This window comes from Ricinus communis, chromosome 10 (genome assembly GCF_019578655.1).
Source record: "Ricinus communis isolate WT05 ecotype wild-type chromosome 10, ASM1957865v1, whole genome shotgun sequence".
In the NCBI taxonomy this organism is placed as follows: Eukaryota; Viridiplantae; Streptophyta; class Magnoliopsida; order Malpighiales; family Euphorbiaceae; genus Ricinus; species Ricinus communis.
The window spans coordinates 20,448,311-20,504,935 of record NC_063265.1 but is presented as its reverse complement, the minus strand read 5'-3'; the positions used below and the strand labels follow the sequence as shown (position 1 = coordinate 20,504,935).

The window sequence follows — 56,625 nt, the reverse complement described above, 5'->3', positions numbered from 1 at the left end:
TATTGAATCTGCTATTGAATATAATGTCATTTGAATAGTAAGAAAAGAAAAATAAATTTTCATAACCATTGACAAAAATATAAAGAAAAACAATTTCATTCATCTTGAAGAAAAGATCAAATTTCGAATGAGGAGTTATGCATAATCAACCATGCAAGTATGCTCTTTATCATTTTTAAAGTATTTAATAATAATTGAATTGAATTAGATTATAAAAATAATGATTATTGGACATAGTTAATGAAGAGTTATCTAATTTATTTATCTAAATATCTTTAATAATGGGTTATTTCATCAAAATGCAAGAATACATCTCAAAATTCATAGAAAAATTAATAAGAAAAGAGAAAATCCAAGATGAAAATCTAGTTTTCATATGTATATATACTATTACTAAGTAATATTAAATAATTTTAATAATATATTTAAATAGATACTAACAAAATATAATAAAATATTAAAATATTAGATAATTATATATCATAAACCATCAGCTACTAAGCTTCACTATAATTAGTGTTCTACATATTATTGAAAATTTCAATACCTGATAATCCCTATTTCAATATTAATTTTTCTAAATAAAATATCCAAAAAAATCCTTAAAGAATAGAAAGAGTGAAGGAGAGGACTAACATAGATGCACCGATGAACATTTTAATTAAATTATTAAGATAAAAAATAATATATTAAAAGAACACACCAAATCAAAAGAAATGTCCTCAAAAAATAGAAAGAGTACCATGTCAAAAAAAAACTATGTTATAATTAATATGTGATAATAAACTTGTAAAAGAAATACCAAAATGCATAAAAAGGCTTTAGAAAATGGAGAGATTGTGCAATATAAGCTTTTAGAAAGATAATGTTAAAGAAGTAATTCTTATCTTTGATTGAAGAAAAGAAATATTTTTATATACAAAGAACTAATTAGCCAAAGGCTAAATACTATTAGAGAAAAGCTAATAAACTAGCTATACATCTAACTGATTAAGTTGACTAAAATAGAGAACTAATAAGCTATAGCACAAAGTAGAATATAAATACAATATGTTAACATCCACCCATCAAGTTAGAGGTTGATGAGGGGAATCCAACAACCCTAACTTGTACATAAGCAAACCATGTTGAGATGAAGATAAAGGTTTTGTAAGAACATTAGCAAGTTGATAAACTGAGGAAACATGTGTAGATTGAAGAAAACCATATTTCAGATGATCTCGAACAAGGTGACAGTCAATATCCAGATGTTTCATATGTTCATAAGACACTGGATTTGAGGCAATATGAAGAGCTGCCTTATTGTCATAGTAGAGGGGCATAGGTGCGTGGATAGGAAGCTTAAAGTCTTATAACATATAAGAAAGCCATTTAAGCTCACAGACAGTCAAAGCCATAAACTTGTACTCTACCTCTACGGAAGATCAAAAAATAATATGTTGTTTCTTTATTTTTCAGGAGATAAGAAATGAACCAAGAAACATACAATATCTTGTTAATGATATTATAGTACCCATACAAGCGGCCCAATCAGCATCACATTAAGCAGTAAGTTTCAATGTAGAGTAGCAAAGTAGAACAAACCTTTGTTAGAACAACCTTTCAAGTATTTAAAATATGGATAGTAGCATCCTAGTGTTCTTGACAAGGTGCACTTATAGACTGGCTAAGCTGCTGAACAACATAACTGATGTCTGGGTGAGTAAGGTTGACATACAAAAGTCAAACTATGAGTCTTCAAAAATGTCAGGAGATGTAAGAGGACTACCAACAGAAGTAGACAGCTTAAGACTTCTTTCTATAGGAGTGGAAGCTAGTTTTGAATCAGTGAGACCTGTATCTTTGACAATATCCAGAATATATTTTCGTTAACTAAGAAACATATCAAAATTAGACCTTGCTATTTTAAGTCCAAGAAAAAACTTGGCATAGCCTAGATCTTTGGTAGTAAATTTTTGATATAAGAACTGCTTCACTTCACTAAGAACATCCTCATCATCACCAGTTAATAGAACATCATCTACATAAACTAAAATAGCTATAAAGTGGGCAGCTATATGTCTCAAAAATAAACAATGATCATGACTAGACTGGATAAAAACCAATACTCAACAAAGCATTAGTAAACTCTTTCTTCAATTTTTTAGAGGCTTGCTTCAAGCCATAGAGGGATCTTTTTAAGAAGCAAACCTAGTTAGGTTGAGCCTTAGTATAACCTAGAGGAGGGATCATGTAGACTTCCTCATCAAGGTAACTATGCAAAAAAGCATTGTTTATGTCTAATGATGCAATGGCCAGGATTTAGAAGTAGCAATGGCTAAGAAAAATCTGACAGTGACAAGTTTTGCAATAGGTGAAAAACTATCAGTATAGTAAAATAGTAGAGATTATGATTTTATTTTATTCAGGAGATTATGATTTTATATTTGTCAATAATAGAAAACAACCCCTTAAGAGGGGTATATTTGTCAATAATAGAAAACAACCCCTTAAGAAGGGTATATCTTTCAACATGAGAAAACAACCCCAAAAAAGTGATATATTTTCTAATACAAGAAAACAAACCCGTAAGAGGGGTATATTTGTAAATATTAGAAAACAACCCCGTAAGAGGGATACAGGGTTGTCAATATTAGAAAACAACCCCGTAAAAGGGTTATATCATTTCTTGAAACTAAATAATAATAAGGCTATAAATATAAAGTAAAATAGTAGAGATTATGATTTTATTTTATTCAGGTGATTTTATAATTTTATTTATATAATATAAGAATATCATTTCTAAATTAGTAGATGAATTGCATTTTTGAGGGCATATTATTTTAAGAAATCGTCTAAAATTATAGAACCTAATTAAGGAGTAAATTTAGTATTTATAATGCCTCATGATAGTAATAATTTAAGTATTTAAATTTATATTGTATTGATTTATTAAATTACTTAGTTACTAGGATTAAATTGATATCTATATTTATAAAGGGGGGTTAAAAGTAAAGTTTGTTTTAAAATAGGTTTAAATAAAAAAATATATCATCTCTGGTATTTATATAAATATTTATTTTGATAGGGGTATTTTAGTAATTTATCTATTAAAAGCAAGAGTAAGTAAGTAATTATATAACCTTCATAATTCTAATTTGAGCCAAAATAAGTAACTAAGTGCTTAATTGAAAGAATGATATAAAGCTTGAGGGTTTAATAAGAACTTTAGGGGGGGTAATAGATATTAGGCAAAACGATCCTAAATATCTCGACCTTTGATCATTTTCGTCAATCTACCCTCACTTTTAAAATTTATCAATTTGGTCCATCATCTTTACATATTATATCATATCTACTTACAATTGTTTTAGCGTGTGCCACTCATAACATGGCATGCACACGTGGCTTATTTGTTTGACTATATGGCTTACAACTTAAAGAAGCTCAAAACTTACTGTTTTATGCTTTAAATAAAGGGAAGGGAAAACCATCCTAACTACCACGACCTTTCACTATTTTTTCAAATATATCCTCACCTTTTAATTTTTTCTTTTTGGTTATCATCTTTGTATTCTCTATCAAATCTACCCAAGTTGTTTCAGGCATGTGCCTATAATGACATGGCATGCAAATGTGTCTTTTTCTTGCCAACATAGAACACATTGTTGTCAACCCCAATTCACCGTTTCAATAAGTGTTGTGTTTCACAGATTATCTTAGACAAGTGCAATAAGTCATACATCAGTTTGTTCAAAAAAAATAAAAGTTGGTCGGATCCTCAAGGACAACAATACCAAAGACTAGTAAGAACGCAACTTTGGTGATTCAAGATGGGCAGCATGTTCTGCAAAGTCTTTATAGAAGTTTAAGAAGTTCCCCTAAAATTGCATGGTGCATATGTGTACTATAAATAATATTGAAGCATTTGTTTTTTATTTAGGTTCATTGGGTAGACATATATAATGCAAACAATATTGACTCGAAGAACTTTTTGTAGTATTTTTATCTGACATTAATGTTATTTTTGTCTGAATTTATTTAACGTCATCATAGGCACACGCCTGAAATAACTTAGATAGATTGATATAGAATGCAAAGATGATGGACCAAAAAGATAACATTATAAGGTGATGGTATATTTGAAAAAATAGTGAAAGGTCATGGTAGTTGGGATGGTTTTGCCTTTTTTTTTTTTTGATGTGATGAGAGTGGGTTCTATGTTGGCATGAAAAAGACACATTTGCGTGCCATGTCATCATAGGCACATGCGTGAAACAACTTGGATAGATTTAATATAGAACTCAAAGATGATGGACCAAAAAGGTGGTAAAATTATAAAGTGAGGGTATATTTGAAAAATGGTGAAAGGTCGTGGTAGTTGGGATGATTTTTCTTAGATATTAACTAAAGAATAGAGAGACTAAATGTTATTATGGAAAGGAACAGAAAGAAAAAGAAAGAAGAAAGAGAAAAGGACGAAGAAGAAGAAGAAGAAGAAGAAGGAGGAGGAGGAGAGGGAATTAAGGCTGCCAATAATGGCAAGTAAGGGAGGAGTTGGCATGGGAAGTGAGGAAGTTGACCGGAGATGCAGTTAACATTAGCGAGCTCGAGGGTGGCGGTGGCAGCAGTTGTTGTTGGCTGTGGGCTGCAAATGGGGAAACTAAAGTTTATACCATCGAAGGTTTGGGTCATCAGATCTTCCTCCTCCAATGAAAACAATAGGTGGAACTGGTAGCAATTGACTTCTCTCAACCTGGGCTTCAAATTGGCAGTGGTAATGCCGAAAATGGTGGCTGGAGCTAGGAATTTCGGTAGAGAGAGAAAGTAGGGGCTGTTTTGGTTTTTCTCCTTTTCTGGCCAATGACGTTGAGCTTCAGATAATCAGAGGACATATTCAAAACCTATGCATCACAAGCTTTTTAATAACACTAATTTCGTAGCGATCAGACTCCGGCAAAGAATGGACGATTAAAACTATTGGTGAAATTTCAGGATGATCGGGAGCTAGATCGGAGAAGTAAAAGTTGAATTCATTCTCTATTTATTATTTTAATTCCGTAGACGTACTAGGATTATGGATAGGACTCTAGTAGCTAGAGACGAGTAGACTAATTTAGCACGCGTCTAGGTAAAATACTAGTTATTCATCGTTTCTTTGTAGATCTAAAATATTGGTTGTTCATCATTTTTTTGTTGATCTAAATTCTTAGTAAACTAATTTTATGATTTGTTAATTAGAAATTATGGTATGAAAAGAAATATTGGTTAGTGTTTATATTAAGAATGATTATTATTGTTTATTTTGTTTATATATATATATATATATATATATATTTATAATTATGAGGTAAAGGAAGTAATATAAATTTACACCATATTAATTATTAGGTTGAAATAATTACCTTGGAAATGATTTAATAGAACATAAAATTATAGCTAGAAATTGCAATAATTAATTGATTATATTTAATTGAGATTCCAACTAAGTGATTATTCTATAATTTTTGAGTGCGTTATTAGTAAATAATTGATATGATAATAGAAAAAATTATATTATATTATAATAAATAAATTAAAAGATTACATATAAATTATTAGAGAAAATAAGCAGAATCAAAATTAACTATATGATAAATAATATGGTTGAAATAAAATGATTAGTTTGGGTATGATACTTGATTTGTGAGATAGATCACCTGTTAAATTTTTAATACTTAAAATTAATTATAATAGCCAATGGATAAATATTAATATTGAAAAATAAATTAATTTTTAGAGATCCTGGATGGAAATTATTGTGGGATGTGTTGTGTGAATATTTTCTTACAGGTTTTGGACTCGTTTTTACAAGGAAAATTAGTCCGTTTTAGTAGAATTAGTTAATTGAAATAGATAGATAATTAATAAGATTGTGCTAAAATAAGATTAGAAATAGAATTAGATTTTAGGTATAGAATAATAGACGTTAGTTGAGAATTATTAGAAATAAGATTTAAGATTAATTCTAAAATATGTGTATGCGTGAATTTTAGGATTGTGTGTTCGGATAGCAGTCTAGAGGAAATTAAGTGAAGGTATAGTCGGTTGAGTCCTGCATACCAAGTGAGTGGATAAACCTATAACATTGTATTTTTCAGTAATATATTATTTATATTTATTTTCTTATGATTTTTTCCAAAACTATCATTGAAGCATGTATTCTAAATGTAATTTAGAAACTTGATATTTTCTATAATTTATAAGGCATTTGTAATTAAATCTTTTTTAAAGAAAGGACATAAATAAAAAAGATTACTTAGAGCACATGCATTACTTGATTACTAGATATAAATTAATTAGAATCATGAGTTTCACATGATACAATCATTATATGAAATGGCAGGATTATATTGTTAATTAATTAATTAGATTACATATTTTGGGAAGTGTTTTGTTGACTTTGGATGTGCTTTGTTGAGTTGTGAAGTATTTTATCTATTACAAGTAATTTATCTCAACTATTTGAGGTTTGGATAGTACATCTTATAAGAGAGATTCTGCCAATTTTTAAAAAAATTGTTATATTTAATTTTATTTATGTATATATATTTGTATAAATTTTTTGAGTGGAAGGACTCTCTTTATGAGATGGTAAGGCTAGTATAGAAGCAGCTGGCTCCTAGGAGATATACTGATACTGCACAAGTGAAGGGGCAAAGGACGACTCCCATATGTTCTAAAGGAGGCTTGTCCTAGATGGCAGGCGTAGTGGTCCGAGAGTTCCTTCTGAGCAATTGCAGCGTGTCAATCCAGAAACCATTAGAGTAGGGTAGGAGGCCCTGGATTGGGGGCGATCTCCACAGCTGCTACTGGTGTGATTAAGAAGCACTGTTTTTGATAGCTTGAAGATACTATCTTGTAGCTGGCACATCAGTTCATGAGAGAGACGAGCAGATTAAGCTGTTGGAAGACCGTCGTGTGCTAGTTGGTGCATGGATTGACCTAGAGCACTCAACATTTTGTCCTCGGCCTCTCTATTCGACCCCTCTGATGACTCGTAGCAAGATCTACCTTTGAGCGAGTCATAAGTTTATTATTAGTACTTCTCCTTTTTATTTTTTAGTACTTTCTCACTGTACATCAACTTAATGATATGAGATTTGGTTAGTTGTAGTTTTTAGAGTGTTTGCATTTATCAATATTTTTATACATTATAAAATTCTTAATTTAAATTACATGTCTCTTATGTTCCATTGTTTTATAATTTAAAATTTTATTTTTATTGTATATAATTGTTATATATATCACTTAAACAACATGCAATATAGTAATAATAAGACTAAATTTATTAAAAATATCTGATAACTATTATTATAAAAAAATTCTAATATAAATTTAGATACCACATGTTAGTAGTCTTTGATGTGGTAGCTAAGCAGAGACCACTTGGCGACCACAATTAATTGGTAGCTAAAATTAGAGACCATCTAGCTAGCGACCACTTTTAAGTGGTCTCTAAAATATCTACCCCTTTAGCGACCACATCATGTGGTCTCTAAATTAGCTACCATACAATTGTGGTTGTTAAGTGATCTTTAGGTGGTCTCCCACATCAGTAAAATAACGACCAACTAGAGATCAGATAGAGACCATACTCGGGGTAGCTAATTAGAGACCACATAGTATGGTTGCTAATTTTAGAGACCACATGCATTTATGGTAGCTATTTTTATTAGCGACCAGGTTCTTAACGACCACAAGATATGGTCTCTAAGTGGTCATTATATTAGTTTAGTGACCACTTATGTGGTCTCTAAACTGTTGTTTTTTTTTTTGTAGTAAATATAATTGTAAGTTAAGTTATATGTAATATATAAAAAAATAAAATTTTTAAATATAAAATAAATAAAATAGTTATGCGATAGCATGAGCAAAATATACATACATACATATATATATATATATAGTAATGGTGATCCATAAATATACGAGTCCTTCTTATTTTCATAATTAATATATATATATATATATTTTATATAATGAAAGAAAGGAGGTTAGAAAGTCGAGATGGAAGAATAGTAAAAGAGAGAAAGCTAAAAAATTCATTGAAATAAAATTTTTCAAATATCTCATTTTAAGATAAAAAAGAGAAAACTTAAGGAAAAAATTTATTTATTTAATTAGAATAATTCATCTCAATCAAGAGAAATGTCTTAAGAAATAGGAAAAAAGTCGTGTAAAAAAGAGAAAATATGACTAAAATATTGCTTTCATATCTATATATAGATAAATAGATTAGAATAATACATGTGAAATACGCTATTGATTACATATTTTGATTATAATTTCTTACTATAGATATATACAAATTATATAATTAAATAATACAAAATCTTAAAATTTTAATTATAAATAAATAATATAAACACATAATTATAAATAAATATAAATAATTTACTAGTAATTATTTTAATTTTTATCTATTTATTAATTTTAATAACGATAATATCATTCGCTAAAAAAAGTTTATTTTCTTTTTTAATATGATTTAACTAGCTCTATGCCCGCCCAATTCAATTTACATAAAAAGATATTTATGTGAATTCAAATTAATCTACAACATTATTATAAATAAATTATTTAAAGATATATATAAATCTATATATAAAAATATGAAATTAAACTTTCTTTATTTAATAAAAAGTAGAAAAATTTCTAATATGAATAAGTAAATGATAAGATTTTTTACAAATTAGAAAGGATTATAAATTTTTGTAATACTATTTTGTAAATATATATAATAATATATATATTAATTTTATCACATATTTGTACTTCAATTATGTTTTGAGATAAAAGTAGAATATATGAATAAAAAAATGGTCATTAATATAAATTGATTATAGCAGTAAAATAGCCTAGTGTTTATCCTTTAGGCTAAAATTATTTTACATGAATAAAATACTTATATAAATTAGATATTAACATGCATGTGTATAGTTTATTAGTCATAAGTTATTTAGATACATATATAAATTTATGAATAAAAACATAAAATTAAAATCTTTTTTTGAAATCGAACATATATAGAATTAGATTAAAAATTTTAGAATAATTCTTATAAAGATAGTAACAAAAAAAAAAATCAAAGTAATTAAATGATTTTCGATCGAAATTATAGAAACTTTTTTACAAAAATTAGATTAAAATTTTTAATAAAACTTTATGATGATAGGGTAAGGAAAAGAATTCATAGTAATTCAATGCTTGAAAGTAAAATTATAAATTTTTTAATATCAATTAATAAATATTTTTTTAATAATTAATATACCTCTTTTAATACTCATACAATCATTACTTTTTAATATTTTTTGGAATAATTATAAAAATTGTATTTGAACTTGTTAAGATTTGACAATTTAAGTGTTTAAATTTTTAAAAGTTACAATTTAGTATATGAATCTAGTAAATATTTACGATTTAGTGTATATAGCTGGTCAACAACAGATTACAAGTTATCTATATCAGCTTATTATAAAATAGTGTGTCAACTTATTAAAACTTAATAATCAAGTGTTTAAACTTTTAAAATTATAATTTAGTGTGTACAATTAAAATTTATTAATTTATAGACAAATAAAACTCTATTATATTTTCATAGCGAAAGATAATATTTACACACGAAAGAGGATAAAATTTTCATATAAACAATAAAAATTATAAAGATGGATAAAAATATATGATTAAATACTATACATGTCATAAGGAGATGCATTAGTAATTAACATTATAGTTAAAATTATCATCTTCAATAATGATCGATTTTGTTTTAGATGTTTATACTGATTGGTTGAAGAAAATAAAATGTCGCTCAAAATTGGATAGAGATTTCTTTAAAAGAATTGATGAAAATAGAGTGAGAACAGTGTAATGATGGTGGTAGTAACAATTGTGTATTAATATATTAAAAATAGATACTTTTTAAATATTTTTTAAAGACTTTTTTGCATTTTATTCTTTTTAATCTGACTAAGCGGATAATATGTATTTTAAGATTACAAATTTTTAATTGCTATTGACCTACTATATACACTCAGTTGTAAGTATTTACTAAATTCACACACCAAATTATAACTTTTAAAACTTTAAATACTTAATTGTCAAATTTTAACAAGTTCACATATCATTTTTGTAATTATCTAGCTTCTTTTATATAGGTTACCAGGCCCATACACTTAAATATTAATTTCTGATTTCACACGTTAAGTTGTAACTTTTAAAAGTTTAAACACTTAGTTGTTAAATTTTAACAAATTTACACATCATTTTTATAATTATTCATATTCTTTTCTCATATAAATTCTTATATTTATCGCCATTTAAGAAAATAACTTAAAATTCTTAAAATTTCTTATAAAGAGAGCAAGTTACAACCTTACTTTCATACTAAATTAGTCCCGCCCATAAAGCGGTCTCTTAAACTGCTGCTATATTGTAGAGATGACTGCAACAACCACGTCTTGGGATGGTTTTAAAAACCGCCTCTAACAATTTTAGGGTTGATTTCAATGCCCCTAAGCTTCAATTTAGCCTCCGGAAAAGGTTTTTCCTCTTGTAGTTGGTTTTAATTATAGATGATTAATAATAATAAATAAATTAATTAATTAATGCAAATGTAACTCTTAATAAATATTATCAAATGTCAATATTTAATTTAATTTATTTATAAATAATATGGTTGACTAAATCTATCTAACAATTTCTCATTTGTTAATGATAGCAATAAAGAAAATGAAATAGAAATTTGTATTGGTACAAGGAAGATTATAAGCAATAAAGTCAATGGCCAAATTTGACCTCCTTCCAATTATTTTATAAAGGTTGCGGAGTAAATGATGAACATAAAGAAAGCAAGAAAAGTGAAATCAAGCTTTCCTTCAAATTACATAATATAAATCATCTGATGCTTGCTTATTTATGATTATTATCGAGTGTCGGAAAAAAAAAAAGATTTTATTAAGTTTCTGAGTGCAAAAAAAAAAAATCTTAATTTTTTTTACTCAAAAACTATTAAGGACAATCGAAAGACAAATTACATTGAGAGACTGCTAGTGAAATTAGACTGCTGGTGCATGATGCTACATCATTGTTCACATGAAAAGGAAAAGAAAAGAGATAACAATGGAAACTCTTGATTCTAAGTCAAGGAGGGAGCGAATCGTGTGTTGGCTTGGTGTGAAGAAGAAAAAGGAGAAAGAAAAGAAAATCTCACCAGCTTAGTGCTAGGACTTGACTCAATGCTATATTTCTAAAGGGTGTCTAATATGGTGGCTAAATATAAAGGACTTAGCCACGACTATCTATAGTTACTAACAAGAGCAGCCACAAATATTGATCGCCAAGTGGTCTCTAATTAATCCAACTACCCACCGTGTAGCAACCACAAAGGAGCGGCGGTTAAATTAGCAATTGTGAATAAATGGTCGCTAGATGGTAATTCAATGGTCTTTTAAAGTCTCTTTTGTTTAGCATTTAACAATCATAATGAAATCAAATAGTAATCACATTTCATGGTTACTATTTTGATATGTGGTCTCTATTTTAGCAATCTCATAGAGTTTTAATTACTAATTTATTTAGTGATTAGCATTTTAGTGATCATTTCATGCAATTGTCAAGCGGTTCAGATTATCGTCCGGTAACCATTTCCTTTGATTGCTAAATGCCTTTTTTTTTCTTTCTTCTCTTTATTAGTAAAGGTCTATCTTGCAAAGAATATGAAAAGATTGTTTAAGTTATAGAACTGCATTAATGATGATAAAAGATACAATATACAATTAATATTAGAAATTTTTTTGTCTAAGCTTAGTGTATGTCTCTATCTATTAATCAAATCGACAGATGATTGACATATATAAAATAATTTTAAATAATGAAGTATGTGTCAATCATCTAATCATAAAGTGTAAAATACTCATACATATGTGCCACTTTCCTATTAGTTGTGGTGTATGCACCAAACCTAGGTAAGAATCTAAATTTTATAGATTTATCTTGCCAAAATCATCAAGAGAGCTTTTTTCCTGTAACGACTCTGAACCATATAACGTGAGATATTGTCCGCTTTGGCCCCTACTGGCCTCACGGTTTTGTTCCTTTGGCGGATTCGAGATCTCCCAAAGAGTCAATTTGGTCACTAATTTTTTTAATCATACTTAATTTAGTTCTTTTCAAATTAATGAATTTTTTTAGCTCATACCTTTGTACATTTGGCTTAAATTAATCCTATTCCTAAAAAATAGCATTCTTTCTTGAAAATAAAAAACAATTGAAATTTTTTTAATAATATTTAAAATTATTTTATAATTTTAGTAAAATTAATATAATTAAATAATAAATAACTATTACTAGCATTATTTCTGCAAAACCACTCTTACCTTTACCGCCCTCATTCACTATCATTATTAAAAAGAAAAAAAAAACAGTAAAAAGTAGCAAATTAATTTTTTATAGTGTTTCATTTAAATAATAATATATATTTTTTGATTTAACTAATTTAATTTAATATAAAAAATATATATGTATCCACTTTCTTTTTAGAGTGTGCAATTCACTCTCTCATTTTTATAAAAAATAAAATAGAATTATGAATTCGAACAATAAAATCAGTAGCCAAATTGAACCTCTTTCCTGAAAAACTCAAACTGAAAAGTCTATGCAATATTAAGCTTCATAGAAGCTATTTTTGTTATTCCTTCATAGCCAAGCCTCATTACATCACTTTCGACATCAAAGTAACCTGTCCTATTGACATTGCAGTTATGGATCAAAGACATTTCTCCACCAGCATACATAGTTCCTTTCATTCTCAACAAACACACTGCCACAATGATAATCTATTAAAAATAAATTAGATAATCTTTAATCTAACATAACCCTAATTTCAAAAGTAAATTGACGAATACTTTTATTCTTAATTTTCAAAAGCTTAAATTAAATAATACTTAATCTAACATAGATCCTAGTATAGTTAACCCACATTTCCAATAAATAAGATGAGTTAGATATAATCCAAAATGTTAACTGGATAAAGAATGGGGACAGTAGAAGTCTAAAGATAAAGAGAGGAATAGATTTTTACTTTGAGTGCTTTGTGAATAGGAATCAAGGTAGTCAGATAAGAGGCAAAAGATGTATTTGTCTTTCTATAATATGTTGTACATTAGGGTTTATTAAGATTTTTTATATCTTAAACGCAACGGTACTGTTTAACACAATAGGATGAGTCAGCATTAGTTGCTGACTCATCACCTATTTGTTGGGTTTCGCCGAAAAATTGACACACCAGCAACATTAGGTGGTATTTTGGATGAAGGGTGAAATTGAAGAAAATATGAAAGTATGATAGTCAAATTGAAAATCCTGAAAGTCCATGCTAAATTTGATACCAAGTGAAGAGTGCATGTTTTTTTAGCTATTAAAGCCTATTCACAATGTTCAGTTGTGTTAATAGTGATGGAGTTCATGCAATCTCTCAGTAAAGAAAGATGATTGCGGTATTACTATGCTGAATGATGACTTGTAAAAGAATGAGAAATGAGGTTTTAAGTCATGTTTGGTTCGTAGAATGGTACATATAAGAAAGAAAATGTATCTTTTAAGAAATTTGAAATTATTATTTTTAAATAAAAATTAGTACTAAACTAAGAATTAAATGAGATTTTTTTTATATAAATGTGTAAATAATTTTAGTAATTACAAGCAAATAATAAAATATTGGAAGAGTTATCGACAACCATTATTGAAGAATCAGATAATGTTTATCAAAAATCTTGATCCTCTCTATTAATCTCAGTTTTAATATTAAAAATTATATATATTGCACATTAAACCGTAAAATTAATTGTCACGATATTATTATTTTAATTGTAAAACACAAACACAATTTTGTTTGTCAAAACCTAACTTTTTTTTAAGATTAAATTGCAGTTATCATCATTAACATGCTTCTAGAATTTGGCCAATTCTATAAATGAAATTAGGCCAATTTTAACGACCAAAATAAAAATATTTCTAATATTCTACTGCTACTGAAATTAATAATAAAATTAGAGGATCCAAATGTAGGAATATGAAATTAAAGAGGCTTAATACCGATAATAGAAAAAAGAAAAATAGAAAACCAAAAAAGTTCAGGGTTTAAGATGGATTTCTGCCTTGCCTTTTCCTTCTAATAAGTCGCAACTATTTCTATTTCCATTTCAATTCTATGCATACATACGTCAACCTGCAAAAACCCTAGTGATAGTAATTACAAAATCCAAATGGCTAGGGATAGTTGCCTGACTCGTGTCACCGCCGGCGTCGCTATTGGAGGTGCTGTGGGTGGCGCTGTAGGTAACTCTTAACCCTTTGTAAATTTTTGTTGAATTCTCATAATCTTGTAGCTCTGGTTTTACTTAATGTATTTGCCTCTGCTTGTTGGAATCTGTGTTCTTTCTTTTTCTTGGAATTGCATCTGGGTATAGCTTAATATATGTGCTTCTTGTTGGTACTGTTTCCTGTTTCTTGGAATTGTATCTGGCTTTACTTCTACTCAGTATATATGTGATTCTCGTTGTTATTGGCTTTTGCATTCTTGTTTTGTGTTGTGTATCTGAGTATACTTGCTTTAGTCTAAGGTAGAGAGTTTTTGGTTTTTTGTTAAGAATTGCCATGTTCCTTGATTTGTGGACTAGGGAGCTTATTGATGACTACGGGCATATAATTTGAGTTTTGAGACATTGTTTGGAACAAATCATGTGCAACAACTTTTGCCAAATTATGTCAAGTCTGGTGGTATCATATCATTTCTTTCAAAATGCTGCATTTCTTTTTCAGTTGAAAGAATTTAATTCTGGAACTACAGACTTTTTAGACATGAGAATTAACTAAATAGAATTCAATTTAATTGAATTCTTGAGTTTTAGATTTCCCAAACACGGTGTGGCTGTTAATTATCTCATCATTTTTAGAATTTTCTATGAGATATCATATTAGGAGAAAGTGTGATTAAGGAAAACTTGAGTGTAGAAGACACCTATACTGGCGTAATGTTGGAAATTAATCCTTAAGTTTGATAATATTAGGCTCATTTAACTCTCTTTTACCCTTGGATGTTAAAGTTTTGATGAGAAGTGCTGAAAAGAATAAGTTGGTAAGGAAAAGTTTCAATATATATGCATTTTTTTCATATATTAACTTCTTGTCAATTATTGAACTTTAGCTTTGTGATTATGTATCTGATCTTCTTTCCTTCTAGGTGCTGTGTATGGGACATATGAAGCAATCAGGTATAAGGTACGGTATCTAGCCCACCACCGAATATATAAGTGAGATTGTGTTGAGACTTAAAGTTTACTAGCTCTTTTAAGTTCCTTGATCATTAGCCAACTTAAAAGTCTATGCTTTTTCTTTTTCTTTTAATTACTTGTGCATTTTCTGTTTTGAATAAATTGCTAAAAGCTATAATGGGATGTATCCTCAATAAGAAAACAATATAGAATCATTTATAAAATAGAGACTGCCCAATCTACAGTCTCAAAACTATAAACCAAAAATAGAGAGACCACAAAATTGAAGCTTCAAAATAGAGTGACCACCATTATCTATCTTGAATTACTGGAGATACTGATTCTGTGTCTAAATGATTTAATTATTATGTGGTAGTCTTAAGCTTTTACTTCTACCTCGTAAAATATTTAACTAGAATTTATGCAATTGGCTCCTGCCATATGGATGATACAGAGTATATATGAATCAACATGGTGTTCCCTGTAAATGCTGTTACAGGGTACTCAAGTGATAGCATGTGACATGCATTAATACTTGAGAGCATAGTACTGTCCAATCCCCTCTCTATATTTTCTTTTTCTTTGCCAAAAGTTTTTGTTGTCTATTTTTTCTAAGATTTAAAAAGCATGCAGTCTATTTGCACTGTGACACCCACCTTCATGCTTGACCAAACATTCCTTATAACATTCATTTAGATATGATCTATGAATATGGGGGAGAAAACATTCTCCTCTTTTTTTTTTTTCTCATTACTTGTGGAGTTGTTTGTGGGGAATAGCTTCATGTTTGGCCCTGGAAGCTAACTATAAAAAGTTCTTATCTTTGCAATTAGTGTTACACATGCGATACTTTGATGAGTCCGCTTTTTAGGTCAGCCATGCTGTTGTTTCTCCAGTTTAGTACAAAAGAAAAAGATTAGTGAGGTTTTGTGCCAACAAAATAAGCTATCCTTGAAGATGGTTTGCTATTAGCAGCATGCATCTATAGGCTGGACTTGAAGGATTAGACCACTGATCTGTTATTTGTCTGCTCAATCTGTTATATTTGTATTTTGTATCGGCTGGAACTTGAATCATATGCTTATACTCTCTGTAATCAGTGTTAAAATGTGCTGGATGCTTTATTTTGTTGTATTACAGGAGGCTTCTCTTCCTTTAATTATTTCTTTAACCTAGTTGTAACAAGCATACAAAAATATATTAAATAGAAGAAGAGAAAGTAAAATGATATGCTTCAGTTTGTCACTCTTGTGCAAAGGCGAAGTCGTTAAATATAACAAGGCCGCTGAGCTTCTCCCTCCTTTCATTTCATGTGATATGTCATTTCATTTTTAAGTCAATCATCTGAAAACCAACGAATCATTAATGTCATCTTGGCTCTTGCTCCGGCTGATTTATTTCTCTTTTTTTTCTTTCCCGTTCTTGCTTCCCCTCCATTATGTGAAATATAGGTATTTCCAAATTAATGTAATTATTTTGTCTGGGAAAATGCAGGTGCCAGGACTTTTGAAGATCAGGTATATTGGACAAACAACATTAGGCAGTGCTGCCATATTTGGTCTTTTCTTGGGTGCTGGGAGCTTGATACATTGTGGGAAATCATATTAAGCAACATTTGGCATCAGCCAAATTAATTCTCTCTTTACAGGGTTCTTCTGTGCTTCACTTGGCCCTGAACAGCTTGGATAGACCTTGTCATCCATGCCTAGTCGTTTCTTGGAAAGCTAAATTTCATATTTTCTTAGTTTTATGATCATCGAAACAGCTGAATGACAATTAGCCTTCTTGCTTGTTCATTCTACTGCTATTCTCGTTCTGACTGCTATCCAGGACCTTGATTTGATCATAAGCTCAATTTTCTACTTGGAACAATCTTTCTATGTTGTATTTTACTATTTACTTTTAAAGGGTCAACCGAGCAAATTCAATATCACATGCATCAAATTGGATTATAATAATTAAAGCTGAAGATCAGTATTATTCATGCCTAAATGGAAATTTTATCCATTCTTTGGTCTTAGGCAATGGTAGCATTAGTAATCTAATCTCTTTGGTAAATCTACCATGGTAATCTATCAGTTCTTTGAAATTGTCTCCAAAGGTAATAGCTCCTTTTACTGCTTAATTAAGAGGTGCAGCAAACCAATTCTTGTTTCTACTCGGTGTTCTCAAGTGAGTCACATTCCAACATTATGGAAGGTCACTCACAAATTCAATTACCAAGAGAGCAAGACAATAAAATGAAGATATTCTTGAAAGTGCAAATTGTCTTCCCATAACTATTTGGTATTTATGGATGAAGTATATGTAACTTCTAGTATTCTATTTACAGTACCCTGCATAGGAAATGGACATATAGATAACAGAAGGAAAACATGTTTTCTCATTTCTTTAGAACAAATGTGCTTATCATTTGTGAAATGGAGCCAAAGAGCATCATCCATTCTCATAAACCACAACCTTGCTTATCATTCAAGCAAAAGCACAAGGTCCTGCAAACTATGATGAAACAAAGACATACTATGCAGATATAATCTCCTTAGCCTAGCATGCAGGTTCATAATTATGCATCTTCGATATATTCAAATATTTGCTTCATTCATCCACATCAATAGAATCAAATGGTTCCTTGTAGAATTCAAATCTCAGAAGTTTCTTTAAGGTAAATACAAGAGTAATCGAGTTCGCAAGAAACGTACATGCATTGCTGAGCCTCCCTGGTTTTAAGGGAAATCTACACTTGGTCTTCACAAATAACCTGTCCAACTCCTGCTGGAAAAGAATATTTCCAGGGTTGGTAATCTCAAGCGCCCAACCAGCAAGATCATCTTATTCCAGCAGTAACCCCTTCCGAATCACATGAATAAGCTCTGATGCCATTGAGGTGCATTCAAATTCTACAAGGGGCAGTTTTCTAGCGAGGATATGTAATCCATAGCCAGCTTTGAATCCATTCACTTAGATTTTCCCTGTTCCTTTCAGTAAAGCTCATCCATCAAAGTGTATCAGACAATCATCCCTTCCTTTCTAGAACAAGTGAGTTCTCAAGGTTCTAACTATTCTATCATGAACCTTGTAGTTTTCAGCAAGATACTCTTCAGCTGCGTGTTTATTACTAAAAACCTCTTCTTCAATGCAATAAGTGCTTCCTTCTTGCCTTATCACTCCATATTCACAAGCCAATTCTAAAACCTCAGACTCAGAGCAGAAGCCTCTTCCGAATTGTATTCCAAGTTCAGCTTTTTTCATTGCTGGTGCCAATTTATTTTTCACCACTTGGACTGACACCCTAAGGCCAGTTATCTGAAGAAGAAATATTTCTTTTAAACCAAAAAAAATAAAGTGAAAGTAAAAGAAACAATAAGAACTAAGAAGGGCATAGTTTCATAGAAAGCATGGAAAAAACCTTGACATGCAAGTGAAGAGTTAAAATTGAAGAAACGAAAGCAATAATCAGAAAAGCAAAAACAGGGAAAAACTGAAGCAAGAAATAAAGATGCATTTAGTAAACAAGATTGGGGATAAAGTAGCTCCAGGTATAGAAATAATACTTCAGATAAATGTTCTTTAATCAATCTTTTGTATCTTCTTTTGTTCATATCCACCATTATGGATGGACATCTTTGCATGCTGGCGTTTGCATGCTCCTTACTCTTGCGAGTGTGTTCTAGTGTGAAATTACATAAATGTGAAGGTGCGGGCAACTGTGCATTTGTGCAGTTACAAACAATCCATGGAGAAGCTTAATACCATAAAGTGCCGATTGCTCATTTGTAGAAAGCATGGTCTATTTCCTACTTGATTTTAGGCAAAAATAAATGCAACATCTGCTATTTAGGAGCTTGAGAATATATATGTATATATACTCCCCCAGAATTTAAGTTAATTAAAGCACCTCCATCACAGTATCTGAGAATTGTACCTCATCCTCAGTCTTGAGCAATGCTTTGCGAGCCATTCTCAACCGTACAGCTGAGTAAAATTTCAAGGCATTTCCACCACAAGTGGCCTCATCCACTTGTCCTAGACCTTGTCCTGATTTTACATTTGCTCTAACCTGGATACAAAAGATAATAAACAAAGAATGTCCCCCCTCATAACTTATACAACAAAATTCCTATCTTAATGAAAAAAAAGCTTGTAAACATTGAAGAAAGACCTCAACCTGATTAAGGAAAATGATGAGAGTTTTAGACTGGGATAAAGAATAATTTATTTTTCTGACTGCTTGGGACATTATTCTTGATTGTCTGTCCTCTGTGCTTCCTAGCATAGTATCGAGCTCAAGTTGAGGTACGAGAGCAGCAACCTGAAACACCAGATACATATTTAAAAGTAAAAAGTTTGGCAGCATAATCTGGGAGAGAGGGCAGAAAAGTTCAAAGTGATCAACAAGATTCAATTTATCAAGGCTCCCAACAACACACAAAAGCAACAATTACCTACCATATCAAAAGCAAGCGGTGATATTATCAGCATAAGCTGCTTCAGTGATAATGATGATCATAGAATAACAATAATTCTTATAATTCTAAGAAAATGAAAAAGAAGAGTAGGAAAAGACAATATGATATGACTAGTATATATAGAAGCTTTTAGAAAGAGGCATGAGGTAAAGCTTTCCAGGGAACGGAACTTTTACACTTCGTTGTAAATAAGTCATAGATTAAATTCCACAAAGGCATACAAGGGAAATTACTATTTCCCTCTTCTTTTTCAAGGATATCTCATATTACTCTGCTGAAATATTCATGCCAATTTTTATTATTTTAATGGAGACTAGCTTTTTTTCTTTCTCTTTGTTCAACACCTTACATTCACAATGAATCACTTCAGAGTCCATAATTTAAACCAAGACCTTTCTACCTGCTGAGATTTATTGAATGATCTTACAGCTCCTATTCAAGTTAACAACTATTTTTTTCTTAGCAGGTTTTTTTTTTAAAAAAAAATTGTGCTCAGTGAGCATTTAGCATAAATAGTTTGAAGTTTACAGGGCCTAAAGGTGAAGATTGATGGCAAACAGGAGGTGTTTATCATGCTTCTTTGGAGTAATTCAAAATATTATTAAATTTAGATCAGAGTTCCTCCATTCATAGAACAGCTTTTGACATATCTCTGTGGGTGACAAAATCTTGTACCAAACCTCTAGGGACTAACATGTCTACTTTTAGAATAGAATATTAGTAATAAATTTGCAGCATCAAAGCCCAGTCTTGATTACGCATCTAAGAAACTCATATTTAAAAGAATATCCGCATAGAGAAATCTCGCAAACCACCTGTCCAGACACATTCAGTTGCAGTCACCAGCATTTGGATGTCATATGAGGTTATGAACCTAATATCAATAACATTGGCATAATTGATTCAAACAAATGATATTTTGCAATAAATATCATGACAAACCGTGGAGCAGTAAGATCCTTAATTTTGAACTGAAAGGCAACAGTAATTGATAGAGCCACATTTAAAATTAGCAGAAAGGGTTGCATATGTATGCATGCACATTAAGAGTAATTGCTTACACTATCGACCACGATCACATCCACAGAGCCACTCTTGGTCAGTGTATCAACTACACTCAGCAAGTTTTCCGCAGAATCTGGCGGTGAGATAAGAAGATTTTCTGTGTTTACCCCCATTGATTCAACAAGAGAAGGGTCCAATGCATTCTCAGCATCAAGATATGCACAATATCCTTGAAAAAGAAATCATTTTATGAGCCAAAGATAAAAATTGACTTTATATGGCCAAGATATCAAACCATATGATTACTCCAAACTCCAAAATATTAAGAACTAGGCAGCAAAAGAACCTTATCCTTACAAACTAAGAAAAAAAAAAAAAAAAAAAAATCATTCTCAAAGCAGCAGACAAAATGTTCGGGAAGCATTTTCTTTGTGATAAAGTTGGATATAACCAGCACAACAATTGGAAAAGTATCTCTTAATGATAATTACCTTCTTGATTATGGCATTCAAGCTAATCATGGAAGTGGTGGATATAAATTTGCAGAAGAGAGAGAGAGAGGAGACCTTAAAGTAATTTATTTTGTACACCAAATTTTTCGAATCAATGGAGTAAATTAAGAGAATTATTCAGTAAAAACTTATAAAGAAGCATAAAAAAATCATATTCTTTAATTTTTCGACTGTTTAAGAGATTTCATTTCACCTGCCAAACAAAGTCTTGCCCAGTTCTAAAAGGAGAAAAGAAACATTATAAGCTTGTTAGTTGTTTTATACAGTTCAATTTCAGAAGTTTCCTAAGTTTGTAAGGCACAAGTGAAACAGAAATCAAGATCTAAAGTGGCATGGATCCAAAATTTTACCTCAAACTTTATGCAATTTTACATGTAGTACTGGAATAACAATTTCTTATAATCAAGTACTTGAATCTTTAGGTCACGTAACCTACATAAGATCCTAAGTAAAAACTTGGGTGGATGGAACTAGTTCACGTAAATTTGAGTCTGACACAAAGTAACATTCTGAATAACTAGAAAAATGATTTTAAAGAAAAAGTTCCTTGTTAAGCCTATTGTTAGCAGTTGGTCCTTCACCGACATCAATTATTGACAGCTCATTCTCTCTACACTTCTGGAGCACATGTTGAATGAATAGCTTACTCTCGAATAACAATAGAACAAGGAAGATTGATCTAGGTGACTGGGAGGTGTAAAATTTCATAAATATTAATTGCTTAAGAAATTGATTGCATGAAATCATTGTTCCAGGATCATATTGCAAAAGTTTATTAAGTTCATGATAAGAGATAGGAGTTAAGCCCCTAAAAAGCCCTAATGGAAGTAGCAAAAGTTGATAAAGTTGAGGTAACAAAAAAGAATATATGAAATGAATTGGCTAGCCATTAAACCATCACATCAAAAGAGAAAACACATATTTCCATTGGTAATTGGAACGATAATTTTTAAAATTAGCAAGTAAAACCCCCAGGAATAATATAAAACTTTTAATCTGTATGATAATTAGCATTAATTGACATCACAAGGTACTGTTATTTTTTTAGAATGCCTCACTCACCATCTGCAAATTTTAATGATTGGAAAAATTGAGCAAGGCATCTTACAAACCGTTTTAAAGCAATCATGATCAAAATATAAGCACATACCTCCACACTTTTGTGCTTCCTTGATAATATGAAGCGCAAGTGTTGTCTTCCCAGAAGCTTCCTGGCCATAGATTTCAACCATTCTCCCCTGAAGAACACGAGGTAGAGTTCATCAAAGTTCCAACAGTCATTCCAAATTATCACAGCTACATTTTAGCATGTGAATATTACAATTTCTTACCAAATAAACCTTATTTGAAAGTCAAGCTGTATTTTTAGACATTAAATTTGAAGTTTTTTAATTTTTTTCACATAAAAGATGGAAGTATTCATCCTAAACCTATAAAGAGTCAATCAAGCACTGATAAATATGGCATCATTAAATTCACTAGCCATTCATCATTGTACATCCCAAAGGGAAGTAAAAGAATGACGCCCTAAGGTGGAAGTATCAGAAGCAGTCATGGGCGATTATCAAATCCCAAGAAATTAAAGATTCAAAGCATAATAAAAGAATACGTGCTAATTGCTGCAAAAAGAAAAATCACCTTAGGTAATCCACCAATACCAAGTGCAAGATCAAGCTTCAATGAGCCCGTAGATATCACAGAGGCCTGCCGTGAGCTAAAAAACCGATGCAAAGACAACATAGATTCTCTACAAAATTCACCAGAAATTTCTTTGAGAGCCAGAAACAGTTTGTTATGCTTCTCCATTGCCTCACTATCATCAATGAGTTTATCACATTCAAAATCTGAAGAATTTGCTGGAAGCGGAAAAACATTTGAAAATTGGTTAGCTAAGCCAAACATAAGAATAGACAAAATATAACTCAATTAAATAGAACTCATACATATTTGGACCTTAACCACTATGCACAAGCTAAATTTACTCAATTAAAAGAAATGGGTATGTACGAGAAGTTACTGAAAGTACCTAAAGAACAGAGAAGACGAGGTCCCCTTCCAAGAGAAGTGATTGCTTCGTTTCTCATGTTCTGCAATGAGAACTTCAAAGCTTTAATTCATAGAAAGAAAAGAGCAAATTTTGACAAAAAATTTCCACAAGCAAGACAAACCTGAGAGAGAGAAGGGAAGAAAGAGGAGCAAAGGCGAAATCTAGGCAAAGAATGAAGACGAAGAGAGTGAAGGAATGGCGCCATTTTTGCTTGAACTTTGTTTAATTTAGTAAAATTACGAGCAGGCAGTGACTGAATGAAATGAGATTTTCGAATTTTGCGTTGTGAATGGTAACAAGTAGCCTTGCGCCATATCTCTCTCTGCTCTATCCCATTGTATATTTTGTTTGTTCTTCCCCCCCAATTCTTTTTTACTTTGCATTAGATTTTTTGGTTACTTCTATAATTAATTATTTTCTTACTAAATAATATATAACATACTTAATTTACTATGTCTTAGTATAAATTATATGAGTATAAGAATATATTAAAAATAACAACATTTAAAAAAAATAATAATTAATAACTATTTATTCATTACAACTTTATATATTATAAAATATAACAAAAAAAATTTCATTTCTTGAAACTCGATATAAAAATATTTTTTTAGTAATGTTAGTGCATAACGATAATAAAAATCAAAATTAGAATGCTTTTAATTTTTATAAATAAAATTTTTTTAAAATAAATTGATCTGAAATGGAATATTTTCATTTTCAAATGAAATCTCTTAGCATATGAAAGAGTAAAAAAGTATTTTCATATTTATCTAAATCTTTTATCATTTCCAAATTTTATCACAATTTTACTGAATAAGTTGCAATTTCTTTTAAGCAATCAAAATAAAACAATAATAACAATGATAATTCATAATTTCTTTATTATTTTCTTTTTTTTCTTTCCCAGTCTCAACTCCAATGAGCCAAAGATAGCCCTAAAGTTCTGAATTTCCAAAAGTCTTCTTGTTAATATTGTTTCTTTGTGAGGGATTATTGTTTATATATTAAAAACAACTAAGTTGTAAGATATTTTCTTTACTGGCCAAATTACAATAATTCTAAATACTTTTTCATTCAATATTCTTTTTTTAGTGTGAAACATTTACAAACCAACTTCAACTAAAACAGTTTAAATCTAACGATAGTTGTGGCTGGTCATCCTAAACCGATCAACCAGTTTTTAATATATTTAATTCTTAAATAATATTTTATTTAAATTTAGTGGTAATATTTTAATATTAATTGATAGGACGTTTTCTCATTTCAATTTCTATTAAATTTTTGAGATTGATAGGACCATGTTTAGATGAGAGTATAAGAAAAGCTTGTTTCCTTGGATCAAGCACACAGCAACAGAATTGAAGAAGGCGGCGTAACTCTGAGCAAACTTAACAGTGATTTCAGAGACTTTTGAAGTCCGGTCAGTGTCACTGCCATAACATCACCCTCCTCACCACCAGTCTTTCTCTAGCCACCGTTAAGCGACGTCGTTCCACAGGGCTAGTACTCCCGAAGGCCAATCGGATGTCGCCATAAAACACAGGACTGAAATATTTGAATTTAGTACAATTCTTTGTAAAAGCTATAAAATTATTAAAATAAATAAAACCCACAATTTTTAACTGTTTGGATAATGATGTCAGGGTGCTCTTGATTTGATAACTGAACAATTAATTATGCATTTCTGTAAATCTAATTGTTTATATCGATTAACCATATGTACTTAAAAGGTTGTATAAACACTTTCAATAATTAATTTTTTTATATTATAAAATCTTAAAATTTATATAATATTATTATTATTATTTAGATAAAGAATTATATTATATTCTCATGAATTTCAACTATTTTAATAAATAGCTCCAAAATTTTTATTTAAAAATAAAACAAAATTTAAATTTTTATAAAATTATGAGCTTTATTAATTTTTAATATTGAAAATTAATTTTTTTAATTTTTAGAATTAATAATTTTTATTTCTATTTCGCTGTGATACTATTGATTTATCAACAGCATAGTTGCTATCATTTCATTGATTTTAAATAAAATTTATATTTATTTAGTTTTTAAATAAAAATTATAAATTTATTTATATTAAATAATTAAAATTAAATTCATTTTATTCTGAAATACAGTTCAAAGCCGCATTTCATCCTTTCTCCTTTTATTATTTTTCCAGATCAACTGTGGACAACACTAAAGACTTCGATCATAATATTTATAATAACTTATTGTTAAAAAATAAAATTACAGAAGAATATTAGGCTATTATATGTAAAGACGTACAATTAAAAAATATATATAATAAAATTTCAAATATTTTTCGCCAATTGGGTTAAGCATGAGATTTTATAACATTAAGAATCATAAGGGAATCCATTAAATTCCAGTTAGTGACTTATTACTTGCAATTCAATCAGTTTCGATTTGGTCTTGAATTTGATGGGTTTTCTGCCAAGAGGGTCTTGCGAGGGAACGAGAAACCATTAGATGATGACGACAACCTATTAAATCTTCGACCACTGGTCCAAACATATAAATACATCTCTCGATTTCTCTGCAGGTCTGCTCTCGCTCTTGAAGAAGTATAACCCAGAGCACTTGGATGCCATTTTCAGGTGCTCTCTATCTCTCTCTCTCTCTCTCTCTCTCTCTCTCTCTCTCTGTATGTGTCTTTTGTAATTTTCTTTTTCTCAATTATGGCTTTTTTTTTTTTGCTTCTCAATTGTGAAAGAAATGAAATCTTTTATTGGATTTCTGGGTCTGTCTGATTATATTTTTTATTTTTTTTATCATTCTTATGATGAAGATACAAACAGGTGAATGATATAGCTGCTAATCTACCGGAAAAGAGTTTTCAATTGTCACGGATTAGAAAATGGCGTCAAGAAGCAGAAGCTATATATACTTGCTGTTATTTTTTCTGTTAGTGAAGCATCTGCCGGTTAGTCTCTACTCTTGTATTTGTCACTTTCTGGTTCTACTACTTAGCTCTCTAATCTTATTTGCGCGCGAGCGCGCGCGTGTCTGTGTGTTGTAGAAGATCTTGTTGTAGTCAATTTCCCAAACTAGAATTATTAGTTAGTTTGGTGATTGTATAAGAGATTTTTGAGATTTGTGAGGAGATTGCCAAGTTCTGTATAGATACCCTTTCATGGAGTTCTCCTGAAAAAAAAAATAAGTAAATAAATAAAACAAGATTTAGAAGCAAATACAATATTATTGCGAATATATGTAAAATCTTAATGTATGCTGACCATCTTACTTAATTCTGGTTGCGCAGGATCAGGTTATTTCTTCTGCAGCTGGACTTGGAAATCCTCTGGTTGAAAAGGTAAATTAGTAGCATTTTTTCCATAAATGCCTGCTAACGGCGATGCTTATTAGTTCTGCTTTTATCCAGGATATTGACATTCTTGCAACGTACAGTGATGCTTCTGGCAGCATTCGTATCAAGAGGGTGAAAATGAAGGACCTGTCTGCTTCCTGGGTCTTGGAAAACCCTGTAGACAAAGACCATGATCACCCAAAGGCTTCCCAGGTAATGTACCAAGGGAGTTTAGCATTGGATTCCTTGAATTAAATTGCATCTTTACTACATATCAGATGAAAAAAGAGATTCGACAAACTTTAGAAGCAATATCAGTTGACAAATAAACATAATGTTGAAGCCTCAAGAATTCTTTTTTGATTTGGATAGTGGATCATGTCACTTGAATTTCCTAGTTACTGATCTCGACAGGCATTTTTCCTTATCACTTCCTCCTCACAGACATTGAAAGGTTCATTTCACTCTGGTATAGAACTTCAAGATAGTGTTGAGCATTTGGGAATTCACCATCCTCCTAAATTAGCAACAAGTCCAGTGAGGCTGCAGCGCCAGGTGAATTTTCAATAATCCTCATGTTAACTGTTATTTGTTTGGTGCAGTTAAGTCGTTTTTATGACATTGAGCTTCTTCTTCAGGAAATGCGGCGAAAGAGAAGGGATCTCCGAACTGCATTGCTAATTCAGCAAGATAAAGAAGCTGACAACCAGACACGAGCAGCTGCCATAAAAAGATCTGAAAGCCTTGACACAACTGTTAGCGGAAAGTACAGTATATGGAGGAGAGATTATGAGAACCCGAATTCTGATTCTATATTGAAACTGATGCGGGACCAGATTATAATGGCTAAAGCATATGCAAATATAGCCAAATCTAATAACAAAACTAGTCTTTATGATTCATTGATGAAACACTTTAGAGAAAGTAAACGCGCTATTGGAGAAGCTACATCAGATGCTGAGCTTCACCCAAGGTATGGATACTCCATGTTCCTTGAAACTATTTTCGACCAGCCACATTTCCGTTCTCGGTTCTCATGCAGAATTACTAATTTTCTCTTAACCAGTGCACTTTCTCGAGCAAAAGCAATGGGTCATGTGCTCTCTATAGCAAAGGATCAGCTTTTCGAGTGTAATACTATGGCAAGGAAGTTACGCGCCATGCTTCAGTCAAATGAACAGGATGTAAATGCTCTGAGGAAGAAGAGTGGCTTCTTGATTCAGCTAGCTGCAAAGACAGTTCCAAAACCATTGCATTGCTTTCCGTTGCAGCTTGCAGCTGACTATTTCATGCATGGTCATCACAATAAAGAGTATGTAAACAAAGAAAAACTTGATGATGTTTCACTTTACCACTATGCCATCTTCTCTGATAATGTATTAGCTACATCTGTGGTTGTCAATTCCACAGTGCTCCACGCCAAAAATCCTGAGAAGCATGTGTTCCACATAGTCACTGATAAATTGAACTTTGCTGCAATGAGAATGTGGTTTATCATATATCCCCCTGCAAAAGCAACGGTGGAAGTTCAGAACATTGATGATTTTAAGTGGTTGAATTCCTCTTACTGTTCTGTTCTACGTCAGCTTGAATCTGCCAGGATCAAAGAATACTACTTTAAGGCAAATCATCCTTCCTCCCTCTCTGCAGGGGCTGACAATCTCAAGTATAGGAATCCAAAATATTTGTCTATGCTAAATCATCTTAGATTCTACCTTCCTGAAGTTTTCCCAAAGCTGGACAAGATCCTTTTTTTGGATGACGATGTTGTAGTTCAGAAGGATTTAACGCCACTTTGGTCTGTGGATCTGCAAGGGATGGTGAATGGTGCAGTGGAGACTTGCAAGGAGAGCTTTCATAGGTTTGATAAGTATCTCAATTTCTCTAATCCAAAGATCTATGAGAATTTCAATTCAAATGCTTGTGGTTGGGCATATGGTATGAATATCTTTGACTTGAAGGAGTGGAAAAAGCGCAATATCACTGGAATATATCATCATTGGCAAGATCTGGTAAATATCCAATTTCTCTTTTCTCTGAATTACTAGACCACTTTAACTTGTGCGTGATTTATGTTATGTGTGCCTTAAGAATGGGTTTTCTAATATTGAATGCATTTAAGAGGTGTCATGAGAAGAAGATTTCTTTCTTCTATATATATATGTGTATATATATGTGGAAGTTAGCAAATTTTTTAAATGGAAGGGTGCTAGGGATTGGTTGCCATTTCACTACAAGCAAGTACTCCACCAGTTATTGCCTAGGGAAAAGAACTTCCGGTGAACTGGGTATATTAAGTTATATGTGACAATTGTGAATAAGCAACAACCTTAAAATACTATGTGATATTTATTTCTTTTTTCACCAAAATGGCCTTATATAAAGTCATTTCAAAGAAAAAGAACAGGTTTAGAATGTAGTAGTTCTAGAGGAGGAGGAATTAACGGTTAGACTCTAGATTTTCTGGACATCGTAATATGCATGTGGCGAATAGAATTGGATGCCTTATTTATTTTTTTCCGCCTCTCTTTCTCTCTGTTTCAAATTCAGTGCCGGAACTTCTTTCGTAAGAAAAGTAGTTCTCTGTCGTTTATAAATGATTATATTGGTGCTATATGCATCTTGCTACAGAAACTATATTTATGAAAGTCTGCGATCTGCGGCCTGTATATGGTTCACCTTAGATGTGAAGAAATGATCCCCTTCTACTCGCATAATTTGTTAATTTTTCTTTTCTTTAAACCTTTCTAGTTACTTTTCTTCACAACTGATGAATGTTATATTATGTTATGCAGAATGAGGATAGAACACTTTGGAAACTGGGCACACTGCCACCAGGATTGATCACTTTCTATAACCTAACCTTTCCATTGGATAGGAGGTGGCATGTCTTGGGACTCGGTTATGACCCAGCCCTTAACCAAACTGAGATCGAGAATGCAGCTGTAGTTCATTACAATGGAAATTACAAGCCCTGGCTAGATTTGGCTATCCACAAATACAAGTCTTACTGGTCTGCATATGTACAGTTTGATAACCCTTATCTCCAACTTTGCAACATTAGCGAATGAACCATGGAGAAACAAAAAAAGAAAAAAAAGAAAAGAAAAATCACAGAATCACATAGCTGTTAGAAAAATTCTTTTCTCCATTAACACATATCATGCGGAATTGATTGTTTTCTTCTCCAACTCTGTTTTCCGAATTCTTTACACTAATATTTTTATTTTGCTGGAAGTATGATAATAAAATCATTTAGGTAACTTATGCCCATCATTTGTTTTTCTTTTTCTTTTTTTCTATAGAAGCAGAGAGTTTTCCTGGCATGTTTTTGAGGGTAAACTTCATTTGTAATCTCTGATGTTAAATGAGTTTTCCATTACTATCTTTAAGTTTTAACTTATAAGACCAGCAAACCCTCAATGTTATAATTTTAGTACCACTAGAACATGATTTTAGAAAAAATTATTAAAGTATAAAGGGATATTATAATAGGTCTAGTTATTAATTAAATATGGAATTTTATACTTTTTTAACCATTTTATTTTATTGTTTTAGAAATTTAAAAATAAACACTAATGCTTTCACTTTATTTTTAAAATATAAAAATATATTTGGACGGTAATTTTTACACTTTACAATGAAAAAGATGACAGATTTACAATACTTATTAAAAGAAAAAATTTAAGAATTAGCATAATATTTGATGCAATTAGTATAAAAATAAAAATATATATGTAAGACCTCTAATGACTATATTATTAAATTTAAGATAAATTATTTTTTGACTTTTAGATTTTTTCGAGTTGCCATATTTTTCTTATCGTGAAAAGAATTAAAAGTATTAGTATTTATTTTTAAAATCTGAAATAATTATATAAAATTATTAAAAAGTGTAAAGCTCGGAATGTAATTAGTAATTAGGTTTACCATATGGTTTAGTTGCCAAAAATTGTAATTTTTAACTTTTAATTTCAATATTATATTTAAATATTGAATTTAATTTTAATTTTTTGAAATTTAATTTTAATCTCTAGTAAAATTATCAGTTAAATTTGCTAATGCGGTGAGAATTCTAGCAATAGCAAAAAAAGGAGAAATTACAATTTTTTTCCTTTTCAATTATTAGTTTAATAAGTTACTATCAAATATATTCTTTATTTATTAACATAGATATTATCAAATATAATTAAATTTCACACTTTATACTTTAAAATTGTAGTTTCTATATAAAATTTAATAAAATTATTTTAGAAAAATTAGAGATAAAAATTAATGATACTTCAACTGTGATAGATAATTTTGAATCTGTATAATAATAAAGAGATTCAATTTTTTTTAATTAATATAACTATTATTAAACACTTTCTTAATAAAATACTTTTATTAAATTTTTTAATACATTTTGTAAATTTTTGTTTCAAAATAATATTTGTAGACCTTCAATACATTGCATAATAATTTAAACATTAATGGAATTGGCAACTCATTTATAACTTTTAAGATTTAAATAAAAAGAGTTTTGCATTGAAATTCAAAAAATTTGTATAATAATAATCAAAGTTTAAAAAGTAGAAATTAATTATATGTATCGATAGACAGACGTCTAATTATTAAAATAAACAATTAGAAAGCATTGTGATATGTATTTTTGCATTAGACAAAAAAAATTATTAAAATTAAATGGAGAGAGTAGGGTTGACAACTCGTATGGTGTTGTGTCTAATCATGTCATGTCAAGATGCGCGTATAATATAAAAATTACTAATTCAAACATGATCCGTTTAACTAATTGTGTCAGAACATCAATCACAAAAATAAAGACATTTATTAACTAGGTTAAATGGATTGACTCATTTAATCTCTTTAATAAATTAAAATTTTAAAAATTATGTATTTAAGTAAGAAACTAATCATTATAATTTCAAAAACTATATTTATTTAATTATAAAATTACTTAAATTTAAATTATTATTTTAAACTATAACTACATCTATATAAATAATAAGATTATTATATAAATACGTATCGTACATATATGTTAATCTACAAACCCGTTTAAATATACGTGTTTAATTGTGTCACTCGCTCGTTAGATAAGTTAACCTGTTGAAACCTAGTTCTTTTACGTGTCATAAACTGGTTGATCTGCTTATGACCCTAACTTGTTTATCTTAAACCCAAATCCATTTAATTACATGTCGTATCATTTAATCAAATCGTATCAAATTTATCAGCCATAGGAGAGAGTATTACTTGAATAATTTATATCTTTCAATTCATATGTAAATTGAAAAAAAATATTATTTTTTAGGATGTTGAAAGTAACTTTTTAAAACTCGTAAAAATATTTAAAATGTATACAAAAATCTATAATCAAGTTTTAAAGTTTTCTTGTTTCTCCTTAGAATAAAATATGAATTTAAAGGACAACTTGCCCCTTGAACTTGGCTTTAATAGACAATTTACTCATTTTTTTCAACTACTGGCCAATTTGTGCTGGAATTTACCACTTCTGGTCAAAAAATCTCGTTTTTAAGGTGATATATGTGCGTGACCAATAAACTTCATTTAAAAGTAAGTAAATACTATTATTAATTAAGAAATTAATTTTTAAAATCTTGTTATATAAAAAAAGAGCTAAAAGAGAGACAAAAATAGATAGGCTATTAACAACTTTAAGTTGAATTGGTAACTGCACAATCTTTAGCTGAAAAAATCTAAAAGAAATTTGAATGATTGCCGTCAAAATATAGTACAATTTAACCTAAGGATTGAGGGGTTTGATTTAACTTTACTCAATTATAAAGATATTCAAGTTAGTTTTGTCTGCATTTTCTTCGTTCAAGGAGCATTGGAAAGGTGATCGATAAAAAAAGATATGTTTTTCAATCTTTGTTGTCTTTGCACTATGAAATTATTTTATTTTGTTTGAATGATTTATATTGTTGTTTTGAAACAATTATAGAAGATTGGTTTGTTTTATGTTGGTTTATTAAGTTCAATAAGATGGGTATGCAGTACAGTTGTTGGAATAAATAATGCTTGAAGTTTATGAAAAACTATAAATGTGAATAAAATATAATTTATTATATAATTGATGAACATAATAGTGCATTGGACATGGTGTTTTATCATTAAATTATAAATTGATTTCAAAAATACATATATGAAATATGTTGTGTTGATATTTTTGTGCAATATTAATAATATATTAATGAATGCGAGGATTCACCATGACGGTTCATTTGTAAGAGATCCTCGATTAAGGTATATTAATAGAGATGTAGAGTTATCTTTTATATATGATATCGACAAGTTAAACTATAGGAAGATAGTGAATATGGTTTCTATACTAGACTATGGATAAAATCTTAGATTATTTTGGTTGAAACCTGGGGGTAATATGGAAAAAATTGATGTTTTTCTATGATGATTCTGATATGATTTCTTTGCTAAATACTATGAGAGATGGTGAAATGGTAGATTTTGTTGTTGTTTTTATCTTTCAATAACAAATAAGAGAAATGCAATTGGGTAATCAACCAATAAAAAAATGGATAAATGAGCACCATACCGATTGGTACCAAAGGTTCAATGTTCAAGTGCACAAGCCAAAATAAATCAATAATTAAGCACAATCATATAAGAGACACCAAATTTACATGGAAAAATCCCTCTCAACTTGGAGGGAAAAAAAAACCACGAGGCACACCAACAAGCTTTCACTATACCAACAAAATGGGTACAATTGTTCTTCTCAAGTTTTGGCCCTAAACTTGAGATATATACTTGCTAATAGAGAGATAATACAAGAGATAACACATTATGAAAATACCCACTTCAAAACTCCAATTTCATCCAAATCAAAGCAAATCCTAGATTTGAGAAAACTAAAAAATACTCTTCTTACCAACTGGGAGAGACTCAATCAAGGCAATGAGATCAAAGAGATCGTCTTTCTCTTTGTTTTCTTCTTCTTCACCACCTTCTATTTCTCTCTCTCTTTCTTTCTCTCTTTTTCTTCTTTTTTTTTTGGCCCCGTCGCACACCCACACATTGAAAAAAAAAAAAGGGAAGGGGTTTTCTTCTTATTATTTTTTTTTTCTTCTTCCTTTGCTAAGTTATTTTTGGGTTGGACCCTACGAGGCCCAACACCAACAATCTCCCCCTCCAGCCCATGGAGAAAGACACGCCGGCAACAAAGCTCATCACTTGGTATCCATGCCGACAAGTCGGCAACAAAGCTCAAGCTTGTTTCTCGAAACTATCTTCGTCAAGCTTGTTTCTTTAGCTTCATCTGTTGGTACTCTATAGCATCTCTTAACCAATGAAATCTCACATCAATGTGCTTAGTTCTAGAATGATATGTAGCATTCTTGCTCAAGTCTATGCCACTCTGGCTATCACAGAAAACAACTGCCTCTTCTTGTTGCATACCAAGCTCCAGGAGCAATCTAGTCAACCATAATAGCTCCTTGCCAGCTTCGGTGGCTACAATGTATTCTGCTTCTGTAGTCGACAAAGCACACATTTCTGCAGTTTGGATTGCCATGATACGGCTCCCCCTGCAAAAGTAAACACATAACTCGAAATAGACTTTCTATGATCCAGATCACCAGCCATATCAGCATCTGTGTAGCCTTCTAGCACAGATTCACATTTTCCAAAACTCAAACATAATTTGGAGGTGCCTCTTAGGTATCTAAGGATCCACTTCACTGCTTCCCAATGTTGTTTTCTAGGATTAAGGAGAAATCTGCTTACCACACCAACTGCATGAGCTATATCTAGCCTAGTGCAAACCATCGCATACATCAAACTCCCTACTGCTGAGGAGTATGGCACACTTGACATTTCATCCTTTTCTTTCTCTGTAGATGGACACAGTTTCTTGCTCAATTTCAAATGGCTAGGAAGTGTACAACTTACTTCCTTTGCTCCTTTCATGTTAAATCTCTCAAGCACCCTTCCAATGTACTTCTCCTATGATAACCAAAGTTTCTTGGCCTTTCTGTCACGGGTAATCTGCATGCCCAATATCTGGTGCGCTTGGCCCATATTCTTCATGTCAAATGACTTGGACATCTCCTTCTTCAACATGGCTATCATCTGAGCATCTTGTCCTGTAATTAACATATCATCAACATAAAGTAAGAGGATTAAAAATTTCTCATTAGAAAATCTTTTGAAGTAAACACATGGATCTGCCTTGGTTCTCTGATACTCATGACTCATCATGAAAGAGTCGAACTTCTTGTACCACTGTCTCGGAGCTTGTTTCAATCCGTACAGACTCTTCTTCAATTTGCAGACCATGTTCTCTTTTCCTTTTACTTCAAATCGCTTTGGTTGCACCATATAGATCTCTTACTCCAAGTCACCATGAAGAAAGGCAGTTTTCACGTCAAGTTATTCAAGCTCAAGGTCCAAACCAGCTACTAGACCTAACACTGTACGGATGGAAGTCATCTTCACCACTGGTGAGAAAATCTCTTCAAAATCGATACCTTGCTTTTGCCCAAAACCCTTCACTACCAATCGGGCTTTATACTTCACAAGCTCTCCATTACCATCTCTTTTTAGCTTGAACACCCATTTGTTCCTTAATGTCTTTTGGCCCTTAGGAAGCTCCACCAGCTCATATGTTCCATTTTCTTCCAATGACTGCATCTCGTCCTTCATTGCATCATGCCACTTAGCCTTGTCTTTATGAGCTTATGCCTCCTGAAAACTATTTGGTTCTCCTTCTTCTGTCAATAAGATATACTCTGAAGAAGAGTATCTTTTAGAATGTTGGTGCTCTCTTTCAGACCTTCTTACTTGGAGCTCTTCTGGCTCCCCTTGATGATGTTGCTTCCCCTACTCAGGAGCATCATAAATGACCTCATCATCATCATCACTACCAATCATGTCAGAGGTTTCCTCAGAGGCTTCTTCATTATGTTCATCTTCATCTGTTGTTGCTAGCTGTCCAGGTGAAGGGACTGGTGTGAGTTCTATGGACTCACCAGCTCTCTCCGACTTCTTATCGATTTTCTGATCTATCCCTATTTGGTCTTCATAGAATACAACATCTCTGCACCTTATAATTTTCTTTTTTTCTGGATCCCATAACCTATATCCAAATTCCTCGTTTCCATACCCAAGAAAAATACATGGAGTTGCTTTATCATCTAACTTGGATCTGTACTCCTTTGGAATATGCACATATGCTTTGCATCCAAACACCCTTAGATGAGAGTATGTCACATTCTTCTTGGACCATACTCTTTCTGGTATCTCAAACTTCAAAGGAACAAATGGTGACCTGTTTATGAGGTAGCAAGCGGTGCAAGCTGCTTCTCCCCAAAACTGTTTCGGCAACTTTGCCATCTTCAGCATACATTTAACCTTCTCTACAATGGTGCGATTTATTCTCTCAGCTACACCATTGTTCTATGGGGTTCCAAGTACTGACTTCTCATATCGGATTCCATATTGTGCACAATATGCTTTGAACTCCTTGGAGGTATACTCTCCTTCGTTGTGAGAACGGAGGCATTTCAACTTTTTGTCTGTCTCCCTTTTTACCATGACATGAAACTCTTAAAAGCATTTGAGCACCTGGTCCTTCGTTCTTAGAAAATAAACCCACACCTTTCTAGATGCATCATCAATAAAGGTCAGAAAATATCGATTGCTAACCAAAGACTCCACCTCAAAGGGACCACACACATCAGAGTAAACCAAATCTAGCACCTTATGTTTTCTTTTTGATATTTTACTAAAAGAGACTCGATGTTGCTTACCAAATAGACAATAGTCGCATGGATCTAGAACCTTATCTTTGGTCGAAGGGATGTGTGACTTCCTCGTCAAGATTTGTAATCCTTTCTCACTCATGTGACCAAGGCGTTGATGCCACAGATTTAGAGAATTTTCAGCTTGTACTGCATTTAACCCATTCTTGAGCACCTTTGCATGGGTTCTGTATAGGGAGTGCCACGACTTCCCTTTTGCTAAAACCATTGATCCTTTGTTGAGCTTCCATTCTCCACCTCCTAGGTAATGCTTGAATCCATCTTTGTCTAATGCATCACCAGATATCAGATTTTAGGTGTAAATCAGGAATATGCCGCACATCTTTCAATGTTAACCGACATCCTATATCTGTCTGCAGACAAATGTTACCAATACCCATGATGCTCGAGTGACTAGTGTTACCCATCTTCACTGTACCAAAGTCTCCAGCTTTGTAAGTCATGAAGAACTCTTTATTTGGGGTAGCATGATAGCAAGCACCTATATCAACTATCCACTCGACTCTGTGGTGACCTTCCACATGTAGACATTGCTCCTCTTCACAAGAGAGAATCACTACATCATCTGCAGTTAATGTGGCTGTGGTGTTCTTGTTGTCATCCTCTTTCTTCGAATTTTTTCCCTCATTCTGTAGTCTTTTCCAAGCTTTACAATTTCTCTTCATGTGACCTTCTTTACCACAATGGTAGCATTGTCTTTCCTTAGACTTTGACCTGCCTTTGGACTTGCTACGGCCTCTTGATTGTTGTCTGTATTCAGCTCTCCCCCTATTCTCTGTGACAAGGGCTTGTGCACCATTTGTATCAGTTGACTTTCTTCTTGTCTCCTCGTTGAACAAGCTACTAGTAACTGTACTCATAGTGACCACACTATTGGGAGCTGCATTACTAATTGTCACAACCAAGGTCTCCCAACTGTCGGGTAATGATCCCAAAAGCAACAAAGCCTATAACTCATCTTTTAAGGTCATCTTCATCGTTGACAATTGATTTATCAGGCTCTGGAACTCGTTTAAATGCTCAGCAACACTTGTACCTTCTCTGAATTTTAGATTCACCAGTTTTCGGATCAGAAACGCCTTGTTAGCTGCAATTCTCTGTTCATACAGTGATCCAGCTTCTTCCACAACTTATATGCGCTCGTCTCACTCCCTACATGGTGGTATACGCTGTCATCAAGCCATTGTCTGATTGTGCCGACCACCTTTCGATTCAATTTAGCCCAATCAACAACGGCCACATCTTTCGGCTTTGCACTATCTCCCTCAACTGGTTCATACAAATCCTTGCAGTGAAGGATATCCTCCATTTTGGATTTCCATATCTGCCAGTTGTTTGTCAACTTGATCATGGTGCTACTACCTTCCATCTCAACCAACAAAAGCACTCTCAAAAGAAACCAGGCTCTGATACCACTTGTTGTTGTTTTTGTCTTTCAATAACAAATAAGAGAAATGCAATTGGGTAATCAACTAATAAAAAAATGGATAAATGAGTACCGTACCGATTGGTACCAAAGGTTCAATGTTCAAGTGCACAAGCCAAAATAAATCAATAATTAAGCACAATCACATAAGAGACACCAAATTTACATGGAAAAATCCCTCTCAACTTGGAGGGAAAAAAAAACCACGAGGCACACCAGCAAGCTTTCACTATACCAACAAAATGGGTACAATTGTTCTTCTCAAGTTTTGGCCCTAAACTTGAGATATATACTTGCTAATAGAGAGATAATACAAGAGATAACACATTATGAAAATACCCACTTTAAAATTCCAATTTCATCCAAATCAAAGCAAATCCTAGATTTGAGAAAACTAAGAAATACTCTTCTTACCAACTGGGAGAGACTCAATCAAGGCAATGAGATCAAAGAGATCGTATTTCTCTTCGTTTTCTTCTTCTTCACCACCTTCTATTTCTCTCTCTTTCTTTCTCTCTTTTTCTTCTTTTTTTTTTGGCCCTGTCGCACACCCACACATTGAAAAAAAAAAGAGAAGGGGTTTTCTTCTTCTTATTTTTTTTTCTTCTTCCTTTGCCAAGTTATTTTTGGACTGGACCCTACGAGGCCCAACACCAACAGATTTATTTTGTGAACACAGTGCAATTAGAGAAGAAAAGCTGCACTTATTGTTCTTTAGACATAATAGGCATATACCTTGTCCTTATAGCTTATGTGCAATATATCAACAGAGGTTTAACAATTGAGTATATGTCTGAACATTGGTATAAGAAAAAAAATGTTTGAAGGCATACTCTTATATAATACAACTTGTTAAAAGGGATACATTATGGAAGAAAACTGACCATCCAACGTTACAGCCCTTAGACTTTAAAAAGAAAGATGACAGATCACAAAGATGTTAAAGGAAATACCTTAAGGAGCCAAAAGAATAGTGGCAAGCTATCTAGAAGAGGCACACCTATGGTATGCAACAAGTGCAACTGGATTGATCATAATAAAACAGGATGCAAAAATGAAAAAGAAATTAGAGGATCTCAGTCTCGTACAAACTAAATTTTTGAGATAAAAAGTTACTTTATATTACTAAACTTGTGATTTTTAGTAACAAGTTACTTTAAAAAATATGTATGAAGTGTGATTTTTTTAAAAATATGTCAACTGAAAAAAGGGCCACTTCTAGCATGGATCCGGAAAGCGAGCCAATATATAAGTCCATTCGAATGAGAATTAAAGCAAAGAATTCTAAAGCTAATAAAAACCATCCAGAGGGTTATGAAGGAATAATTAGACCTCCCAAAACCAGAAAACTCACAAGGCTCCAACTGGCATAGTTTTTAATGTAGGATGGGCAACTATTGATGTAAGATACTGATTTTTAATTTACTACTAAGTTTATACATATGGCTAAACTGGACTTTCTTTTATTTGGATGACAGAGTGGACTATTTATTAAGAAATTCACAAAAGCCAAATAATTACTAAGGGAGTAATAAAGAAAAGGATTAATGAAGCCTCCTCAAACATATCAAGGTAGTTCCATATATGAAAGATTTCATTCACCAGGTCTTAAATGGGATGATATTCCATCAATTGTAACTAAGCATCTATAAGCACAAGCACAAAAAAAAAAAAAAAAATGCAAAAGAGAACTGTCATTCATTCTTCTCAATGCAATAATGTGACTTTAGCATCCCAAGGATTGCAATCAGAAACAAATTCACCATAAAGACCTTGACAGATGTGGTTTATTATTTTGGAACTTTTTGGTATATATGACATATAACCTATATAATTTAGATTTTCTGGTATAAAATTTGTTTTTTTTTTTTTTTTTTTGTATATACATGAATTTTGCTCCTTTTTGATACAGGTTCACAGCATATTTAGTTTACACATTTGGGTATAGCTTTTTGGTACATATTTTGAGTATATTTGTTGGAAAAAGATGTGTATTTTATGACAAATAAAGTCATTTTCTTGATACATGCTATATAATCTATTTATCAAATATTTGGTTACTCAATTACATTTGAGAAGTTATCTTTATTTACTCAATTTTTCAAATTTTAAATTTTAGAGCAAACTTTGTATGATTACATATTATTGTGTAAGAGAACTCATAGTCTAATGCATCTGCATAACCTCAAACAATTATCATTTGGGTTCCATTCATTTAAGGGTTATACAATCTAACTGTCTTATACAAATAAAAACACCTACTATGTTGTATTAGTTAGCTTACATAAACTTTAAATAACAAATCCAACTAACCATAATCACTAAAAATAACATCCCAGAAGATATCAACATAATTTTCATTCCCCAAACATATTTAACATTTCACCCATTCTCTTTTTTCAAATAATAAATTCTCCTCTTCAAATTGTTGCATTCCATATCCAAATTGTATACAATGTCCTTTAAATACATTTCATCACAGTCTGTATATATATTTGAGGCAAACTTTATTGACTCCCTTTCTTCAATCGATCAACCTCATTTATGAAGTCAACAAAGACTTGTTTTACTCTTTATAGAAAGTCACAATCATACAAAAAAATGGGTTGCACTTTGGAACCTAACTAAACACCGAAACCAAATAACTAATTAAAATTATAACTCTCAACAACCCTAATAAATTTTTAAGAATAATTAGCACATATTCTACCTTATTATAATATTTTCCATGCCCATAAAAAATCTCTTGCTTGAATTGTCTTGTGTCCATGTGATTCTCTTAGACACCCTTTTTTGTATAAAAGTAAATCATTTGCTTGTGGATCATTTGTCTTTAACAAAAGCAAACAACGAGAGTCTCTGTCCTTCACCTCATGCGTGCTGCATATGATGATAAGGAGCTTGAGGAGGGCATTAATCTCGTACCAAATATTTTCAATTTGCTAATATGTTATAAATTCTAATTTAAAATTTGAATTTTTTTTAGAGATGTTAAAAAAGAAGAAAGAAAGAGAAATGAGGACTTGCTTTTTATTGTTTTAATTTATTATGTATTTAAAATTCTTTTTACATCATCTGTTATATATTTGATTATATTAAAAAAGGTGTGGTACTCATGTGTTCGTGTCAGCTAAGAAAGTGGATATATTGATCAAAAGTGGCAAATGGGTGACTAGATTGGCCAGGTTTTGGAAAGCATAGGTAAATTGTCAATCGGTGCCAAGTTCAGGGGTTAAATTGGCCTTAAAATCATAAAACATGTGGTGCGAACAAGAATTTGCAGCCTTTTTCTCTCTGTGCTGAGTTTGCATAGGAGAAGGCAGAGATTATTCATCTCAAGCGTGACAGCAGCGTCCCTTTCGCAAGTGTTGTCAACAAACATCGCCCTCCACGTCACGTCGCTGCTATCTCTTTCTCTCTCTCTACACTCACAGAAACAGAACGAAACAAAAAAAAACCCCAGCAATTGCAGTTGTCTCTCTCAAATTTCAAAACCTTAACAGAGACACACGCTCAGCAAAAGTTTAGCAAAAGCAAAAGCAAAAGGCCACTTCTCTCTCTCTCTCTCTCAGGTAAATTTCATTTTCGTACGATTAAGTGTTTGCCTTGTTATTTATAATCTGAAATGAAAAATCAATTTCTGATAATTATTATGCTCTGTTTGCTCCTAGCCTTTTGCTTTCTATAATGTACTGTTTTGATAAAATTTCAGTAAAGTAGTACGTGGTTTAACGTATTTTCATTGAATGCGACAATTAGCAAATAATAGCTAAATTGCAATAAAAACGTTAGCAACTGATGACGTGGTAGTTGTAGAAGTTGGAAGAACAGTGGCTATTATGTATGTGCTGCATCAGAACGTCTTAATAGTATTTTGCATATTTGACTGTTATTTGGTAATGGGCCTATTCACGAGGTACTAAAGTAAGGAAAAAAACACGTACCCAAAGTGAAAATAGGTTAAACCACCTTGTAGCTTAACGAAGTTGTCCTTTAAAAATATTCATTCGTTTTGCTTCACATGAAAAAAGAATAACGAAGGCACTTAGAATAAGAAATTACTGGGTTAACATGCTTTTTTAACCATGTGATGTGAGATGATATATATTTATTTTTTTAGCTTAGTGAGTACTTGCTAAATGATTGAATGTAATGAAATGTCATGGCAATTTGTAATAGAATGATGAATAAGAAATCTGTATGATTAGATTTTGATTATGATTTGTTGTTATGGTGTATAAAATATTGAGCTTAGGTCTTTCTTAGATTAGTTGAACGTTCTGTTTATAGTTCTATGAAGATGACCATCAAAAGAATACGGGTAACTTGATAAACTCGATAAGCTCATTTCTATAGAACCTCAATATTCAAGCTAAAGATTCATTATCTTGCTTGAACATGGTATGATCATCTATCATGTTCCAGATTTCTCCTCGGACAATCTTTTCATGGGAACTCATCACAAAACTAGCGGTTGTCATGACTAATTAATTTTTTATAAAATAAAAAAAATCAAAAAACAGAACTGACTAAAGTCATGGCAATTAGAGAGGAATAATTATACATTTAGTCATTACAGAACTATTCATATAATAAGTTATTACAGCTATCATTACTCATACTTTATTAAGATTACAATGATATTTAGTCCACTTGGATGTGCTAAACCTATTTTTGCTGCCCACAAGCTTTTATGGAAGGGATAGCATGGCGGTGGTTCCTCTAGCAAGCTCCCCGGGAATTAATATTCCTGTCTTGGTAGGGGAAAGAAATTTCATCTACTTCCTGTGTCTCCTTCTCTACTAGGAAGTTCTTTGCTTCAATGAGTTCTAATGATGTCTTGCTTTAAAAGGAGCATTGCCTAATCCCATGCGTTACACATGTGAAGTTACAATTGGAGTTAATTAGTATTTACAATATGTTCTCCAGGCTCCAGAAGGCCCTTTATTATTTTTTATTTGCAAATTTATAATATGTGGTTTGTAGATGTTTAGAAGAAAAGACTGCCCCTCTCCTTTTTGAATGTGTTGCTTGTGGCACATGTGTTTTCAGAAATTGTTGAATTTGCAGCCTGTGTTTCATGTTTTGTGGTCATGCTATTTAGTAAAACTATTTGTCACATCATATGTAGTAAGTTGAATATTACATCAGCTGCTGTTTCAATCGGTTTTAACAGAAAATTGCCAAGGCTTTTATTGCCTAGAGAAGGAAGAACAACATCTATTGGTGGAAAACCTTTATGCACTATGGAGCATGAATCACTTGATGTATCACATGGTACTAACTTATGTACTACTTACTAGACTAGTTATGACTTTCCTGCTGCTTTAATCGCAATTCTGAAGCTTTTCCATCACTTTCAGAATCAATTATGATTTTATTTGTCAGCTTAGGGGTCATTTCGAGATTTTGAATGGCAGTTATGGTGCATGTCTCATGTAGTGGAATATTGTAAAACACATTGGGGCTGTAGACAAGCTTCTGGAACGTATCAAAACCTTAATAAATGGCTTTTTATTTATTTTATTTAGACAATGGAAGAAGGAATTGTGCAAAAGTTGAACTTTCTAGGATATTAAGTGAATTACCTTAGGATCAGCCTGCTGTGCAATCTTACTTTCTAATATTTTGTGTATACTATTATGCATGATTTAAGTGATACCTTTGCTTCTTCTGCATCCTTTTGTTATAATGCAATACAAGCTGTGTCTAGAATTTTCACCATGTGGGGTAATGTGGTTAGGGGAGTGAGAGGTTACTACTACTTCTGTGAAGTCGTTCCCTTTGCATGATGTTTTAACTTTTATAATTAAGGAAACAAGGTCTTGATGCTGCAACGAAAGGATAATAAATGATGTCATAGTACAAGTGATGATTTTTGTTCCAACTTTGAAACATAGGTCAAACATATACACCTGTATGCTGATTCTGGATTAAGTTCTCTGTGTTTGAAGTGATATCTTTACTTCTAATGGTGACTTTGTTAGTTAAGAAATATGTAAACGGATTAAACTGAAAGCACCTGTTCACATGAGTGTATCGTTCTCATGTCTGAAGCAAGCACACCTTTTATCTTAATGATTAGTGCCATATTTAGTTACCACATCAAAATGCAAAATTAAAAATGAAAAAAAGCCTTTTTTGCTTTTTCCCTCTTTCGGCAACATGAAATATGATATCATTCTTCTCAACAGATGACCTTTTTTATCAATTGAAACAGGGCCTAAGCTTTCTTGTACACGAAGGCTATTGGACCTTGAATTAGAAAATGAGTTATTTAGGCCAATTATATGAGAGCCAACATTCTGGAATATAATCATTAGTCAATCCTCCTTTATTTGCCAAAATAGTGGTTAAACATACTTGTTATATCTAACATCATTTCAATGCAAAGTGCATTTTAAACCAGAAAAAACAGACAGCTAAAATGGGGAGAAGGAATAATTTGAGATTTTTAAAATTATTAATTTGCTGTATGATTATCCAGGCCTGTGGAAACTATATACTGATAAGTCAGGAAATCATCAAAAAATTGATTGCTTTTTATCATGATCATATGTAATGATCTCTTAATGTGAGCTGATTCAAAGACTATTTACCTAATAGTCGTTCTCTTTCCTTAAACAGCTGGAGTTGTTTAACATGACATATAGCTAACATAATCAATTGAGTTATTATGTTAGAATATTCATGTTCTCTTTTGGTTGTTTTTTTTTTGTTTTCAAAATTGTCATCATTTCTATCTGAAAGCTGCTTGTGAGAATAGAAAGTGCCTAGATTTTTTCAAGTTTTTAAGCTCCTCTAGAACTGTTCATAATGGTTCTACTTTTAGAGTACAGCAATCATACACTTGGAACTTGGCTGGATAAGCATATTGTTTGATACATGTAATAGACTTTAAACTTCTCTTTTGTGCATGACCAAAATTTGGTATGGATGCTGAAGCTAAAAACTTCGTATTTTTTCTGAGAACGTTTGTTATTATATTGCTATTTTCTAACATGGAATCTCTTTTTATTATTGTTCATATTTATGCTTGAATTCCTTTATCAAAATATAGTTTTCCTAAGCCTTGAATACCTCAGATGCTGATGGAAACAATGCATGGAAAGAAGCAACTGAATCTGATCATAATAGTACAAAAGATGTTCCACTTCCCAGTTTTCCAGGTAATAACAAAAACGTTAATGTAATTAACTGGAAAGTTGGGGAAATAGTTCCCCAAAATGTACCTGCTGATGCGGAGACATCTGGGGAAGTAAATATGGAGGCTTCCATAACAACTGATGACGTTATAAGAGCTGGAGGCTTTGGAGCTAGAGACGATATAAATAGCTTTCTTCCTGTTGCAAGTGATTCAACTGACTTCGAAGCAACTGTCCTTGATGCCAGATACTATGAAGAACCGCAGGGAGAAATATCCAGACCCGGTCTTGGCTGGAAGGAACCAGCACAAGGAAAATAGCTTGTGTCGATCCTAATGCCGTGAGTGTTGCAGTCAACTTTTACTGGCTTCTTTTATTTTAACACTTTGCTATAAGCTTGTCCCATGTTGCTGTATGTCCGGGTTTTATTTATCAGAGTTCTTTGTTTATCTGGTACAGTGTAGGACCAATAGGTGGTTTCTCCTTCCCTGTTAAGATGACTAAATTAAATATAGATTTCTCTCTGTATGATATGCTTAAAACATTCACTACAATGTTAATGCTGTAAGTCCTTTTCATAATGGTTTCGTACTTTAAATTTTCAACTTAATTAATAACATCAATTGGTCTACAAATTTTTGTAATTCTGTAGTGCAAACTCAACAATATACGGGGACTTGTAATAATTTACAGTTTTAGGCATTATGGTTCCTTATCTTTCAAGCGCACTTTTTGTATTTTATGGCTTACTTGAGTATCTGACATCATTTAGAGGCTATCGCCTTTTAAAGATTCTTTGGCCAGGAGCTAGGATTGCTAAAGGATCATAAGTTGATTTTCTCTGTACGAAAACTTCCCACTGAGGGCCAAAGTGGGCTTGCCATTCTTCTTGGGAGCTGTAATGAGGCAAATATTGCTTAACTCCAAGATTAGCCTTGGAGCAGAAATCTAGAATTCTTTTGTTTCGGGCTAAGATGTGTGGCAAGCTATCTTTGCCTGTGGAAGATGGCACTGCAGAAGATAGAAACCCCACTAGATAGAATATATCTTCTTCTGGGGTGATTAAAGATGTTTTATTGTTCCACCTGCGATGTGAAATAGAGGTAAATTGATAACAGAACATCTTAGAATTGTGATGAGGAAATTTATTATAATTCATTGTTCAAATTACTTGGACTGGTTAACTGGATAGATGAGAATAGGACCATTGCTACTATCTGTAAGAATGTTGCCAAAGACCTCTTTAGCGAACGCAGAAATGTTGCTTTTTGGGATTAGAAGATTCATCCATGGGTGTGGAACTTCCCATAAACCTTCTGCTCGGAGCTTCATCTCAGACACATGTACTCTATCCAGGAATTCCACGTAAGAAACTTCTGACAGGAAAAGTGTGGATGGAATATAACTTAGTCCTGACAATAGGTCCTCGGTTTTCTGTGTTAGAGCATGAAGGTTAGAGACTAGGAATTTGAACCAAGTGAATACATTAAGCTAAAATAGAAATGTTGGATGATAGTTTGATGTCTTACCTGGTTCATTATATCAAAATCTTCAGGATTGAAGTACTTGGCAATTTCCAGACAGTAAAGAGTTCTACCATCTGAAATGAATTGGCTAGCCTGTAGTGGGTCTTTGGGATTAAAGGAAGACCTCCAGTTGTTGAGGAGACCGGTTCTGTTTATTATTACAAATCCTTCAATATAGTCGAAAGAATTCTCTGATGCTATTAAATGCTCTTGGTCATTGGAGAATTTGGAGAACTCAGCGTACAAGACTCTGATCCATCTCACCTGTCAAAAATTAGAAATGACATTATAGCCTGTGGTTATTGGATCAGGCCGCCTGCTCCAAGTATCAGGCTTGTGGGGAGTAAAAATGGTAATGCATATTACCCTCTTAGGTGCTCGTTCAAGAGATATCCTAGCCCGGGTGATTATGCCAAACTGTCCCAGTCCTCCAAGGGCACCATAAAAAAGATCTGCGTTCAGCTGCTCTGAGCAGGTAAGTACTTCTCCCTTGCCTGTGCTCAGAAAACCCAAATAATACAATTAAATACACAATTTAGCTTCTGTAATTGAGATTGGCTTTGAGACTTGTCAAAAATATGAATTATATTCTTATTCCGTCTACACTTCTTTTGCTGAAATGTTCAGTTTGGTTTAGAAGCATAGCTTTCAAATTATGGTGTGCAGGTGGTAAGATTGTCATTTCATTATGAAATGATAAAAAATGACTAGATTGCCCTTGCCATTATGCAGAGATGACAAATTTAACGCCTTTTTTGTGATCTTGAGCAACGTACTCTGCAACATTGTATTCCAAAATATACCTGTGACTATCTCCAGCTGGTAAACATTGTTGATCTGGGGTCCATGTTGGAATGCCTGTCCACTTATTCCAGCATTTGATAAGGTGCCCCCAACTGTGAGATGTAGGTAGTCTGTCCAAGATTTTGGTGCAAGCCCATATTTCAGAGTTTCATGCAGAACATTTATCCACAACTCACCACCTGACACGTCCACATGGAGTGGCTCCCCCATATGAATCCGCATCTCCGGACCCTGGAGCGATTCCATGTTGATCACTATACCTTGATGAGCTTGTGCTTGACCTTGCAGAGAGTGACCATGGCCTCTGGCAGCAACTGTAATCTCGGAACTGGAACCTATATTGAAAATATATTTCATCATGGAAGCAATATCAGACGCTGATTTTGGATACAGAACTGCTGATGGTAAGAAATGGTATCTGTTTCCAAAGTCCTTAGCTGCATATTCAATATTATCAAAGCTGAAGTAACCATCTAGATTTAGTGTTTGTGGTGAGGGGGTGTTGGAGGAACTCTTATAAGATAGGACATTTGAGCTTGCAAAAGATTGGTTAGAACAAAGGTATGTGTTCTCAGGTATAGAGCACAAGAACAAGATCATAAAAAATCTGAGGAATATGTTTTTTTTTTTTTGGAGAAAGGCAGAAGGTGGTGACTCCATTTTGTCTCACACGCTCATGCAGAGAGAGAGAGAGAGAGAGAGAGAGAGAGAGAGAGATTGTGTATGTTCTTCGTGAGGGTCTTAGAAGGAGAGGTGTGGAAGAGGTTATGGAAACGGAAGGTGAGAAGACAATTTAAAGGGGAAGGTTTTGGGCGGCATAGTCAAATAAACAGAGTCAGATATTCTGTGGTGAGTCTATATTATTATGAATGGTCCCTATACTTTGTCTTATGGGTGTGTATGTGTGTTCAGGATTTTGCTTTGGCCCTGCTTTTTAGCTTCCAAAGTGGAGTGGATAAAAGTCACAAGAAAGTGAAAACACTCCTCACAAACCTCATCTTCTTCTTGTTTTCTTTCTAACATTTTCCTTTTCTTTTCTCCTCTCTCAGAGTCTGTCTTGCTTACAACACACTGTTTTTTACTACTTCAAGCCATTAAAAACTGTTCCCAAAGTGATCAATTTGCTTTCATGGTCTATTGCCTGCTCTGTTTGTAGTTTTTAACTTTCCCTTTTCTGTGCTTTTGAAAAATGGGGGTCAGCTTATGTATGTGATATTTGTGCATGCACTGTTGCCAGTTTTTAGTGTACCAAATTAGATGATTGATTTTCCAGTATCAATGGGCCGGCCCCTACTAACACATCGTTTGCTGCTAGAGCCGAGTGGTCATAACATGGGACCCTGGTCACGTGATATTCACGCAGTCTTTGCTCATAGAAATCTTTTTTCCTTTGCCTTTTTGACAGTGCACTGATTATAGTATGCCAACTAACTTCAGTTTCAGTATTTTGTTACATCAGTAGTACGAACTGAAGAACAACTTGTTTTCAGTTTGGAGTCTGCTGTTGTCTGTCTTTGGTCGGTTTAGCATGTTTCTAATTGTTAGCCTTTAGCCCTCCAACTGCTCTTCGTTGTGGCGCGAAAGCGCTAATAACCAGCCACAACTGCTAATCCAAACTATCTCTAGTTCTGTTAGACTTTCTTTTACTGACCCTTTTGGCTCCAAATTTACTTGATGAATATGCAATAAGAGTTATGATGAAGTTCCCTCTTTGGAGAGTTATCTCCGCTAGTATTATTAGCTCTGCAATCTTTGATGTTTAGGATGTAGGGGCCAGGGTGTGCTTGGCTGTGCATAGGAGAATAGAGAAGCTGAGGAAAGTGGACACTGGGATTGATAATTTGAACAAGGGAAACACTAAAAAGGTCAACCTATCAGCTTAGATTAGGTTGGAGTCTTACAAATGATTCTTTTATTCTAATGGCATAATCTTTTCCTTTTTTCATAAAATTGTGGGCTTAAGGAAACCACTGTTATTCAAAATATTGCCCCTTTTCTTGCTTCTGCTATTGCTAACCTAATGAGCATCCATTTGAAATCAGCAGCTCCTATAGGGGGCGGGGCGCGAAAAAGAGAAAAAAATAAGGAAAAAATAAAAGCTTAGTCATCAAACATTCTACAGAAAGAATGATAAGTAATTTTATTAATGAGCTGAGATGTTTCTTTGCTTGCTATGCTTTCTCACTTGTGTTCTGATAAGTGCCTTGTCCCAATTATTGGGTTTAGTGACTGAATAAATTAGTATGCAATCTCAGCCTGTGAACTAAAGTCAAATTTTCATAATTAGCAATAAAAATTGCAAGGACTTGGATAGTGCTTTAGTTGTGGAAGTTGATATTCTTGTTGGACTCCAAAGGCATGTTGTTAGATAACTATACAATTGGGATATAGCTATATCTTTTTGTTCTCCCTAATAATGATAGTAAAAGTGGTCTTTCTTTGGAGAGAATAGAAAAGGAAATTGAATGGTGTAGTGATGTGAAATTAGGTTAAGATCCTAATTTGATGGTCTCGTCTCCCTCTTTGGTTTTAATAAAATGGAGAATGAATAGTTCTTGCACTTCACACTAATTTGTTTAGGGTGTTCATGAAGCAACAATATCAAATTTTTAACCTTATTGTGATAATAGTATTCTAAGTTAAATCCCAACATTTGGCCAAGAATTTAATTAGAAACTTAATATAAAATAAACTATGGTTAAGAACTTTTGCAAGGAAGACATACTATTTGATATGTAGTAAAAATATGTCAGTGTGATAGTTTTGCAATTTCTATGAGGTGGGTATGATGGCAAAAATAGGTCAGTTTCTTATCTGATGATGAATCAAATTGTACTAGTTAAAAAAATTGTTGTCATTGCCTTCTATGACAATGATAGAGCTAAATTTCATTTCTATTCTGTCATTGTCTTTTGACACAAGAGAACTTTAAAAAACAAAAGAGAGTGGAGTTAATTTTATGACTCCAAGTCTAGAAAAAAACACTGGGAGTACAATTATTTCTTGCTTTAGTAAAACCCAACAGTTCTTTTGTGGGGGTGTTTGCCCCCCCTCCCCTATACCCTTAGAGCACATAGAAATTCCAACGGTGAAAAGTATGTTTGTGAATGACAAAAATTTTCTAAGGACACTGCATTCATGTATTACTAACTTGTAATTCAACTACTACAGCTTTCCATCTGGGTGTCTCAGTATTGAAAGGTAGCCACTTTTTTCCTAGTGAAAATAACAGAACAGCAAGGGCCTAGTAAATGCTTTTTATCCTACATCACAAATCTAGTTTATTACGTTTGGAGCTAGGGATCTCAATTTGATGTGGTCTGTTCTTTTTGTCATAGTCTACTACAAATGTAGCTTAGCTTTTCTGCGAGGAGATAAACTTTTTGTCACTGAACATAAGATCAGCTGTTGTGGCAGAAGGTTATCTGCTGAAAAGTTTCCATTACCTTTCAACTCTCTTTTAATTTTAGTCTTATTTTCACCTTCTTCTGAAGATCTTGATGTGCAAATGTATATGTCTATTTTATATATGAGTTAGTTCTGCTGTAGAGGCTTGTATACACTAGTTACTTGAGAGCTTAGACCTCTACTTTTTAGCTGTGTTTTTTGAAGTACAAATACAAGTTACATAACTTGTATCAGATGTATCTTTGGAATTCACCATGTACAGACAAATTTGATAGCTGCCAGGGTCCTATTAGCTTGGGAACAAAGTCCCTAATAGTGCAGGTTCACACAGATGACTCTTGTGTATCTGATTCCATTGCTTGTTGAGCTTCCCATTCTCATCCAATCTGATTGTTGGTGTATGAGAAAAGTCCTACATGAAAATCAACATGCACTTACTTAACTAATGCAATGCTATTATTTCCATTGTAGTATGTGGAATATAGGAAACCTGCTTGCATTGAAATTTCTGATGGATCAAACTTTTTACATGTTCTACTTTGTTTTCCACTTGTTCCAAGTTGATGTTTTGTAATTATTGTCTGAATGACTATCTGTACTGAGTCTGGAAACTTGAAAGGTAATGATTCTGCAATGGCTAAAAATAGAAAATTGTACTTCCACTAAATTTCTGACTATATCACAAATTTCGAATCACATAAACTCATCTTTTTAAACTTATTTCAATTCTATTATGCATTTATTTCCTTCTTCATTTACTAACATTGTGATTCTAGTCTCAGAAGAAAACATTTATAAATATAATGATGACGTTGTCAGAATGGAAAAAAATAAAAGCATCATCGACAATTTTCTCTCATCTTATGTATCACTCCTTACATTAATAAGGTCGTGTTTGATTCCGGGTGAAGGCACTCTTTATGTTGATTTGATGTTAGTACTTTCAGTTTCATGTCACGAGTAATTAGGGTTCAAAGTCTCTTTCTAGTCGATTTTAAACAAATTTAAAAGGTACAATACATTATCTAACATACGTATTTTTATCAAATAGTTAACAAATACTTTATATTTTACAATTTATGCATCGGATATCTCTTTATTAAATTGATAATGTCAGCAGACATCTCCACTTATTTTATTAAATTGATAACATATAGCACGATATCGATATCATGTTATAAATATTTTGAGTCTTTAAATTTGTTAATTTACTTACAACCTTTAGTTATACTTTTTCACCAATTATCCAAATTCTTGAATAATATATTAATTTTATTTTTTATTAAAAATAAAACTTTTATGATATAAATGTCGTGTGACAGTACATACTGACTCAGTATCATGTATTCATATTTAAAAAAGGTCAAAAGCACGTGTGTAATCCTCTTGCGCTTAGAAAGATAAAAAAAAGTTGATACATGCTCGTGTATCATTCGAAATATTCTTACAAATTCTTACAATTTCTTAATATTTTTTTTTTAAAACTTCATAATTTGTCTAATATTGTTTTAGCTCCTATAAATATTTGTTGATATTTTATATTATATTTTTTGTCCATGTACCTCTTTTTTGAAGAATATATAATTTAGATGTATAATTTTAAATAATATGTGTTTATACTCAAAAAGAGACAACAATCGCATATAACAAATTTATTAATAATTTAGATTAATTTTATAATAAGTATAAAATTGTACATCATCAAAATGTTCTCGTTTTATTATTATTATTATAGATTCTCATACATTTACTTCTTCTCATATGATATTTAAATATTATAAAATAATGCATTTATTATATATATTATCTTATATCGTAATTTATGAAAATTCGAAAACTCTTGATAAGATGTTTAAGAATTTTTAGTTATATTATCAGAGTTTCAGTGTAATTATAACATATATTGTTCAACTTTGTACATCTAAAGAAAATGTAACTTTCAAATTGTTCAAGAGGGTCAAAAAGATTCTTAATAAAAATTAGGGAATACAAAAATTATCATAAGGGACAAAACTAATATCTTATAAATTTTTAAAAATATATTAGAGTCAAAAATATGTTTTACAATAGGAATTTAAAAGGTTATTTAGAATTTGATTTTTATTTTTATTTTTTAATAGATACATATTGCATACACGCCACATCAATAAGAAGGTGTTTATGTATAATTAATTTGACAAGTAGAGGTTTCTAATTGATAAATCGTAAAATAAAGAGTGGCATATGATTATTTTATAAAATACAAATGTCTAATGATTTATTTTGCCAATTTGAAACTTAGTTTTTCTAATTGATAAAATTTGAAAGTTTATGACAACATTAGAAACTTTATTAAAGATTCGTGGTCATATTTTGTGGGATGTCATCGAATCCGCTCGTTTAAGGTTGGAATAGGAATGGAAATGAGAATGAGAATAGAAATTATTATATTTTATATGTTGTTTGGTTAAATATAGAGTGCAAATTAAATATATTTATCAGTGATATTAAAAATAATATTTAAAATAGTTAAAAAATTAACAATATTTAATTTATAATTATTATATGTAATAAATATATAAAAATTATTATGTCATGTGTATAATGACTATTTATAATTAATTTGACTAATCTCATTTCGATTTTAAAATAATTTCTGATGGATCAAAATCTCTCATTCCGATTCATCAACTAAACTAACCCTAAATGTAGTTCTTTCACTTTAACATGATAGGTCTTCATCACTTTAATATTGTTTCTCTTTTATTGGCTTCACAAATGGGGGATGCATTTTTTTAATTGGCTAACGTAAATCTATGACTGCTTATTTAAATTCTGCAAAATTAATTGTTTGGTCCAAATGCACGGTTTAGTGTTGGATGAAAATAGTTAGGAAAAATGCATTATTATTATTTTTATCAATTTTTTTTAATATTTTTATTTATTCACATCATCGAGTCATTTCAACTTTACTTTTATTAGTATTAGATGTTCTTCTAAAATGTGTATCACACGCTCTGTTAATAAAAAATATAATTACTTTTTTTTTTGAGTTTTTTTTATTAAACATTTTCTATCTATGTTCTTATTTTTTAAATATTGACTTATACTTTTAATTTTTTTATAAAATTAAATACTTGAAATTTAGTATTTAAGACTTAATTAACTATAAATAATAATAATAATTTATTACAATATGATTTAACTTATTATTTTAATGAAAAGATTCATAGAACTACTTCAACCACAAATCTAGGCATGTTTTCTTTAGTCAGAAACGCAAGCAAGTTCTTTTTATTGGAATAGTACTTGAGAGTTTACTACTTTGTACGGCTCAATATTTATGTACAATTCTTTTTAGTTCTTATAAATAATAATTTGATTGATGATTTTAAAATTAAATTATAGTTACATATTCTAAGTAAAGTTTATAATGAGTTGATCTTTTAAAATATTAACTCAATAAATCTATTAACTTTTGTGATGTCATATTAACAAAGATGTTCGAAATAATTAAAGACTTAACTAGTAAAATATAAAATATAAGGACTTACTCAATAAATTTAAAAACTACATGGATCTATATCTCAGTCTCTGCCCTGTATATATCCTTCCAATTGAGAAATGATGCAATGCTTATAAAAATAAAAGATAATATGCATTTTTAAGCTCTTTAATTTTTTTAATTTTATTTTATTGAGCCATTTAATTTTTATTTTATTCCATTAAGTTTTGTACTTTTATGTTTGCTTGTATTGGGGATTTAATGGTCTTTAATCAAGGCAAAAATAATAGTACAATAGAACAAACAAAAGTCTCATGAAATATATATAAAAAGTTCTTAATAAAATTATAAATAAATGTGCAAGTGCTCAATAAAATAAATTAAAATCTTAAAGATTCAATGAAATAAAATAGAAAAGTTGAGGGTTTAATAATATGTTTTGCCAAAATAAAAGTGCAATAATACAATGTTAAAGAATGGATAGAATAAAAATGCAAGGAAAACTATCAAAAACAATAAAGATGTAGAGGTTAAAGATGCATTCTTCTAAAGAAAATACAATAATAGTTTGAGCCTAAAAACATTATCTTTACCACTATTTTGGAAAAAAATGGGAGTAAGGTAAGGTGAGGTTAGATTTTATAAAATAAATGGAGGTAAATTTTAGAAGGTAAGATAGAGTTTTAACAAGAAAAAAATATTTTATGATTTGCTGCTTTTACACTTAAGGGACTGTGATATTTTCCATGATAAAGAAGTAACATGTGATTTAATTTTTTATATTTTTATTATCTTACAAACTAATATTTTTAGATTTCTATGATTTAATATTAGTATAATACTCATTTTTGATAATAAAATCACTTATTAAGTGATTTAACATATAACTAACTATATTAAATTCATGCTAAATAAAATTGACATATATTTTTAAATTTTATTAGGAATAAAATAAAATTATAATATTTTTCAAAGTATTCTGATAATAGATTTGATGATAAATCACCTATAAAATAATTTATTATTAATATAGATATTATAATATTAATTTGTAAGATAGTATATATGTAAGAAAACTGAATCACATTATATTTCTTTGTCATGAAAAGAATTACAATTCTCTGAGTGCAAAACTGTTTAACTATAAGATATATTTTTATACTGTTCCATTAGTTTTGCTTTGTTTAGGAATTATATATAGTAAATAAAGGTTTTAGAAGGTGATATAGAGTTTTTTAATCTATACCCTCATCAATGAATTGATTTGATGGGTTGAGATCTGAAGAAATTTAGCTAAATAAACGAATGAAATAAATTGATGATTATCTCCTAGGGGAAGGGTAAAATCCTTTTTGTGATTTAGACCGAAGAGTTGTAAAATAATAGATAATATACAAAATATATCTGGTATTGACTTGAATTTAGTGGTTTAATTATTAATATTGTGAGGTGGAAACTTAACCGGATTTAGATTCGATACAATAATAAAATATAATTCATTAGAGTATTAATTTATATTGTTTGCAAAAATTATTAAAGTAAAAAAAAGAGCATATAATGATTATTCTTTAACTGATAAAAATAGTAGTTTAAGTTAATAAAAATTTATCAACTTCTATAAATTTTATTCGGAAAATAAAATTTATAAAATCATTTTTAGATTTATGAACTCTGCAAATATCAATATTTTTAAAAATTTAAAATGTACACACCCTCCTTAATATCTCTTAAAAAAAATAATTTATACTTTTCTTTTAAAATAGTAAACATTTCACTTTTATTTATCGCAATTCTTACCCAATCATTTGTTATATAAGAGTTTTGTGAAACACTCTCTCAATGTTTTAAGCTTAAAAATAATATTATAAAATATTACATATTATATTAAATCAACTAAAACTAAAATAAATAAAAATGAGTTTTATAGCATTATTCTCCTTTTAGCGTCACGTATGCTAGGCTACGTTCTTTCTGTCTTTGTCTTTAGTTTTAGTTGGCGATTTTGAAATGCTATTTTGAACAATTTTTGTTTGTATTACTCATTTTCGCTCTAGTATGTAATTACACAAATAATATCCTTCTTTTCTTTTTACCCTTTTACAATTTAATCAAATTTAATTAATATTTTTATATATGACAAAAATTTACTTAACTTTTATTAAATTATAATATATTATTAAGTTGATTATTAAATCAGAAAAATTATAACTTATTATACTAACTTAGTGAAAATTATTATTCGTTGATAAATTTATCACTACAAGGCCGAAGATGGATGCGAAGAATATTATAATTTAATAAAAATTAAGTTGCAAAGCCACGTTGAAGACCCTTCTTTGTGAAAACATCTAAATAAAAAATTATAGTTGCCCTTT

At 31.3% G+C, this 56,625-nt stretch overlaps 5 protein-coding genes across 9 annotated transcripts; 3 read left to right on the top strand and 2 right to left on the bottom strand.

Annotated features, from left to right (window-relative positions):
* Window positions 1–14,202: 14,202 nt before the first annotated feature.
* On the top strand, window positions 14,203–17,165 carry LOC107262426 (reactive oxygen species modulator 1). Its single transcript, XM_015728196.3, has 3 exons — window positions 14,203–14,358; window positions 15,263–15,300; window positions 16,788–17,165. Exons 1-3 carry the CDS (start codon window positions 14,286–14,288, stop codon window positions 16,899–16,901), a joined length of 225 nt encoding a protein of 74 aa, XP_015583682.1. The 5' UTR covers window positions 14,203–14,285; the 3' UTR covers window positions 16,902–17,165.
* A 707-nt stretch (window positions 17,166–17,872) lies between these two features.
* On the bottom strand, window positions 17,873–23,696 carry LOC8263551 (DNA repair protein recA homolog 2, mitochondrial). Its single transcript, XM_015728195.3, has 8 exons — window positions 23,445–23,696; window positions 23,303–23,363; window positions 22,915–23,132; window positions 22,427–22,514; window positions 20,821–20,993; window positions 19,459–19,602; window positions 19,216–19,350; window positions 17,873–18,596 (listed from the first exon to the last, which is right to left on the bottom strand). Exons 1-8 carry the CDS (start codon window positions 23,526–23,528, stop codon window positions 18,321–18,323), a joined length of 1,179 nt encoding a protein of 392 aa, XP_015583681.1. The 5' UTR covers window positions 23,529–23,696; the 3' UTR covers window positions 17,873–18,320.
* Window positions 23,697–25,620: 1,924 nt separating this feature from the next.
* LOC8263553 (probable galacturonosyltransferase 3) lies at window positions 25,621–29,927 on the top strand. 5 transcript variants are annotated; one of them, XM_025159899.2, is made up of 8 exons: window positions 25,621–25,944; window positions 26,146–26,270; window positions 26,610–26,660; window positions 26,730–26,867; window positions 27,069–27,209; window positions 27,293–27,627; window positions 27,721–28,666; window positions 29,450–29,927. In XM_025159899.2, the coding sequence occupies exons 2-8, from the start codon at window positions 26,205–26,207 to the stop codon at window positions 29,723–29,725; spliced, it is 1,953 nt and encodes a 650-aa protein (XP_025015667.1). In that variant the 5' UTR covers window positions 25,621–25,944; window positions 26,146–26,204; the 3' UTR covers window positions 29,726–29,927. The 5 variants fall into 5 exon arrangements, with proteins under 5 accessions (XP_025015667.1, XP_025015666.1, XP_015583684.1 ...); XM_025159898.2 differs by having other exon boundaries at window positions 25,622–25,944; window positions 26,136–26,270; XM_015728198.3 differs by having other exon boundaries at window positions 25,624–25,944; window positions 26,136–26,270; window positions 27,099–27,209.
* An 11,208-nt stretch (window positions 29,928–41,135) lies between these two features.
* Window positions 41,136–45,609, top strand: LOC8259347. The gene is made up of 3 exons (XM_015728507.3): window positions 41,136–41,455; window positions 43,060–43,160; window positions 44,969–45,609. Exons 2-3 carry the CDS (start codon window positions 43,130–43,132, stop codon window positions 45,346–45,348), a joined length of 411 nt encoding a protein of 136 aa, XP_015583993.1. The 5' UTR covers window positions 41,136–41,455; window positions 43,060–43,129; the 3' UTR covers window positions 45,349–45,609.
* A 148-nt stretch (window positions 45,610–45,757) lies between these two features.
* On the bottom strand, window positions 45,758–48,278 carry LOC8259348 (cytokinin dehydrogenase 1). The gene is made up of 5 exons (XM_002534412.3): window positions 47,358–48,278; window positions 46,921–47,048; window positions 46,558–46,818; window positions 46,200–46,462; window positions 45,758–46,113 (listed from the first exon to the last, which is right to left on the bottom strand). Exons 1-5 carry the CDS (start codon window positions 48,016–48,018, stop codon window positions 45,804–45,806), a joined length of 1,623 nt encoding a protein of 540 aa, XP_002534458.2. The 5' UTR covers window positions 48,019–48,278; the 3' UTR covers window positions 45,758–45,803.
* Between the last annotated feature and the right edge of the window lie 8,347 nt (window positions 48,279–56,625).

What these genes read in the sequence shown, in the direction of transcription:
- LOC8263551 (XM_015728195.3), bottom strand. Translation starts at nt 23,528, where the DNA reads ATGGCGCCATTCCTTCACTCTCTTCGTCTTCATTCTTTGCCTAGATTT. An exon ending in TCTTCCCTTCTCTCTCTCAG is followed by an intron (nt 23,364 to 23,444) that starts GTTTGTCTTGCT and finishes TTCTCATTGCAG; the next exon opens with AACATGAGAAACGAAGCAAT. An exon ending in ATGTGATCGTGGTCGATAGT is followed by an intron (nt 19,603 to 20,820) that starts GTAAGCAATTAC and finishes CTGGTGTTTCAG; the next exon opens with GTTGCTGCTCTCGTACCTCA.
- LOC8259348 (XM_002534412.3), bottom strand. Translation starts at nt 48,018, where the DNA reads ATGGAGTCACCACCTTCTGCCTTTCTCCAAAAAAAAAAAAACATATTC. An exon ending in TTGAACGAGCACCTAAGAGG is followed by an intron (nt 46,819 to 46,920) that starts GTAATATGCATT and finishes AATTTTTGACAG; the next exon opens with GTGAGATGGATCAGAGTCTT. An exon ending in TATCCAGTTAACCAGTCCAA is followed by an intron (nt 46,114 to 46,199) that starts GTAATTTGAACA and finishes TTCACATCGCAG; the next exon opens with GTGGAACAATAAAACATCTT.
- LOC107262426 (XM_015728196.3), top strand. Translation starts at nt 14,286, where the DNA reads ATGGCTAGGGATAGTTGCCTGACTCGTGTCACCGCCGGCGTCGCTATT. An exon ending in TGCTGTGGGTGGCGCTGTAG is followed by an intron (nt 14,359 to 15,262) that starts GTAACTCTTAAC and finishes CTTTCCTTCTAG; the next exon opens with GTGCTGTGTATGGGACATAT. An exon ending in ATGAAGCAATCAGGTATAAG is followed by an intron (nt 15,301 to 16,787) that starts GTACGGTATCTA and finishes GGGAAAATGCAG; the next exon opens with GTGCCAGGACTTTTGAAGAT.
- LOC8263553 (XM_025159899.2), top strand. Translation starts at nt 26,205, where the DNA reads ATGGCGTCAAGAAGCAGAAGCTATATATACTTGCTGTTATTTTTTCTG. An exon ending in TGTTAGTGAAGCATCTGCCG is followed by an intron (nt 26,271 to 26,609) that starts GTTAGTCTCTAC and finishes CTGGTTGCGCAG; the next exon opens with GATCAGGTTATTTCTTCTGC. An exon ending in GAAATCCTCTGGTTGAAAAG is followed by an intron (nt 26,661 to 26,729) that starts GTAAATTAGTAG and finishes GCTTTTATCCAG; the next exon opens with GATATTGACATTCTTGCAAC.
- LOC8259347 (XM_015728507.3), top strand. Translation starts at nt 43,130, where the DNA reads ATGGAGCATGAATCACTTGATGTATCACATG. An exon ending in ATCACTTGATGTATCACATG is followed by an intron (nt 43,161 to 44,968) that starts GTACTAACTTAT and finishes TGAATACCTCAG; the next exon opens with ATGCTGATGGAAACAATGCA.